At 41.4% G+C, this 72,089-nt stretch overlaps 4 protein-coding genes and 1 pseudogene across 4 annotated transcripts; 4 read left to right on the top strand and 1 right to left on the bottom strand.

Annotated features, from left to right (window-relative positions):
• Positions 1–15,449: 15,449 nt before the first annotated feature.
• On the bottom strand, positions 15,450–30,964 carry LOC122449393 (annotated as a pseudogene).
• Positions 30,965–36,806: 5,842 nt separating this feature from the next.
• On the top strand, positions 36,807–37,763 carry LOC122450627 (olfactory receptor 5A1). The gene has a single exon (XM_043483002.1). The coding sequence runs from the start codon at positions 36,807–36,809 to the stop codon at positions 37,761–37,763; it is 957 nt and encodes a 318-aa protein (XP_043338937.1).
• A 10,688-nt stretch (positions 37,764–48,451) lies between these two features.
• Positions 48,452–49,396, top strand: LOC122450061 (olfactory receptor 4D6). The gene has a single exon (XM_043482200.1). It carries the CDS (start codon positions 48,452–48,454, stop codon positions 49,394–49,396), a length of 945 nt encoding a protein of 314 aa, XP_043338135.1.
• An 8,437-nt stretch (positions 49,397–57,833) lies between these two features.
• On the top strand, positions 57,834–58,769 carry LOC122450059 (olfactory receptor 4D11-like). The gene has a single exon (XM_043482198.1). The coding sequence runs from the start codon at positions 57,834–57,836 to the stop codon at positions 58,767–58,769; it is 936 nt and encodes a 311-aa protein (XP_043338133.1).
• Positions 58,770–69,612: 10,843 nt separating this feature from the next.
• LOC122450093 (olfactory receptor 4D10-like) lies at positions 69,613–70,548 on the top strand. Its single transcript, XM_043482239.1, has one exon. The coding sequence runs from the start codon at positions 69,613–69,615 to the stop codon at positions 70,546–70,548; it is 936 nt and encodes a 311-aa protein (XP_043338174.1).
• The last annotated feature ends 1,541 nt before the right edge of the window (positions 70,549–72,089 follow it).

Below are 72,089 nucleotides of genomic sequence, written 5' to 3' on the forward strand. Positions count from 1 at the left end.
AGAACAGAGTTCAAGGCAGTATCCTTTAAAAATTGCAGGACTAAAATTCAACATTCATCCCTCACCGCAGAGTAATACCTGACATTTTAGGTTACAGATTACAAACCTTCCTCCAGAAAAGCCCAACTGAAAGAATCAGATAGCTATGGAGACAACACAGAATCCACTGTTCTTTATAAATCATGCCCTCTCACCTTGACACAGTACCCAGGAAGACAGAGTTCTTCAGAAAGGTCGAAACTGTGTTTTTCTTTTGCCAAGAAATTTTCCTATTGCACCTCAGGACAGAAAATTTGGGCCATGACATTGGCTGTCCATGGGCAGTCAGAGAGATGCCCTCACTGGGGAGACTCGTAAATGTGTTTTTAAGGGCAGAAGTGAAAGGAAAAAGACAACGAGGAGGTGAAAAATCTCCAGGTACTTTCTCTCTGGAGTCAAGGTTGTCATGGAGTTTTGTCCCTGCTAATTTCATGCACCACTTTGCCATGTCCCTTCAGGTTCATTTCCCCCTCTTCCCCATATTCCTATGATGATCTCATAATTATAGCTTTCCCTTTAACAAACTTGGAATCATGTGAGCTGGAAGATTCATGGTGATCATCTAGTCCAGTAACTTCAGTTTCCCAGCTGGGACCTGAAGCCAGTGGAGCTAAGAGATTTGCCCAAGATGGCACAGATGGTATACCTATCTAAAATGAATGTGCTTTGTAAACAGGGTGTCTCTACGTATCAAGTTTATTGTATTGAAACTATTACCAGTGAGGTGTGCCATCTTGGGCAAATCTCTTAGTTAAACTGGCCTCAGATTGAAGTTACTGGACTAGATGATCACCATGTCTCTTCCAGCTCAAATGAATCCAAGTTTGTTAAAGGGAAAGCTACCAACTGATAGCTCAGTTGGTAAAGAATCTGCCTGCAATACAGGAGACCTAAGTTCAACACCTGTGTTGGGAAGATCCCCTGGAGAAGGGAAAGGCTACCCACTCCAGTATTCTGGCCTGGAGAATTCCATGCACTGTATAGTCCACGGGGTCGCAAAGAGTCAGACACAACTGAGAAACTTTCACTTCCACTTTCATATATATATACATACATACATCTTCCTAAATATCTGACCTGAATCAATCATCACAGCAGCCCTGTGAAGAAGATATGGTATTATTTACTATGCATAAGTGGGGAAATCAAGGCAATCAGGAATACAAGAAAACTATTCATGAGATATCCACAAATTATTGTGGTTACAAGTATGGGCATTGCTATCAGCAAATCTGGAGTGAATACCATCTCTTGACTGTTCTGTGATTTGAGCAAATTAACTTCTCTAAACCTCTAAATATTATCACCTATAAAATAGGGCTGATAATAGAACTGAATTTGAGAGCACTTATTAAGCTATTATGGGCTTCCCTGGTGGCTCAGACGGTAAAGAATCTTGCCTGCACTGCAGGAGACCCAGGTTCTATCCCTGGATGGGGTAGATCTCCTGTAGAAGGAAATGGCTACCCACTCCAGTATTCTTGCTGGAGAATGCCATTGACGGAGGAGCCTGGCAGGCTACGGTACACGGTGTCGCAAAGGATCAGACACGACTGAGCTACTAACACTTTTACTTTCATTTTCATTTATTATAAGAGTATGTAATCCATACCTTGCCTTCTGTTAATACCAGATGTAAGTTTTGGGTTCTGAGTTGGAGTTCTTTCCAATATATTAAGCTGTATTACTAATCCTTCATTTGAAATATCTAATTAAAATGATTCCCATAAACTTTTTTTTTTTTTTTGTCTTTTTTAAATTGGGGCTCAGTCAGTCAGTTCAGTCACTCAGTCGTGTCTGACTCTCTGCGACCCCAGGGACTGCAGCACGCCAGGCTTCCCTGTCCTTCACCATCTCCCAGAATTTGCTCAAAGTCATGTCCATTGAGTCAGTGATGCCATCCAACCATCTCATCCTCTGTTGTCCCCTTCTCCCCAAACTTCAATCTTTCACAGCATCAGGGTCTTTTCCAATGAGTCAGCTCTTCACATCCGGTGGCCAAAGTACTGGAGTTTCAGCTTCAGCATCAGTCCTTCCAATGAACACCCACGACTGATCTCCTTTAGGATGGACTGGTTGGACCTCCTTGCAGTCCAAGGGACTCTCAAGAGTCTTCTCCAACACCAGAGTTCAAAAGCATCAATTCTTTCAGCACTCAACGTTCTTTATGGTCTAACTCTCATATCCATATGTGACTACTGGAAAAACCAGAGCTTGACTAGATGGACCTGCGTTGGTAAAGTACTATCTCTGCTTTTTAATATTCCATCTAGGTTGGTCATAGCTTTTCTTCCAAAGAGCAAGTGTCTTTTAATTTCATGGCTGCAGTCACCGTCTGCAGTGATTTTGGAGCCCAAAAGTATAGTCTCTCCCAGTTTCCACTGTTTCCCCATCTCTTGGCTCAAACCGGGGCTCAGGTGCACGCTCAGTCACTGCAGTCGTGTCCGAGTCCTCCTGATTCAGGGATCAGGTGGTTGACTTTTCTGAGCCAGTGGATCAAAACTGCATCTCTTATGTCTCCTGTTTGGCAGGCACATTCTTTACCACTAGAACCACCTGGGGCTTAGGGACCCTGCCATTACTATGGATATAGAGGTGTTTTGGGAAGAGGGTATGGCAACCCACTCCAGTATTCTTGCCTGGAGAATCCCCATGGACAGAGAAGGCTGGTAGGCTGCAGACCACGGGGTCACGAAGAGTCGGACATGACTGAGTGACTAAGCGCAGCACAGCACACTTCCTTATCTACTTCAGCTAATCTTCCTGCTAGGGAGAAGGGGCTGTGTGGGCAAAGAGTTAATTACATGATTTAACTCCTGCCAATAAGGTAGTGTTTATATATTCCTCTGATTAAAGCTGCAATAGCTTAATCCTTTGAACTGAACAGATTCTTAACATAGCTCTGCAGACAGAAGACCAAAACAGACTTGGTGCACCATGGCCAAGCAATGGAGGACACGCTTCTGGTCACAAATCACACTTTGTGAAATTAAAGATGGGTTGTCGCCACACTAGCAGAAGCATGGCAGCTTTCATCCCCGAGGTCTGGCCCGGTCCCTGGAGAGTTTCTAGGACCACCTAAACCCAGTAACTGATAGCTGTGACTGCTTTCTATCTTCTTAGCTTCTCCCCTACTCTTAACCTTGAAAGTGACTTTTCTTTCTATCATTCCTTTCTGCCATCTCTTTTTCACAATCCACTCCACAAAAAGGCTCAGGAAGTCAGAAGGAAGGAGGAGGTTACTTGTGAATAAAGTAGACGACTTTGTCCTTCTCCTCTCGGCCTCTCCTTTCCTCTTCTTTCCTCTCCTCCCCCTTCTCTGTCTCTTTTCATCCCTCTCTTTCCTTCTCCCTTGTCATCTCGATGTATGTGTGTTTTTCACACTCACACACACATACACACTTTCTGCTCAAGATTAAGATTATAAAGTGTCTAATTAATTTGCATGTATTTAATTTTATACACTATTCTATTATATTTTTATTGATTATAAGTAAATGCTTAATTTTAAAAAGGAAAGAACAAAACAGTGAGTATAAGAATAGTGTGCTTGGTTTCCTAAGTTCTTGTCTTTTCATTACCCACCATATCTATCAGAACCCCTGTTTTCAGGGTCTGGTTTTGTCGGCCTGGGTCTAAGCACGGAAATAGGCTTTTAAATTAAACACAATGGCAGCTAAACACAATGGCACCAGCAGCCACCATGGAAAACAATGTGGAGCGGGTTCTCAAAAGACTAGATATAGAACTACCATATGACCCAGCAATTCCATTCATGAACATACATTCAAAAAATGAAAACACTAAGAAGAGATCCATGAATCCCAATGTTCATAACAACATTATTTATAATAGCCAAGGTGTGAAAGCAACCCAAGTGTCCATCAATAAATGAATGGGTTAAAAAGATGTGATATAGATATAATGGAATTCTACTCACCAAATTAAAAAGAAGGAAATTTTGTAATTTACAGCAAATGGATGGGCTTAGAGGGATTCTTCTAAGTGAAATAAGTCAGAGAAGGGAAAATGCTATGTGATAGCCCTTAAAGGTAGAATCTAAAAAGTGAAACAAACTAGAAAACATGACAAAACAGAAAAGAGTCACAGATATAGAGAATAAACTAGTGGTTGATGGAGTGGAGAAGGAAGAGGGAAAATGGAAGTGGTAAGATACATGGAAGGGGTTAAGAGAGAAAATTACTAGCTATAAAATAAATGAGCTACAAAGATGTATTACACAACAGAGGAAATTATAGCCAATATTTTATAGTAGCTATAAATGGAATAACAACTTCAAAAATTGTGGGCAATTATGTTGTACACGTGAAACATATAAAATATTGTACAACTATATCATAAATAAGTAAATCAATAAAAATAAAACATAAGAAAAACAAAATGAAAAAATAAACGTAATGCCTCCAAAAAACAAGGAAGCCGGACCTTTCCTTATCTCTCTACTTAGTTATTCCTGTGTCCTACATATATTCTTTTACGTATTCTTACCCCTGTTATCCTTATAAGAGTAATAACACCAGCACCAAAGTTACCCTTACTGATGCCCGCATGTGGCCCTCTATCACTCTCTTCTGGGCCTCTCCGATCTCTTTGTCCCTCAGAACAAATATAAAAGGGCTTTACACGGGGATAAGGATAACATGGAACACTGACATCACTTTGTCCTGTTTCTTGGGCTGGCTAGACGGAGGAAACAGTTACACAGAGAGGCCTGTGCCCAGGAAAAGAGTCACAGTTGTCACATGGCAGGCACAGGTGTGGAAGGCCTTGGCACTGCCTTTGATGGAGGAGATTTCCAGAATGGAAACTGCAGTGAAACCATAGGATCGGAGGAAAGAACCAAATCCAGAAAGAATCCCAGCCACAAAAATTAATAATAATTTGACCAATGAAGGGATTGGAACAAGACAAAAATAATCTGGGGCATGTCACAGAAGAAATGCCAGATGAGATTTGGCCCACAGTAGTAGAGATTAAAGCAAGAGACTGCTTGAACTAAGCTACCAAGGAAACCACTCCCAAAGGCCCCAGCAACCTTCTTCTGGCAAAGGCCAAGAGCGATGACGGCGGGGTACCACAGGGGCTGCCCACAGCAGTGGACCTGTCATAGGCCACGAGGAGCAAAGGCAGCACTCAGTCAGACCCCACCAGGATGCAACAAAGTCCCGGGCAGCACAGGCTATGAAGGAAATCATTTTTTCAATGTTGAAGAAATCTAAAAGCATCCTTGTTGTAATAGAAGAAGAATAGCTGATGTCAATAAAAAACAGGACACTGAAGAAAAAATACATAGGTGTATGGAGGTGGGAGTCCATGCTGATCAGGATGAGAAGACCCAGGTTACAGATAAGGGTCACAAGGTACATTCCTAGGAAGATCAGAAAGACATTCAGCTGCAGCTATTTGTCATCTGAGATTCCCAGGAGAACAGACATGACCACAGAGGTGTGATTTCTGTCCCCTTCCATGGACCTGATCGGTGGCATCTGCTGAGAAAAACATGAGAGAAGCAGATGCTTTCATTCTACAAACAAAAGTACTCTTCATATTTTTCAGGCATGCAGCTGACTAGCTATACAAGCTTGAATCATCAAAGTCAAGTTAACCTGTGCCTTTCATGTATAATCTACACCCTTAACTAGAAAATTCTCGTGAAGATATACTGTAATTCTTTTGGAGGGGACAATAGATAGTAAATGGACATCATTAGTATGTGTTCATTAAATGCATTAATGTCAAGTTTCCTTATTCCAGATTTTACAAATATAGGAAGATCAGAAATAGACCTAATTAGGAAAATCATCTCTCTAATATGGTGAAAGTTGAAGAAAGTGGGAAAAACCACTAGACCACTCAGGTATGACCTAAATCAAATCCCTTATGACTATACAGTGGAAGTGAGAAATAGATTTAAGGGACTAGATCTGATAGACAGAGTGCCTGATGAACTATGGATGGAGGTTCGTGACATTGTACAGGAGCCAGGAATCAACACCATCCCCAAGAAAAAGAAATGCAAAAAAGCAAAATAGCTGTCTGAGGAGGCCTTACAAATAGCTGTGAAAAGAAGAGAAGCAAAAAGCAAAGGAGAAAGGAAAGATATTCCCATTTCAATGCAGAGTTCCAAAGAATAGCAAGGAGAGATAAGAAAGCCTTCCTCAGCGATAAATGCAAAGAAATAGAGGAAAACAATAGAATGGGAAAGACAAGAGATCTCTTCAAGAAAATTAGAGATACCAAGGGAATATTTCATGCAAAGATGGGCTCGATAAAGTACAGAAATGGTATGGACCTAAGAGAAACAGAAGATATTAAGAAGAGGTGGCAAGAATACACAGAAGAACTGTACAAAAAAGATCTTCATGACCCAGATAATCACGATGGTGTGATCACTCACCTAGAGCCAGACATCCTGGAATCTGAAGCCAAGTGGGCCTCAGGAAGCATCACTACCAACAAAGCTAGTGGAGTTGATGTAATTCCAGTTGAGCTATTTCAAATCCTGAAAGATGATGCTGTGAACGTGTTGCACTCACTAAGCCAGCAAATTTGGAAAACTCAGCAGTGACCACGGGACTGGAAAAGGTCAGTTTTCATTCCAATCCCTAGGAAAGGCAATCCGCAAGAATACTCAAACTACCCCACAATTGCACTCATCTCACACTCTAGCAAAGTAATGCTCAAAATTCTGCAAGCCAAGCTTCAACAATACATGAACCATGAACTAACAGATGTTCACGCTGGTTTTAGAAAAGGCAGAGAAACCAGGGATCAGATTGCCAACATCCGCTTAATCATTGAAAAAGCAAGAGAGTTCCAGAAAAACATCTATTTCTGCTTTATTGATTATGCCAAAGCTTTTGACTGTGTAGATCACAATAAACTGTGGAACATTCTGAAAGAGATGGGAATATCAGACCACCTGACCTGCCTCTTGAGAAATCTGTATGCAGGTCAGGAAGCAACAGTTAGAACTGGACATGGAACAACAGACTGGTTCCAAATAGGAAAAGGAGTCCATCAAGGCTGTATATTGTCACCCTGCTTATTTAACTTATAAGGGAATGAGACATGAGACATGCTGGGCTGGAAGAAGCACAAGCTGGAATCCTGATTGCCGGGAGAAATATCAATAGCCTCAGACATGCAGATGACACCACTCTTATGGCAGAAAGTGAAGAAGAACTAGAGAACCTCTTGATGAAAGTGAAAGAGGAGAGTAAAAATGTTGGTTTAAAGCTCAACATTCAGAAAAGTAAGATCATGGCATCTGGTCCCATCACTTCATGGCAAATAGATGGAGAAACAGTGGAAACAGTGGCAGACTTTATTTTGGGGGGCTCCAAAATCACTGCAGATGGTGATTGCAGCCATGAAATTAAAAGACGCTTACTCCTTGGAAGAAAAATTATGACCAACCTAGACAGCATATTAAAAATCAGAGACATTACTTTGCCAACAAATATCCATCTAGTCAAGGCTATGGTTTTTCCAGTAGTCAGGTATGGATGTGAGAGTTGGACGGTGAAGAAAGCTGAGCGCCGAAGACTTGATGCTTTTGAGCTGTGGTGTTGGAGAAGACTCTTGAGAGTCCCTTGGACTGCAAGGAGATCCAACCAGTCCATCCTAAAGGAGATCATCCTGGGTGCTCATTGGAGGGACTGATGCTGAAGCTGAAACTCCAATACTTTGGCCACTTGATGTGAAGAATTGATTCATTTGAAAGGACCCTGATGCTGGGAAAGATTGAAGGTGAAAAGAGAAGGGGATGACAGACGATGAGATGGTTGGATGGCATGACCGACTCAATGGACATGAGTTTGGGTAAACTCTGGGAGTTGGTGATGGACAGGGAGGCCTGGCGTGCTGCAGTCCATGGGGTCACAGATAGTCAAACACGATTGATCGACTGAACTGAACTGAACTGAACTGAACTTGGGTTCCAAGATTTCCCTTCAAGGCATTAATCTTTTGAGACATTTTGACAGCAAGAGAATTCCTCTCTTTTTGCAAGAACCATTGGACTAGTATAGAAGTCCCTTCCATCCTTGGGATCAATAAAATAAATTACATCACCAAAGCATAAGAACAATCATCAGAGACCTCTGTCTGGCAGAAAGAAACACCAGGACATCAGAAACCTCCAGAAATGCTGAGTCTGACTGGGTAATGCAGAGGGAGTCTCGACTCTTCAATGTCATATTTGGAACCAGCTTTCACCACCACCACCACCCCCACTTCTGGATGGGACTCTGTATATGGATCACATTCAGAAAGACCTTCCAGAGATTTGGAATCAGGAAGAAGAAAAATAAATAGTTCTCTTTCCTCTCCTATAGCTCTATCTGTTTGGTTTCAAGGATGAAAGAAAAGGAAAGGGAGAATGAGAGAAAGAGAAAGTGATTATATGAAGAAGGGCAGAGAAAAGGAGGAAAAGAGGGAGAACTGGGCACAGTGTGCAGGAAAGTTTGAAAAGATAAATGAACCAATCTCCCCAAAGTACACACCAAGACATAACTCCTCACCTCCTTTCGCCCCACTTTGCTGTCATCTGTCTCCCAACATACTAGCGGAAAAGCAATTCTTGTTTTGTAGCCAAGACACTAGGGTGGACTAACCCCTGTCCTTTGGTCCTCAAGGTCTGGCTTCTCTGTCCCCAGACACTGCTTGGGAAGGACATCTTAGAGGGGATAGAAGAGGCCCGGGTTATTTCTAATATATTAGCTGTGATATATTAGAATTAATGTCTGGTCATGCTTCTACAAGTCTTTAATCTCTTCTTTTATCCCCATCCAACCCTCTTTATAAATTTTTCACTTAGCTGTATGTGACAGCTTAAAGATAGTATTTTTGAAATATTATTCAAGCTTTTACCTAATATATTCTTCACCATATATCTGATCACTCCTTTCCTTCAAGCAGATAAGTTATTAGGTTCTTGAGCCAAAGAGAAGAGGTGTAACAGCAAAAGGAATCTGAAGACTCGCGTAAGTGAGTCTTCAGGATGGCTTATAGACAGAGCCCCTCACCAAAAATGCACAAATGCCAAAAGAGCTTAGAGACACCATGAACAGAGAGACCCTGAACAAAAGATGGTTAGAATCTGAGTTGACAGGAAAAAAGTTAAGGGAATATGATTCCAATAGAATGTTTCCTTTACATTTATAATACTTTAAACATTTACTTATGTTAATCTAAATGACATTTTTGTTACCTGATTTTTTTTACCCTGTAGTGTTTATTAGCTGCAGTATTTAAATAATATAGTTGATGCACTTTTAATGTGCTAGCAAGGGAATATTATTACTAACATCGAAAACATTTTCTACATCTGGGAGTCTATTTCTGTTTTGTATATACATTCATTTGTATTATTCTTAGATTCCACATGTAAGTGATATCATATAAAATTTGTTGTTTTTTTTTTTTACTTACTTCACTTAGTATGATATATTCTCTAGGTCCATCCATGTGCTGCGAATGGCAATGTTTAACTGTTTCTTATGGTCCATCTTAAACCAATCTTCCATTGATTGGCACTTGCATTGTTTCCATGTCTTGGCTATTGGAAACAGTGCTGCTATGAGGTGCACGTATCTCTTTGAGTTGGAGTTTTCATCTTTTCTAGATATATGCCCAGGAGTGGGATTGCTGAATAATAAGGTAAATATTTTTAGTTTTCTAAGGAAACTCCATACTGTTTTCCATAGTGGTTGCACCAATTTACATTCCTACCAACAGTGTAGGAAGGTTCCTTTTTCCCCACACCTTCTCCAACATTTACTATTTATAGACTTTTTGATGATGGCCATTCTGACTGGTGTGAGATGACATTTCATGTGGTTTTGATTTGCATTTCAGATATTTTCTAATTATCTTGAATTATCTAATTATCTAATTGTCTTCAACCCTGAAACCCAGAGTAGGAATCAGTTCCACTCCAGCAATGATGGCTGAGGACAGAAAAGGTTATTTTCCCCTCAGACTAACTATTTTTTTCCTTCATGGTGAGTTACACCTCACTGTAATTGTTAAATAAAATTAACATAGAGGGCTAGAATTTCCATCAAAGACATTTAACTGGCTAACACAGGAAAGTCTCACATATGACCTTCTGTTGAAAAACTACCAGGGATGGCATGTATGATGAAAAACAATTCCAAAATCTTCTGAGATACAGAAGCCACAGACACCAAAAGTGTTAAACAGAGAAGGAATATTTGTTTTGCCTTCTGGTAAAAAGAGGGACTGCAAAGAAAAGGGTGTCACTGAGAGAAATAGTTCCAATGACACAGCAAATTATAAGCAGTGTGTGTTAGAGAACCCATAAAATCAGTAAAGGAAAGATTGGACTGGTAGGTGTGCTGAGATGAAGGACTTCTCACAGCCCACCTCTTGTTGATTAGGTTCAAGGACACCTCAGCTGCATCTCAGTCCCAGAATGAGTCTTATCCCAGTTGTATTCTATACTGGGGGTCAAGTTCAAGAATGAGATGATTCCTGCCAGGCTACTTCTTTAACTTCTAGTTGTTAGAAAATGAACTATGAATTTTATTGAGTCTGATATAAGGTCTTCCTCCCTCTGAGCCATATGGATCAATTTTGTCCCTTAGAGGTTTCTTAAGATGAAAACAGGGCTTCCCAGGTGGCACTAGTGGTAAAAAGAACCCACCTGCCAGTGCAGGAGACATAAGAGATGTGGGTTCAATCCCTGGGTCAGGGAGACCCCCTGGAGAAGCACATGGAAACCCCCTCCAGGGTTCTCACCTGGAGAGTCCTCGTGGACAGGGGAGCCTGGCGGGTTGCAGTCCATGGGGTCACAAAGAGTCGGACACGACTGAAATTACTTAGCATGCATACATGCATGCAAGGTGAAAACAACCTAATCTCCCTTTGCATAAGAAGAAGGTTTCATTGTAGAAACAAGAATATACCACGCAATATCAACGTGATACTTTAGATATGCTGGGTTTTCTATTTATGTTGACATTAAAGTCCAGTCTGATGTGTGATTCTATTTCAGAAAAACTTTGTTTTGAGAGGGAGGAAACCTCTGCTCTTCCTTGAGGGCTCCCTGGGTTCCAGGGGCCTGTCTATTTCTAGAGTGTGGTCCCTCCAAAGTGTGTGGTTTGTCTGTCTTCCAACCAGATGGTGCCAGCCATCTAGTCTGGCAACACTGATGCAAGAGCCTGCCATGTCCAGTTTCTAAAAGTGCCAATCCATGGCTGCAAGAGTTTGCCATGGCTATTTTTTAACTTGTAGAAAAGACGGGTATCTCGTTCCTGGTCAGATCCATAAGCAGCATTGCACATAGGAGATCTGGGCCAGCATTAGAAAGGGGGAAGGAAGCAAGAAGAGTAAGGATGGGGAAAAAAGCAGCAAAGGTCAGATATTAACATTTGGCTTTTCTTTCCCAGTTATTTGGGAGATGTTAGAGACAAGGAGACACAATAAGAAATCAGGGAGAGTAGCTGTAGGTCAAACTGATGGGAGAATTCTCAGATACGTGGTTTATCTCCTTCTTGTAAGACTCAGACTGCCCCTGTTCAATTGTAGATCATGCTAAGTCGCTTCAGTTGTGTTCAACTCTTCTGCGATCCCACGGACTGTAGCCCACCAAGCTCCTCTGTCCATGGGATTCTCCAGGCAAGAATACTGGAGTGGCTTGCCATTTCCTTTTCCAGAGGTTTTCCCAACCCAGGGATAAAACCCATGATTCTTGTGTCTCCTGCATTGCAGGCGAGGTCTTTACCACTAGCGCCACCTGGGAAGCCCCACCAGGAAGATTCAAATCAGCTATCTGGACACAGGAAGGGCAATGCAAATACAAACTTATTCATGTGGGTCATCATAGAATTCTAGGTTTGCCTAGGTTTACGGCCAGAAACATGAGACTAGTAATCTTTAGGGAAAATGTTTAAAATCTCATCAGAGCTCATTTAATGCATCAGTCACTAATTTGAGAGTCAGTGTGTGAGTATGTGTATGCGTGCACGTGTGTGTGCACATGTGTGTGTGTGTCTCTGTGTGATCATATATACCTACCAAAAATTAGAGAAATGTAGATGATACACATGGACAGTAATCAGATTTCTTGAAATGCTAAAAATCAAAGCACAAAATAAGATCACGATAGGAAACTAAAATGTGTGAAGGAAACATTTTAGAGACAAAATATTTCTTAGGCCAAAAGAAAGAAAAGCTGTCAGTTAATCAATCTGTAAATAATATATTGATTAAAAGGGAATATGGTCACTTAGAGGAGAGGAAAATGAATGTTTGGGGAGAAAAACTGGTAGGACCCTAACCCAGGGTCTCAGCCTGCTTGGACCCAGTACCTGGTGTTAATATACATTATCCACTTGGCTTTGATACCTTTCTCTCCAAATAGACTTTCCATTGTAATTTGCCTTTCTTTGTGGTTTCTTTAACAAGATGAAGCATTGTGCCACCATCCCAAGGACAAGCATGACAGCTTTGCTTTTCCCTGAAAACTAAAAACCGTCTTCCAGCGTATGCAGGCAGCTCTTCTGAACTTGGCTAACTTCAAGCCATCTGGAAAAGATTTTGGGTTTTTGTGAAATGAGCACCACACCCTGGATTGCGGTAATTTTAGTAAAGTAGATTTATCTCTATCTGGCTAGCTGCTCCCTGGAGTCAGATGTACCTTGTCCTGTTTCCAATATCTATAAAATGCCTGATTCTCTTAGAGCCAAAAATATTCTGTTTGATGTATATCTGCATATATACTCCATAATGAATGCACTCCTTTGGGAAATTTTATTTAACATGTGGCTTACTTACCAGACCATTTTTGCTTTATTCAAACTTTGTGCCAATTCCTGTCTTAAGAACTAGATTTTTTTTGGTCATGCCTCGTGGCATGCAGGATCTTAGTTCCCCAAGCAGGGAACAAACCCATATCCCCTGCAGTGGAAGCACAGAGTCTAACCTCTGGAGCACCAGGGAAGTCCCTAGATTTCATTATTACTAATGAATGAACATTACTTTCTCCTGGGTGGTTGGATCAACTGAAGAAACATCTATTTTCTAAATGAGAAAAGAAAATTTCCATTACTAGCAAATATATATATATGGCCAAACAAAAGAGATTTTTATAAAGATCTTATAGTCAGAATCTTTGTTCAGAAAAAAAAAAATAGAAATAATAATAGACCAGTGACAGCTTCACATAAATCCAAAGCATGAGGCTTGTGTACTGACTCTGGCAGTAGGAGAATTAGTGAAATGAAGCACATATAAAGAAAGGTGGAGGGAAATGGCCATAAGGAAAAGACAAGGTGTCCAGGGAGCAGCAAGAATTAGCACATAGCTATGACAAGCCTAGACAGCATATTAAAAAGTAGAGACATCACTTTGCTGACAAAGTTCTGTCTAGTCAAAGCTATGGTTTTCCAGTAGTCATGGGCAGATGTGAGAGTTGGACCATAAAGAAGGTTGAGCACTGAAACATTGGTGATTTTGAATTCTAGTGCTGGAGAAGATGCCTGAGAGTCCCTTGGACTGCAAGGAGATCCAACCAGTTCATCCTAAAGGAAATCAGTCCTGAATATTCATTAGAAGCACTGATGCTGAAGTTGAAACTCCAATACTTTGGCCACCTGATGCGGAGAGCCAACTCATTGGATAAGACCCTGATGCTGGAAAAGATGGAAGGTTCAAGGAGAAGGGGGCAGCAGAGGATGAGATGGTTGGATGGCATCACCGACTCAGTGGACATGAATGTGGGCAAACTCAGGGAGACAGTGGAGGACAGAGGAACCTGGTGTGCTGCAGTCCATGGGTTTGCAAAGAGTCATACATGACTTAGCAACTGAACAACAGCAACTTGATACCATGTATAATACAGATAACTGACTGTGTATATAGCACAGGGACCTCTATTTGACGTACTGTGGTGAGCTGAATGGGAAGGCAGTCCAAAAGGGAAGGGTATCCGTACCCACATGGCTGACTCATTTTACCATACAATAGAAACTATCACAATACTGTGAAGCAGCTACACTTCAATCAAAATTAATTTTAAAAAATTGGCACAGTGGTAAGATTTCCACACGTGGCCAGTTCTATGAGCTTAAGTTCTTTCTAATTCCCAAAGAACTGCTTCCTAATATACAAAAGAAGTGGCAAATGTGAGAAATTATAGGCATGCTTTTTACTGAGACTATTATGTCCCAATTTGAGTAGACATTATAAAGCTATGTGCTTTGTCTCTTTTTAGCACATTAACCTGAGTTTCTCCTGCTTTGAACAAAATTGACTAGTAATATTGACTAAATGGCTAACAATATGAGCTAACATTTGTTAAATATTATTATATACCAGGCAGGGGCTTTCCTGGTGGCTCAGTGGTAAAGAATCCACCTGCCAATGCAGGAGATGCGTGTTAAATTCCTGGCTCCAAAAGATCCCCTGGAGAAGGAAATGGCAGCTCACTCCATTATTCTTGCCTGGGAAATCCCATGGACAGAAGAGCCTGGGGGGCTACAGTCCAAGAGATTACAAAAGCTGGACACGACTCGGGGACTAAACAACAACAACACAACCACATACCAGGCACTTGGCTAAGCCCTTATCATGTATATTCTCACTTAATTGTTGCATCAATTCAATGAAGTAGATACAGTTATTATTCTCATTTTACACATGAGAAAAATAGGGCTTGTAAGTAACTTGCATAAGACCACAAAAATAAAGATGGCATATTTATATTAATAACCATAAGTCTGATGATTTAAGAACACTTAGCAACTGTATAGGGCTTCTCTAGTAGCTCAGCTGGTAAAGAATCTGCCTGCAATGCAGGAGACCCTGGTTTGATTCCTGGGTTGGGAAGATCCCTGGAGAAGGGCATGGCAACCCACTCCAATATTCTTGCCTGGAGAATCCCCATGGGTAGAGAAGCCTGGTGGGCTACAGTCCGTGGGGTCACAAAAGAGCCCAACACGTCTTAGAAACTAAACAACAATCCCCCTCCTCAGGTTACAGTGCTATATTCTGGACCCACCTGAAGAATCTCCACCTTGAATACTGGACTAACAATTTTTCCAATGTCTTCCGCCTACAGACACACACTCGTACTTTGATATTCCAAGTTGATCAGCCTTCGTCACGGTGACGTTTTCTGCTAATCTCAATCTATACAACTGCTGTTCATTCTAGAAACAAATAATGGCCAAACCTTTTTTCCAATAAGCAATAGGAAACTTGTTAGAGGGATATTGATTAAAAAAAGGGGGGGGTGGGCGTGATCAGCACAAATTATGTAGATCAACTAGTCCAAAGCCATGAGTCTGAACAAGTGACCCAGCTCACAGCTTCACTGCGAACGTTATATCAGGGTCAGAAAAAGCAATGCCCATGAGAAATTACACAGCTTTCCTCATGGCATCTTTAATGTCCTTGTTCCTAAGACTGTAGATGATGGGATTTACCATAGGCATCACCAGAGCAGTGAATGTGGACATCACCTTGTCCCGTCCAGGGAGTAACTGGAACTCGGTCGCGTGTACATGAAGAGGCCAGAACCGGAGAAGAGGGTCCCAGAAGCCAGATGAGAGGCACAGGTGGTGAAGGCCTTGGTCCTCCCTTTAGCTGACCTGATAGTCAGGACGTCAGTGCAACCACAGGAGATGAGGACCACAAGGACAGACAGCACCCCAACGCCCACAGCCGCGAGGAAGGTCACCACCCGGCGGGGGAAAGGATCAGAGCAGGACAGAACCGGGACTGGAGGAAGGTCGCAGAAGAAGTGGCTGATCACGTTGGGCCCGCAGAAATCGTTCCGATAGCCCGAGCAGGTTTCAGTCACAGCACTGAGGAACCCACCCATGTAGGCCCCAGCCGCCTTCTTGAAAGAAAGGGTGTGGGATAGGAGGCCGTGCAGGGCAGCGGGCTGCAAATCGCAGCCCCGCGGTCAGAGCCACGGCCGCCGGAAGGAAGCAGGCGTCAGCCCCAGCCTGCAGAAGACCCAGCACTGCGCGGCACAGCCCACCAAGGAGGCGGTTTTCTGCGCTGTGCTGCTGTCAGAGAGCGCCTTGGGGGCCGTGGAGGACACGCAGCAGACGTCCAGGAAGGACAGGTTACTGAGGAAGACGTACCTGGGCGTGTGGAGGTGTGAGTCCACCCTGATGACGGCGATGAGGCTCAGGTTCCAGGCTAGGGTCGGGAGGTAAATGCCCAGTGAAGTCGCTCAGTCCTGTCCGACTCTCTGCGATCCCATGGACGGCTCCTCCATCCATGGAATTTTCCAGGCAAGAGTACAGGAGTAGGTTGCCATTTCCTTCTCCAGGGGATATTCCCGACCCAGGGATCAAACCCAGGTCTCCCGCATTGCAGGCTGACGCTTTACCGTCTGAGCTGCCCAAATGCCCAGAAATAATGCAAAAAGGAAAATCTGCATTTGGGACTGCCCTGAAAATCCCAGGAGGATGAATTCTGTCACAGAATGGTGCTGTTCCTTCCTGCAGCCACAGACCTGCTTCCTGCACAAAAGAGGGAAGCAATCCTGTGGTCAGTTAGACTTCGTTACCAGTGGATATCTCCTGTAATACCATACAGCTGACACCAAGTTTGGCCACCTGCTAGGCAAAGTCTTCTGGGAGCAAATCAGCCTGTGATAATCCCTTCCTACTATTTAAAAATCTGTGTGCTCTATACTTTGCTGACAAGAGTAGCAGTCTAATAGAGGAGAGAGAGACTGGGAGTCAGAAATCTGAATTTTGTTCGAAACTCTATTCCCAACTCACTGGAGACAGTGGAAAAGTCATTTAATCTTTTTATTTTCTCAGTTGAAGAATGGAAGGTTGCGTCTCAGGGCTCCTTTAGGTTTGGGTTTCTTATGGCTTTTTAGACTTTCTGACTTGAAAATATCAACCCAGATTAACAATAAAGTTAAGAATTTCTTCTATTTTACATATATTTAGTATAAGAATCCAAAAAAGGAAGTGAATACAACTGGTTATAGTATTTTGCATGTTCCATTTTGAGGGAGGAGATTCAACCCATAATGAAAACAATCCATTCTTTTAGGTAGCAAAATTAAAGGGAAAGGGATATAAATATATATAAACACACATATGTGCAGTGTATATACATGTATCAGTAAATGCATGCTTAGAACTAGGCATTTTTTATAATTATATAAACTTTTAAAATATTTATTTTTATTTATTTATTTAGCTGCCCCAGGTCTCAGTCGTGGCATGCGGGACCTTCAGGTGCTGCATGTAGGATCAAGTTCCCCCACCAACCCAGACTTCCTGCTCGGTGAGTGTGGAGTCTTAGCCACTGGACCACCAGGAAAGTCCCTATAATAAGTTTTTATACAAATCACTGCATAAAATCATAAAAAGCTGAAAATTTGGACTAGCTTGATCAGCATCATTATGGGATACAGCACTATTTGCATACCTTTGGGTGTGAGGAGAAAGAAGGAAGCAACAGCAAAGCTGACTGAAATTGGCCAGGTCATGGAAAAGCAGAAACCAGTACTTTCTGAGCAAGAGAAGTTGGGAAGGATTCATTGCATATTTAAGGATAATACTTAGGGAGAGGCAAGGGGAAATTTGGATGTCATCAGGCCAGACCAAATTATTATTTTTAAGACATGAGGTAAGCCCATAAACACTCTGCATTAAGAAATACAGGCTGGCACTGACAATAGCATCAAAATGAAGAAATATAAATGGATGTAAAAAGGCAGAAGTGCCCTGGGGAAGACTTGATGGTAAAATTAAAGTTTATGTATTTTATTATTTTATGGAATTTGATTACCCAGGCATGTTTGCAACCATTGCAACCATTGATTGAACGATGATTGTGTTCATCATTCATCATATTAAAAATTGTTTCACATGAATAGATTCTCAACATCACTAACTGTCAGAGAAATGGAAATCAAAACCACAATGACATATCACCTTCCACCTTTTAGGATGGTTATTATTAACAATTGTTGGTGAGGAGGTAGAGAAAAGGGAACCTCTGCACACTATTGGCGAAAATGTAAATGAGTTCAGCCTCTATGGAAAGTAGTATGGAGGTTCCTGCAAAAATAAAAACAGAACTACTACATGACCCAGCAATTCCACTTCTGGGTATATAGCCAAAGGAAATGAAATCAGTACCTTGAAGAGATATACTTCCATGTTCACTGCAGCATTATTCACAATAGTCCAGATTTGGAAACAACCTAAACTTGACAGATGAATGGATAAAGAAAATTTAAGATAGATAGACAGATAATGGAATACTATTCAGCCTGAAAAAAAGAAGGAAAATCTTGTCATTTGTAACGATGCAGACAAACATGGAGGACACTTTGCCAAATGAAATAAGCCAACACAGACAGTCAAATTCTGCGTGACCCCACTTACATGTGGAATCTTAAAAAGTCAAATTCATAAAAGTAAAGAGTAGACCAATGGTTTCCATGGGCTGGAGTGGGGTGGAGGGAAGAGAGAGATGTTGGTCAAAGGGTACAAGGTTTCACCCACACAGGATCAGTACTTGGGGGTCTAATGAACAGCACGGTGACAACAGGTAATGCTACTGTATATTGAAAGTTTTCTAAGGGGATCAGGTCAGTTCAGTTGCTCAGTCATGTCCAACTCTTTGCAACCCTACAGACTGCAGCATGGAAGGCCTCCCTGTCCATCACCACCTCCCGGAGTTTACTAAGAGGATAGATCTTAAATTAAATCTTCTCACACTAAACATTCACACAGGCACACAAACACACATGGGTAACTATGTAGAGAGGATAGACAAGTTATTTAACTTGATTATATTGATCTTTTTATAGTGTATGCATATATATGTATATAAACATCAAGTTGTACACCTTAACTATGTGCAATTTTTGTCTGTTAAAGATATTTCTATCAAATTGTTAAAAATAAGTAAGTACTATTCCTAGCTTTGTATTTGCTAAAAATTTTAAATCTCCCCACAATTATTCACTGCAATTCACTGAACAGTAAAAGCCAAGAAGACTAACTGTGATCCAGATAATCTTACAACCGCGTCTCATTTCACCACAGAACAGTGACTGCGGCCAACTTGCACTCTGAACACTAGACGTCCATCCTATGCACCTTTCACTGTAGTTTGTTCTTATTATGATTATTAAGTCCCTTTCTTTAAAGACATTAATTTAATAAATGTGTTGGAACTGATTTTCTTTTTTTTTTTTTTATTAGTTGGAGGCTAATTACTTCACAACATTTCAGTGGGTTTTGTCATACATTGATATGAATCAGCCATAGAGTTACACGTTTTCCCCATCCCGATCCCCGCTCCCACCTCCCTCTCCACCCGATTCCTCTGGGTCTTCCCAGTGCACCAGGCCCGAGCACTTGTCTCATGCATCCCACCTGGGCTGGTGATCTGTTTCACCATAGATAATATACATGCTGTTCTTTTGAAACATCCCACCCTCACCTTCTCCCACAGAGTTCAAAAGTCTGTTCTGTACTTCTGTGTCTCTTTTTCTGTTTTGCATATAGGGTTATCGTTACCATCTTTCTAAATTCCATATATATGTGTTAGTATGCTGTAATGGTTCTTTATCTTTCTGGCTTACTTCAGTCTGTATAATGGGCTCCAGTTTCATCCATCTCATTAGAACTGATTCAAATGAATTCTTTTTAACGGCTGAGTAATATTCCATGGTGTATATGTACCACAGCTTCCTTATCCATTCAATGAGGTACCATTACACGCCAGTCAGGATGGCTGCTATCCAAAAGTCTACAGGCAATAAATGCTGGAGAGGGTGTGGAGAAAAGAGAACCCTCTTATACTGTTGGTGGGAATGCAAACTAGCACAGCCACTATGGAAAACAGCGTGGAGATTTCTTAAAAAACTGGAAGTAGAACTGCCATATGACCCAGCAATCCCACTTCTGGGCATACACACTGAGGAAACCAGATCTGAAAGAGACACGTGCACCCCAATGTTCATCACAGCACTGTTTATAATAGCCAGGACATGGAAGCAACCTAGATGCCCATCAGCAGATGAATGGATAAGGAACTGATTTTCATATTTACAATTGCAATGTATTTACAAAGTCCTATGGTGTATAGGACTTTCACATTTATTTATGGTGTATAAGATTTTCATATTTACAATTGCAATGTATATACAAAGTCCTATTGACTTCCCTGGTGGCTCAGATGGTAAAGAATCTGCCTGCAATGCAGAAGACCCAGGTTCAATTCCTGGGTTAGGAAGATCCCCTGGAGAAGGGGATGGCTACCCACTCCAGTATTCTTGCCTGGAGAATTCCATGGATGGAGGAACCTGGCTGGCCACAGTCACAAAGAGTTGGACACGACTGAGCCACTAACACTTTCACAAAATCCTAGGCTAGTAATAAATATACATTCTTTTATTAAAGAAAGATTTGGGATGCTAATAAAAAAGAAAAACAAGAAGAACTGACAATTCTTCACTATAATATTGATCTATTCATCTTATCAAAGAGGAAATTAGATGAGTTCAGTGTTTCTTATCTTAATGAAATCTTCCCTACGAACGTAAGCTACTCAAAGGCAGGCAGAGAGTTGTATTTGTTCTGTGTATTTATCTATCCTGAGTCCCTGGAACAGTGTCTGGGACATAGGCTCAGTAAATATCTGTTTAATGAATGAATTTTCTTCACTGTTTATTCATAGAGCTTAGCAGAGTGTTTGGCTTATAATAAGTGTTCAGTTATAATAATATAACATGTAACTGGAGGATTCCCTGTGGTACAGTGGTCAAGAATCTGCCTGCCAATGCAAGAGGTGCAAGAGACCCAGATTTGATCCTGGGATTGGGAAGATCCCCCAGAGGAGGAAATGGCAACCCACTCCAGTATTCTTGCCTGGGAAACCTCATGGACAGAAGAGCCTGGCGGTGTACAGTCCATGGGTCACAAGAGTTAGACATGACTAAGTGACTGAGCACACAATATGGGATACAAAATAAAATCACAACCATTTATTAGGGCTTACTGAGTACCAGGCACTGTTCTAAGGACTTGATTTATATTAACTCATTTAATCATCCCTGGAGATGAATAGATTTACTCTGCCCCTTATACAGATAAAATGTGGGAAGTGCTTAAATTTAGAGTTGTCATTTGTTGGGTAAGTGAGGCGGGAGGAAGGGAGCTAAATTTACTGAGTTACATCAGGCAGAAGTGTCCTGAGTTCTGAAGCCAAAAGAGAAGAATTATTGGTCGCTTTGCTCCAATAACACCTTTTACAAATTTCAGTCCATCTGCGTTCCACAATGCTCTATGTCTGTTTCATTAGCTCTACCTCTGGCCTCTGGTTCAGTCCGTTCTTTTATACTTTGGCCTCAGGCAAACAGTAGCATCTGCTTCTGGAATCCCTTCCTTGATTATCAGGTCTTCCAATGGCCCTTGATGCGTCATTACGTCATTACGTTAATGGAGACGGGTAGCCGCACTCTGCCTCCACGTGGGCTTTGTCACTCCTGGGTCCAAAGGTAAAAACCCAGCAGTCATCAGAGCTAAACATTGCTGAGCGCTCATTACTCTCTGGGGGTGGTGGAGAACAGGGCAACCACCGGTCGCCAGTGTCTCAGTCACAGCCCCTTGCCGTGTTCTCCTTGAGCTTCCCCTGATCCAGGTCCAAGGAGACTTCCTGCTGTGTTGGTGGGCAGCCTTCCACTTCAAGAGACCCTTCATTAACAGGAAACCACACACAAACAGACCGAGGCATGTGCTAAAATACAGTGCCTAAAGAACAAGCTTCTAACTAAGAGAGGTGGGTTCCCATTCTGGCTCTGTCATTTTATTCGTACAGACATGTAACAAGTTTTTAATTTTTTCCCAAGCGGTGTTTATTTTTTCCTTTACAAAAAAATTTTGTATAACGGAAAATTCCAAACACATACGCCGATAAAGAGATTAATATAATTAACCTCTATGTACCCCCTTGGTTAGCAATATCTTGTTTCATCTTTATCCTCTGACAGTCCTTTCCTGATGGATTGTTTTGAATCAAACCCCAGATATCTTACCATTCCATCCACATATATTTTTTTAATTGGACTATAATTGCTTTAGGATGTTGTGTTAGTTTCTGCTGTACAACAACATAAATCAGCCATATGTGCACATATATCCCCTCCTTCCTGAGCCTCCCAACCCCCCCATCCCAGCTCTCTAGGTCACCACAGAGCATCCAGGTGGCCCCCCTGGGCTAAACAGCAGGTTCCCACTAGCCATCACTGTGGCATATGATAGTGTATATGTCCATGCTACTCTCTTAATTTGTCCTATCCTCTCCTTCCCCCACTGTGCCCATGAGTCCACATTTAACAAAATTTTGAATCTTTTAAATATCAATTTCCTCACTTTTAAAACTGGTGTAATAATTCCTACCTCAAGTAGATTGATGTGATCCTGAAATGAGATGTGAATAAGCACATCTTAGCATAGAGCTAATGAAAAAAAAGATATAGATATAGATATCTCACTCAGTAATGTTAGCTGAAAGTAAAAGTGAAGTCTCTCAGTCATGTCTGACTCTTTGTGACCCCATGGACTGTAGCCCACCAGGCTCCTTCATCCATGAGATTTCCCAGGCAAGAATACTGGAGTGGGTTGCCATTTCCTTCTCCAGGAGATCTTTCTGACCCAGGGATTGAAGCTGGGTCTCCCACATTGTAGGCAGACGCTTTACCCTCTGAGCCACCAGGGAAGTCAACTCTATCTCTAGGGTCACAGCCAAGAGTTCTTCCCTTCCTATCTGATTTTTGCTGTGACTTAGTTTCATCCTGATGAAAACAGCTCCTCAACGCTTTCACATGTTAGGTGCTGCTCCCAACATTGTTACAACCTGGTTGCGTTGCTTTGGGTGAGTCTGTTAACCACTCCCCTTCACCCCTGCTGGGCCTGAGGGAATTGGGCTCCCTCTCCAAGAATTTCTCAGGCTCCAAAAGGCTGAAATTTTGAGAAACTGATTTTTCGTTTTTTGAAAAATTTTTGTTTTTTGAAACTTTCTATATAGGAATGTGCTCAGTCATGTCCAACTTTTTGTGGCCCCATGGACTGTAGCCCACTAGACTCCTCTGTCCATGGGATTCTCCAGGCAAGAATAGTGGAGCGGGATGCCATTTCCTATTCCAGGGGATCTTCCCCACCCAGGGATCGAACCTGCATCTCTCGTCTCCTGCACTGGCAGGCAGATTCCTTACCTCTAGTGACACCCGGGAAGCCCTTACATCGGGGTAAAGTTTACCAAAAGAAGTTCATCTGTTTCATGGAGATCAAGTTAGCAATCTTCAGTCTGAAAATAAAAATGAGCTGACAGAAATAGTTCTATATGAAGGTGAAAGTAAAAGTGTTAGTTGCTGAGTCATGTCCGACTCTTTGCAACCCCGTGGACTGTAGCCTGCCAGGCTCTTCTGTCCATGGGATTCTCCAGGCAAGAAACCCACTGGAGTGGGTTGCCATGCCCTCCTCCAGAGGATTTCCCTGACCCAGGGATCGAACTCAGATCTCTTCTGTTTCCTGCATCAGCAGGTGGGTTCTTTACCACTAGCACCACCTGGGAAGCCCTTGACAAACAGTAATAAACAAATTCAGGGGAAATTTTTAGTCATGCAGATTGTTCAAAGAAAAGCAGATAAGTGACCCCCAGAATAGACTGTGAAGGAGAGACGGCAAGATTTTCTTGTCAAGAGAAACATTCTTTGCTAGGCTTGAAGATAAACTGGTCCAGGAAATCCAAAGGCTAGGAGAGTCAAACTCAACTAACTATGAATGAGTTTTGATACTGAATTCAGATCTGGGATCGTTTAGAAGGTAAACCTCTAATTATGACCTATACATTTTCTTGGGATTAAAAAAGGCTGATAAAAGAGAGTGCTAATAGATTTCATCTGCCATGCAAACTCTGATTATGGTGATAATGATTATCTACAAAGAAGGTCAAGTATAAAGATCAAATTATAAATTAGCAATGTCTACACCGGCCAGGAAAATGTAGAGTAGGGACACGCAGTGTATGTGTCAGGCTTCTCTACAAAAAGTTTAAGAATGAGAAATAAAGTTGCCTTATTTAACTCACCTAGATAAAACCATCGAAATGAAATGAAAGTCATGTCTGACTCTTTGAGATCCCATGGACTGTATGGTCCAGGCCAGAATACTCCAGGCCAGAATACTGTATTCTGAATACTGAAGTGAGTATTCTGAATACTGGAGTGAGTAGCTGTTCCCTTCTCCAGGGAACCTTCCCAACCCAGGGATCGAGCTCAGGTCTCCCACATTGTGGGCAGATTCTTTACCAACTGATCCACAGGGGAAGCTCATGAACACTGGAGTGGGTAGCCTATTCCTTCTTCAGCAGATCTTCCCCACCCAGGAATCGAACCAGGGTCTCCTGCATTGCAGGAAGATTCTTTACCAACTGAGCTACCAGGGAAGCAGATATAACCATAAACTCTCCATATCCTTACTTTAAAATATAAAATTTCAAATATGGTTAAATTAAAGAATTTAAAGCAGTTTAAGCAAGCATCAGAATGTATGAAAACACAAAAAGCAAGGAAACTCCACATAGAATTACAAATACTTAGGAAATATTTCTTTGTAATTCAACCCAAAATTTAACTCACCAAGATTCTATGCCTCTTAGAGTTTGTTTGCTGGCAGCTCCTCCTAAAATAGGATTTGCTTTCATGCTTGTTTAACATTTTATTATGCCTATTTTTAAAGGATACATTAAGTGTTTCAAAGCAAAACCCAAAGGTGCTTGGAGGTAAAATACAATCTTGATTCTCAAATTGGAGTTTAAAAGTTATCTCATTAAGTATTTCTTCCACTGGCAATAAGTAAAAACATTAAGCTAACATAGATTCAAAGTCTTTTCGCTGGGCGTTCCAAAGATAATGTCGTGTTCATCTCTCAGTTGTGTCTGACTCTTTGTGACCCCGGCTGGGGCCCGCCAGGCTTCTCTGGCCATGGGACTCTCCAGGCAAGAATACTGGAGTGGGTTACCATTTCCTTCTCCAACCAAAGATAAGGTACAATAGTGAAGGACATTTAGAGGTTTGGGAGGGCTTTAAATCATATATGCAACCAGTCAGTGCTCTGTGTTGACCTAAATGAAAAGGAAATTTTAAAAAAGGGGATATATGTATACATATATAGATTCACTTTACAGTAGAAACTAACATAACATCATAAAGCAACTATACTCCAACAAAAATTAATTTTTAAAAAGCCCTAAAAAAATTTAAGGGTTTCCTGGATAGCTCAGTTGGTAAAGAATCTGCCTGCAGTGCAAGAGACCCTGGTTCCATTCCTGGATCAGGAGAGCTTCTAAAAAAAATTTTTAACTTCCACTTAACTACACACATATATATATATTTATATATAATTATATATTATATTATATATAATATAATATATGGAATATATATATATTCTTGCCTGGAGAATTCCATGGACGGTATAGTCCATGGAGTTGCAAAGAGTCAGACACAACTGAGCAACTTTCACTTTCACTTTCATATACACAGAAGCACTAAAGAAGACTTTAAGAGCTCAAACAACATTGTTACAACTGAGATAACTACCCTGCTGTTGTCCATCAGTAACTAAGTCCTGTCAGATTCTTTGCAACGCCATGGACTGTGGTATGCTAGGCTTCCCTGGAGTTTGCTCCAACTCATGTTCATTAAGTCAATACACCATCCAACCATCTCATCCTCTGTCATCCCCTTCTCCTCCTGCTCTTAATCTTTCCCAGCATCAGGATCTTTTCCAGTGAGTCAATTTTTTGCATCAGGTGGCCAAAGTATTGGAGCTTCAGCTTCAACGTTAGTCCTTCCAATGAATATTCAGGGCTGATTACCTTTAGGATGGACTGGTTTGATCTCCTTGCAGTCCAAGGGACTCTCAAGAGTCTACTCCACCACCACAATTCAAAAGTATCAATTAACAAACCATTATAGAGATGCCAACTAGTTTAGACCCCCTATGGCAGGAGTCCCCAACCTCCCTCTCTAATGCCTGACAGTCTGACATGGAGGTGATGTAATGACAGAAATACAGTGCACAATGAACGCAACGCACTTGAATAATCCTCCCGAAACCAACACCCCCCACACCCCCATCCATGGATACATTGTCTTCCTTGAAACCTGTCCCTGGTGCCAAAAAAGTTGGTGAACCACTGCTTATGGAATGTTGCTGCCACCTCGTGGAAGTGTGCATGAATTGTAGAATGAGTTTGTTTTTTTTTTTTCTTAGAATCATAAATTTTATTTTTTTTATTTTTATTTTTATTAGTTGGAGGCTAATTACTTTACAATATTGTAGTGGTTTTTGCCATACATTGACATGAATCAGCCATGGATTTACATGTGTTCCCTATCCCGGTCCCCCCTCCTGCCTCCCTCCCCATCCCATCCCTCTGGGTCTTCCCAGTGCACCAGCCCAGAGCACTTGTCTCATGCATACAACCTGGGCTGGTGATGTTTCACCCTTGATAGTGTATTTGTTTCAATGCTATTCTCTCAGAACATCCCACCCTCGCCTTCTGCCACAGAGTCCAAAAGTCTGTTCTGTACATCTGTGTCTCTTTTTCTGTTTTGCATATAGGGTTATTGTTACCATCTTTTTAAATTCCATATATATGCGTTAATATACTGTATTGGTCTTTATCTTTCTGGCTTACTTCACTCTGTATAATGGGCTCCAATTTCATCCATCTCATTAGAACTGATTCAAATGAATTATTTTTAATGGCTGAGTAATATTCCATGGTGTATATGTACCATAGCTTCCTTGTCCATTCGTCTGCTGATGGGCATCTAGGTTGCTTCCATGTCCTGGCTATTATAAACAGTGCTGCGATGAATATTGGGGTGTACATGTCTCTTTCAGATCTGGTTTCCTCGGTGTGTATGCCCAGGAGTGGGATTGCTGGGTCATATGGCAGTTCTATTTCCAGTTTTTTAAGGAATCTCCACATTCTTCTCCATAGCGGCTGTACTAGTTTGCATTCCCACCAACAGTGTAAGAGGGTTCCCTTTTCTCCACACCCTCTCCAGCATTTATTGCTTGTAGACTTTTGGATAGCAGCCATCCTGACTGGCGTGTAATGGTACCTCATTGTGGTTTTGATTTGCATTTCTCTAATAATGAGTGATGTTGAGCATCTTTTCATGGGTTTGTTAGCCATCTGTATGTCTTCTTTGGAGAAATGTCCATTTAGTTCTTTGGCCCATTTTTGATTGGGTCATTTATTTTTCTGGATTGAGCTGTAGGCGTTGCTTGTATATTTTTGAGATTAATCCTTTATTCTGTTTGCTTCATTTGCTATTATTTTTCTCCCATTCTGAAGGCTGTCTTTTCACTTTGCTTATAGTTTCCTTTGTTGTGCAAAAGCTTTTAAGTTTCATTAGGTCCCATTTGTTTATTTTTGCTTTTATTTCCAATATTCTGGGAGGTGGGTCATAGAGGATCCTGCTGTGATTTATGTCAGAGAGTGTTTTGCCTATGTTCTCCTCTAGGAGTTTTATAGTTTCTGGTCTTACATTTAGATCTTTAATCCATTTTGAATTTATTTTTGTGTATGGTGTTAGAAAGTGTTCTAGTTTCATTCTTTTACAAGTGGTTGACCAGTTTTCCCAGCACCACTTGTTAAAGAAGTTGTCTTTTTTCCATTGTATATCCATGCCTCCTTTGTTAAAGATAAGGTGCCCATAGGTATGTGGATTTATCTCTGTTTGCAGATGACATGATCCTCTACATAGAAAATCCTAAAGATTCTACCAGAAAATTACTAGAGCTAATCAATGAATACAGTAATGTTGCAGGACATAAAATTAACACACAGAAATCCCTTGCATTCCTATACACTAACAATGAGAAAACAGAAAGAGAAATTAAGGAAACAATACCATTCACCATTGCAACAAAAAGAGTAAAATACTTAGGAGTATATCTACCTAAAGAAACAAAAGACCTATACATAGAAAACTGTAAAACACTGATGAAAGAAATCAAAGAGGACACAAACAGATGGAGAAATATACCGTGTTCACGGATTGGAAGAATCAATACTGTGAAAATGAGTATACTAACCAAAGCAATCTATAGATTCAATGCAATCCATATGAAGCTACCAACGGTATTCTTCACAGAACTAGAACAAATAATTTCACAATTTGTATGAAAATACAAAAAATCTTGAATAGCCAAAGCAATCTTGAGAAAGAGGAATGGAACTGGAGGAATCAACCTGCCTGACTTCAGGCTCTACTACAAAGCCACAGTCATCAAGACAGTATGGTACTGGCACAAAGACAGAAATATAGATCAATGGAACAGAGTAGAGTGAGCTCTAAGAGGTGACTGAGGGACTACAGGGAGAAGGAGATGGCAACCTGCTGCAGTATTCTTGCCTGGAGGATCCCATGGACGGAGGAGCCTGGGTGGTTCAGTCCACAGGTTAGCAAAGAGTCAGGCATGACCAAGCAACTGAGCAACAACAATCAGGACTCAAATCCACAAGAGAGTGAACGTTGCTCAGCCTGTCCGACTCTCTGTGACCCCATGGACTGTAGTCCATGGAGTTCTCCAGGCCAGAATACTGGAGTGGGGAGCCTTTCCCTTCTCCAGGGGATCTTCCCAACCCAGGAATCAAACTGGGGTCTCCTGCATTGCAGGTGGATTCTTTACCAGCTGAGCTAGTGGGGAAGCCCTAAAATCCACATGAGAACCCAGCATTTTGACTTGCTGGTGGCTCAGCTGGTAAAGAACCTGCCTGCCGATGCAGGAGATGCAAGAGAGGGGGTTTGATCCCTGAGTGAGGAAGATCCCCTGGTGAAGGAAATGGCAATCCATTCCAGTGTTCTTGTCTGGGAAATCCCATGGACAGAGCAGCCTGGCAGGTTATAGCCCATGGGGTCACAAAGAGCCGGACACGACTAGGCACACACACATGCTATATGCCATCAAGCTCTAAGTACTCTACCATGAGCTCCTTAAGTATGTGAGCTCAAAACGTTCATGTACTTTGATTTTTGTAAATAAATCAGACCAGGCAGATGGAGAATTCCCTGGGCATATTGTAAATGATGAGTAACATTAATAAACAAATACATTTTGAGAAGAATAATGTGATTGAGAACAGATACATTGCAAGTTCACATTCACAGCACTATTTTAAACAAATCATATTGTTTAATTCTTAAAAAGAGGCATCAAGACAAAATGAAAGAGCAATCTCAAACAGAGGGCATCATAGAATTTTTAAAAAAGGACTAAGGTTATCACACGGCATAGGATTGAATCCCACCTAGTTCCATCTGTGTAGCCTTGTGACCTTCAACTGACCTCACATAAGTGCATGCTTCATCTGTGAGATGCATTCAAACATGTCAACATTGGATATTTTTGTGAGGATCATATGATGTACAACCTATATGAAAACCATTATATAAGAGCTATTCAAATAGGACAGATTATCAATGTGATTTTTAAATCCCCATTTGTCTCCAAAGAAATACCGCCAACTATAATACTCTGATACCAGTTTATTAGAAATGTATGATAATCTTTATTATTGTTGTTCTGAAGTAACTATATACTTTCATTAAATATGAACTATATGTTTCGGTTAAAATGCCAACTAATTTGGACATAGTTTTAAAAAGACTTCATTTTCAGAAAATCTTGGCCTAGTGATTTTTATAAACAATGACCTTTGCTATCCCTGTCAATTTTTATTATTCTGAGATTAGGAACACTAATTATTTAACACTAATTAGATTAGGAACACTAAGTATCTGTGAATAATGTGAACATGATACTTCCAGAAAACAAGTGAATATATTACACTCTTTGGAATAGCTAGATAAGACAAGCTCAAAATGAGTCATTAGGAAATTATGTGTTGATTAGCAAATAAAATGAAAGTGTCCACAACCAGGTGGCTCAGGGGTAAAGAATCCACCTGCTAATGCAGGAGACACAGGAGGCATGGGTTCGATCCCTAAGCTGAGAAGACCCCCTGGAGTAGGAAATGGCAGCTCTCTCCAGCATTCTTGCCTGGAGATCCCATGGACAGAAGAGCCTGGGCTACAGTCCATGGAGTCGCTAAGAGTCAGACAGGACAGAAGAGACTAAGTACTGCTGCATGGTGATCTTGTTTTCTCCTGCAGAGTGTTTATCTTATCCTTTGTGCTCCGCAGCCACCCTGACTTTGCTCACCAAGTAATACCAGCAGAGATTTTTTTTTTTGTAAGAAGAGATCTTGATTAGCCTTGGGGGATCAGAGGAACTGGCCACTGGGATAGAGCTTAATAAGCAGTGTCTTCAGAGATTTTATATGAATATATGTTCTCCACACCACCCCAGAGATCAATTAAGTACAAATCTGTAAATCTGGGTGACGCATTCCTTTCTCTTTTGAAAAATATAAGACCCTCCAGGGCAAATATAATAAAACGTCTCCAAGGAGAAAGAAAAGACCCTTTGTCAAATTCACCCCTAACCCCAGCTTTTAAACACTTCCCAAATGAGCCCAAGTACAGATGTTAGTTGATACCAGAGAGCTTCTTAAAGATTACGTCCTCCCCTCTTCTTCCTGTATATCTTTTCTCTCTACTTTTCTGCCTGCAAATACACATTAGAAGCAACAAGAGGATGTTTTTATCTTTGGTGAGCAAACCAACCTCAAGCTTGCTCTTCAAACTTGTTAGCACTTTGGGGACTGGAAGCAAGTCCTGAAGCAAGATCTGATGCCTTCCAAAGCAGATCGCGAGACAAACGTAAGCTGAGTGACAGGCAGAACAAGAGGGAGGGGTGAGTGCGGTCATTCACCTTTTACTTTCTGTCTTCATGCTCGCATTCATCTTACCTTACAGAGCACACTTTCAAAGTGCATCCGAGACGTGCAAGCCGATTGTAGATGAGGAAAGAGCTCTTTGGCTTTCAGTTTTCCCCCATGGGCCTCTCAATTCTGCATGTTTTCCCCCAAATTTATCCCCAATCTTGTTTCTACCTTACTTTTCCTTTAATGGGTTCTGGAACTATATTGAGTCCTTGCAACTGGGAAGATAATTAAGAAGACATAAAATTTCTGAAGGAATTGCTATACCCTTGAGCATGGGCCCAGTTATGAATAAGTAGTCTGCAAAGCAACTTGGAAGGGCTGTAACTGGGCCAGACTACACGTGGCATATTTTTGAAACACTGCAGAGACCTCAAGCCTCTGAAACTCTCCTTCTCTTTTTTGACTGAAGGCTTGAATTTTGCCATCTAAGTCCTAATTCTTGGGTGAAAGTCTGGGTGCTTTTTGAATTCTCAACTTACATCAAGAGGGACTCGTTCCCCTCCACCAATCATTGGTACCTTCAGATGATAGACAGACCTAGAAAAGAAAGACCTTAAGGGCACTGGGTTCTTGCCCAGTGACAAGAAGGATGATGGGAAGATCACAGAAAACTAGTTTGGCTGAGGTTCCCCTTGACATTGTTGCCTTGTTTTTCTTGCATTCCCAACTGACTCTTTGTGACCCCATGGACTGTACAGTCCATGGAATTCTGCAGGCCAGAATACTGGAGTGTGTACCCTTTCCCTTCTCCAGGAGATCTTCCCAACCCAGGAATCGAACCCAGGTCTCACACATTGCAGGATTCTTTATCAGCTGAGACAGAAGGGAAGCCCCTGTTAAACACAGATTAGGCTTATTTGGTTACAAAATTTAACACTTTCTTGAAGATGTTTCATAAGAGATGAGTTGAGTCACAAATCAGTTCAACCAGATCCCATCAATTCCTGAGTGTCTTCCAGGTGCTAGGTTGTTTTTTTTTTTTTTTAATATATTTATTTTTTGTTTTTAACTTTTTCTTTTGTATTGGAGTTTAGCCGATTTACAATGTTGTGATAGTTTCAGGTGGACAGCAAAGGAACTCACCCATAAATATACATACATATACATATACATACATATACATATACATATACACATACACACATATACATACACACGTGCATGGATCCATTGTCCCCCGAACTCCCCTCCCATCCAGGCTGCCACATAACACTGCGCAGAGCTCCCCATGCCACACCGTAGGTCCTTGGTGTTTATCCATTTCAGATACAGCAGAATGTCATGTGCTAGGTTCTTCATTTTATGGCATTATTGTATCTTCACCGTGGCCTTGAAGGCTCATGGTATCCACAGAAATGCAGCTCCAGCATTTATAAATCCAACGAAGTCACTGGGCCCCTCAAACTCTGAGAAACAGGCCTGGCGCTGATTATACCTACACCACAGGTTCATGAGCAGGAGGAGATTCAGAGCAAACTGAACCTCCCAGGGTTTCTTACCAAAATGAAAGAGATTTTCTTCCTCTCCCACGGGAGGAAGTCACTCTTCGTGAACAGAGTTCAGTGATGTAAAGTGATTCATGCAGCCCTTAAGATACCTTCTATTTAATGTTCCAGAATAGCATTCAAGGCATCCATATGTTGGAACAAACCCTTGGATGAAGTTTACCTCTTGTTTCAATTTGTCCGGCTTCACTTTCTGATTAGGGAGATGGGGAATTTCATTCCTAAATATGAAAACCTTCCCTCCCAATCAGTTCAGTTCAGTCGTTCAGTCATGTCCAACTCTGTGACCCCATGAACCTCAGCACACCAAGCCTCCCTGTCCATCACCAACTCCTGGAGTTTACTCAAACCCATGTCCATCAAGTTGGTGATGCCATCCAACCATCCCTCCTAATGGCAACATTCAAAACAGACTTTGAGTTGACGTATCAACCCTCAGATTATTCAATTCTTCAATCTCACCCCAGACACTTCTTATATACCTAGATGGGCCATCAGTGAATTCCTTATTTCTGCAAGAGAGCACACTTTAACCTATCATGTGAGGCGGGAGTACTCACTCATGGTAACGATGACAGTGCCAGGTTATTCAGCAAGCATCCACTCTCAGGGCCCGTGGACCTTCCCCGCGTTGTCTTAGGCAATAGTTACACAACTCTGTTACGTGTCACTGTTACCCCTGTTTTGCAAATGAAGAAACTGACCCTCGGGATGGCTACCAGAACTGCTCAGTCCCCCACCACTGGCAAGTGGCTGAGTCAGGATTAGAACCCTTAAACTTGTCCCTCACCGGTGTCATAACCACTACTGTATCCCACTCCCCTTCCTTCTAACCTGAATGGGGACCCCCAGACAGCCTGAAGCACATCACAAGCTCGGGTCCCTACTTAGAACAGGGAGAGCTCCAGCAGAGCCGTGTCTGTTTGCCTCCAAATTTCTCCATGTGGCTCCATACCTGCCGCAGATTATTCTAAGCTTTCTTGTGGGTCCCTTTCTTTTTGACAAGAGGGAAAAATCCTCTCCTGATTGTCAGAACTCTACATACCTGTCACAAATGGATGCATAACCTCTGAACATAAGATAAAGCTGAAAACCACATTGGTCAATATACGATATTTGGTTTTCTGTTTCTGACCTACTTCACTCTGTATGGCAGTCTCTACATCCATCCACATCACTAAAAATGACCCAGTTTTGTTCTTTTTACAGCTGAGTCACACTCCATGTATATACGTACGACATCTTTATCTGGCGGATGAGTGTGGGAGGGAGGCTCAAGAGGAAGGCAATGTATGTACACATGCGGCTGATTCACTTTGCTTTACAGCAGAAACTAACGCAACACTTAAAGCAATTGCACTCCAATAATTTAGATAATTAATCAATTAAAGGCTTTGGGGAAAAAAACACATTGGTAAGATTGGGATTGCAAGAGATCTCCTAAACTGTACAAATGATGGCATGGTGATGGCTAAGATGAAGTTCACATGGTCTCACTACTCAAATTTGAGGACTTTGGTCCTGAAAAATCTGCAGCAGGAGCTACTGAGTGGGAGGAGGGTGGACCCCAATTCTAAGAGCATCTCTCTGTGTAAGCTCCAAGAAGAAAATGAAGAAGGTCTTTGAGACCTTGACAAGCAATGGATAGATAATGGATTGATTTATGAAAGACTGGGGATATTAAAATGAAGTAGCTCTCCTAAACTGTGCAAGAAAAATTCAGAGCAAATGGAGAAAGTGTTATTTCCCAAAGAGTGAAGCCACTGTCCTGGAATAATTTCTCTAATAACTGTAAGTTACAGAGTCTGTGTTGCAAGATACTAACATGCTCACATATATGCATCTACTTTCACTCGAAAAGAATATACCAAAATGTAAGTACTGTTATTTCAGGAGATAGAATGTCACACTTTCCAGTTTCAAGGTTTTTTTGCACCAATCAGGAACAGCACATGGTTTTTAGGGTGAGTATTTCACAGTTGTTTGCTGAGCAAATTATTTTGCAGTTATCATATATTGCTTTAAGATTCATAAAATATTTTCCTTTTCAAAAATAAATGAAATTTATTGGATTTTCTATATTTTAAGAGGTAGAATAGGCTGAAAATATGACTTAAAAGATAGTGAAGGTAATTTGGTTGACTTCTAAATTGTTTGGGATAAAACATGAAGAAGCATTAAGATGTATTCCAAACATTTAAGGCTCATTCACACTCTGACCACACTTTTCCTGGTGCCTCCTGTAGGGACAGGACCTCAGCTTAGAGACGGATGGCAGAAGTTCTCCTCTGATTGACATGGAAAGACTGAGATTGCATGTGGATGTGTGAGATACTGATGAGAATTCTTACAAAGTGGGGTTAAATGGAAGTCCCTAATCTTGAAAGATGCTTCATACACTGGAAATTCTAAGAATATAATTGAAGATGGTTTATAATTGAGGCTTTAAACAATAGCAACAACAAACACTTGCAGAATGCTTACTATGAGCCAGGAATATCCTAAAGCAGATTAGAAAGATGATAAATAAATAGATAGATAGAGGGACTCCCTGGTTGTCCAGTGGTTAAGAATCCTCCTGCCATCGCAAAGGACACAGGTTCAATCGCTGGTCCAGGAAGATTCCACCTGCTGTGGGGCAACTGAGCCCATTCAGCACAACTACTGAGTCTGCATCCTGCAACGACTGAGGCCCATGCACCTAGAGCTCGTGCTCTGCAACGGGAGACACCACCATGAGGAGAAACCCGGGCACCACAGCCAGAGAGCAGCCCCAGCACGCTACACCTGGAGAAAGTCTGCATGCGCAAAGACCCAGAGCAGCCAATTAAAAAAAGAGAGAAAGTTGATAGATACGAGTGCATGCTAAGTCTCTTCAGTCATGTCCGATTCTTTGTGACTCTATGGACTGTAGCCACCAGACTTCTCTGTCCATGAGATTCTCCAGGCAAGAATACTGGAGTGGGTTGTCATGCCCTCCTCCAGGGGATTTTCTCCACCCAGAAATCGAACCCTCATCTCTTATGTCTCCTGCATTGGCAGGCAGGTTCTTTACCACTAATACCACTGGGAATCTCTGATAGATAGATAGATAGATAGATAGATAGATAGAGCTATTATTATCTCTAATTATACAGGGTGTCATAGAGAATTCAAGTGACATGCCCAAGATCACACATCTATTAAGTGGTAAAGCTGGGAATTGAATCCAGGTAGTCCAAATCCAGGGCCCACATTCTTAACAAACAGCTTAGAGAGGTAACACTGAAGACAACTTTGAGACTGACACCACATTAATATATTCAGACCTAATATTTGACAATTAGGAGCATTTCTATGCATGTCTGGCCTAATCCTTTGGATTAAAAACATTCAAAATGCCTTACAGATTGTTTCCCAACTAAATAGCTGAGCCCTGTCCCTATGTTGGCTTCTCCATTCCAATACTGAAACTGGAATAATGTTAAGTAAACAGTTATGTCAGGGCATGATATAAGTCACCTGGGACACAGAAAACTGTCCTAATAATAACTTTCTTTATGGACTTACTAGATGCCAGTCACTTTATATATGTTGACTTATTTTATTCTTAAAACAAACACCCTTTTTAATATTTATTTTTATTTACTTATTTATTTGGCTCCCCAGGGTCTTAGCTGCAACCTGCAGGCTCTTAAGCTATGAGATAGGAGATCTAGCTCCCTGACCAGGGTTTGAACCCAGGAGTGTGGAGTCTTAGCCACTGGACCACAGGAAGTCCCACAGATTTTAAAAGGATATTGAAGTCTATAGATGTTAGCCATCTCACCCTAAGTGACACAGCTACCAAATGGTAGAGGTAGGAGTTAAACTCAGGGAGTCTGCATCCAAAGCATAAGCTCATATAAACCACTCTGTATTATATTAAAATTTAAGACATTTGACTTCTAAGGGAAAGAGAGAGAGAGAGAATCGTTGCATTCTCTGTGTTGTAATTATCTGTGGTAATTCTCTGTTGTAATTCTTTGTGGGTTTCCCTGATGGCTCAGCCAGTAAAGAATCTGCCTGGAATGCAGGAGACACAGGAGACGCAGGTGTAATCCCTGGGTCAGGACGATCCCCCGGAGGAGGAAATGGCAACCCACTCCAGTATTCTTGCCTGGAAAATCCCACAGATGGAGGAGCCTGGCAGGCTACAGTTCAAAGGGTCACAAAGAGTCAGACACAAGTGAAGTGATTTAGCACTCACGCATGTAACTGTCTGTAATAATCTGCCTTCCTCTTATGCATTTAATAATTATTTGCTGACATCATTTGTCTTGTGGGTTATTATCATGATCCCAGGTCTGCATCTTGTCCTCCTCCATGGGAAACACGTCCACAACTAAAGCCTGGAACGGCTCATCAGTGACCATGTTCATCCTCCTGGGGTTTGCCGACCATCCACAACTGCAGGCCCTCCTCTTTGTGACCTTCCTGGGCATCTACCTGGTGACCCTGACCTGGAACCTGGCCCTCATCTTTCTGATCAGAGGTGACAGCCGTCTACACACGCCAATGTACTTTTTCCTCAGCAACCTGTCCTTCGTGGACATCTGCTACTCTTCCGCAGTGGCTCCCAAGATGCTCTCCGACTTCTTCCGGGAACGGAAGAGCATTTCCTTCCTGGGCTGCGCCGTTCAGTTCTTCTTCTTCGTGGGCGCCGGTCTAACGGAGTGCTTCCTGCTGACGGCGATGGCGTACGATCGCTACGCTGCCATCTCCCGCCCGCTGCTCTACTCCGCCATCATGTCCCGGGGCCTCTGTACCCGCATGGTGGTTGGAGCCTACGTCAGCGGCTTCCTGACCTCCCTGGTCCAGTCCAGTTCCATATTTCGGCTCCGCTTCTGCGGACCCAACCTCATCGACCATTTCTTCTGTGACCTCCCACCGGTCCTGGCACTTTCTTGCTCCGACACCTTCTCCAGTCAAGTGGTGAATTTCCTCGTGGTGGCCGTCGTTGGGGGCACATCGTTCCTCATCCTTCTTGGCTCCTACGGTCACATAGTGGCTACTGTCCTGAAGATCCGCTCGGTGCAAGGTCGCAGGAAGGCCCTCCACACGTGCGCCTCGCATCTGATGGTGGTGACTCTGTTGTTTGGGACGGCCCTTTTCATGTACCTGCGGCCCAGCTCCAACTACTCGTTTGGCAGAGACAAGGTGGTATCTGTGTTCTATTCACTGGTGATCCCCATGCTGAACCCGCTCATTTACAGTCTGAGGAACAAAGAGATCAAAGATGCCCTGTGGAAGATGCTGGGGAAGAAGAAAGTGTTTTCCTAGGTCATGACTGAAGACATATGTCTCCAAGCTGCCAGAGACCTAAATGGTTCATGATAGCCTCTACCTCTGGCTTTAGGTAAGTGACATGTTTGTGTGCATCTTGAAAATGGAAGCACCTCCTTCCGTATTTTCTCGCCATTCCAGTTGGTCATCTGTCTACTGACCCCACTGGGGATCGTCAAAAGGAGAACCTACGGTGTAGCGCAGGGAACTCTACCCAGTGTTCTGTGGTGACCTAAATGGGAAGGAAATCCAAAAAATAGGGGATATGTGTAAACATATGGGGATTCCCAGATGGTGCTGGTTGATTTAAAAAACCTGCCTGCCAATGTGAGAGATGTAAGAGACGTGGGTTTGATCTCTGAGTCGGGAAGACCCCTCCTAGAGGAGGGCATGGCAACCCACTCACATATTCTTGCCTGGAGAATCCCATGGATGAAAGAGTCTGGTGGGCTACAGTCCCTGGGATCGCAGAGTTGGACAGGAATGAAGAGACTTAGCACACACATAAACGTACAACTGCTTCCCTTCGCTGTACAGAAGAAACTAACAACATTGTAAAGTAACTCCAATAAAAGTTAATTTTTAAAAAAGAGAAAGAGATTACTTCAGAAAAACAGAAAGAAATTCCCCAGAATAGCCTATTCTCACAATTGGTATCACAACCACCACCTTTTATGGGGCACCTGGTGGCTCAGATGGTAAAGAATCTGCCTGCAATGCTGGAGGCCTGGCATCAATCCCAGGGTGGGGAAGATCCCCTGGACGAGGGCATGGCAACCCACTCCAGGATTCTTGCCTGGAGAATCCCACAGACAGAGGGGCCTGGTGGGCTGCAGTCCACGGGGTTGCAAAGAGTCGGACACAACTCAGCGACTCACACTTTCACTTTTTCAGTTCATAGACTCTAGACCCTCCATTTGATCTCATGAGAGAGTCCTACATAGAAGCAGAATAAAATGTAGCCTCTACATCGTTTTATCTGAAGAATCTGCATGTATGAGTCTACTATCACAGCTGTAACTAATCACCACAAACCTAGTGGCTTAAAACAATACAAATTTATTATCTCATAGGTCTGCAGGTAAGAAGTCTTTTGGTTGGGGACCGCAGGGGAGCGGGGTTGGGCAGGGGGTGGTGTTCAGCTCCATGGGGTCTTTGTTGTGGCACAGACGTGCGGACTTTCTTAGCTGAAGAAGTGAAATGAAGTGAAGTCGTATCCTACTTTTTGTGATCCCATGGACTGCAGCCCACCAGGCTTCTCCGTCCATGGGATTTTCCAGGCAAGAATCCTGGAGTGGGTTGCCATTTCCTTTTCCAGGGGATCTTCCCAACCCAGGGATTGAACCCAGGTCTCCCGCATTGTAGGCAGATGCTTTTACCATCTGAGCCACCAGGGAAGTCTTAGCTGAGTCACGTGGAATCTTAGTTCCCCGACCAGTGATGGAATCCACATCCGCTGCATTGGAAAGCAGATTTTTAACCATTGGACCACCAAGGAAGTGTGTGTAGGCAAGGGGTCTCACCGGCTTGAAATCAAGGTATCAGCAGGGCCACCTTCTTTTCCAGAGACTCTGAGGTAGAATCCATTTCCTTGCCTTTTCCAGCTTCTAGAGACCACCCACATTCCTTGGCTTGTGGGCCCCTCCCCATCTTCAAAGCCGGCGATGTCACATCTGCTCTCACCTGGAACATTCTCTGTTCTTAAAAACTGTTTTGACTAGACTGGGCCCATCCATATAGTCCAGGATAATCCCCTCGTTTCAACACTAATAACTCTTGTAAATCAACTATACTACAATAAAATTTAAATATTATTTTAAAAAACACGGATAACTCAATCACATCTGAACAGTTCCTTTTGCCTAACAGGTCATTGGAAGGATGTTGCTGAAGCTGAAGCTCCAATCATTTGGCCACCTGATGTGAAGACCTGACTCACTGGAAAAGACCCGGATGCTGGGAAAGATTGAAGGCAGGAGGAGAAGGGTATGACAGAGGATGAGATGGTTGGATGGCATCACCAACCCGATGGACATGAGTTTGAGTAAACTCCAGGAGTTGGTGATGGGCAGGGAGACCTGGCATGCTGCAGTCTGTGGGGTTGCCAAGAGTCAGACACGACTAAGCGATCACACAACAACAATCTATTAGCAGGTTCCTGAAATTAAGACCTGGGTATTTGGGGGAAGGGGCATTATTCTGCCTACATTGCTCTCTGTTGTTAGGAGTTTTGTTCCTATTTATTCATTTATTTCTGGCTACCCTGGGTCTTCATTGCTGCACATGGGCTTTCTCTGGTTGTGGTGAGCAGACGCTACTCTCTACTTGAATTGCAGGGTCTTCCCATTGCCATGGCTTTTTCTTGTTCCCTGGGCTCCAGTTGCCACATGTGGGCTCAGAAATTGAGGCACACAGGCTTAATCGCTCTACAGCATGTGGGACCCTCCCCGACCAGGGATCGAACCCATGTTCCTCGAATTGGTAGATGGATTCCCAACCACTGGATGACCAGGGAAGTCCCTAGCCCTCTTAACACTTGTCATTTTATTGATTTGAGTTTATGAGGCTAGCTCTCAAGAATATTCCCGAGCTCCCCACTGCCTCCACGTGGAAGTCCTTAACCAGCACTGCAAAGTCCCTTCTGCTTTTTGCTGCCCCTCTCCAGCTCTTCACTCCTCACTCCATCCCCCAGCACCGTGGCATCTGGGCAGCATGATGTCCCAGGTTGTTTTTCCCTCAAGCTCCATACACAAGGCATTTCCTCTTCCCTCCATCCAGATGGCTTCTCATCCTTCAGGTCTCTGCTCAGACATCACTTCCTCCATAAAGATCTGTCCACCTCTTCCCCAGCCCAGAACATCATGGTTCACCCAGTCGATGCACTAACAGTACTGTTGGGAATCTCTCTTTCTGCAGCTTGTAACCTTACACTAGACTGTGTGCATGCTCAGTCATGCCCAACTCTTTGCAACACCACGGACTGTAGCCCTCCAGGCTCCTGTGTCCATGGGATTTCCCAGGCAAGAATACTGGAGTGGGTGGCCATTTCCTGCTCCAGGGGATCTTCCCGACCCAGGGATCGAACCTCATCTCTTGCGTCTCCTGCATTGGCAGGCAGATTCTTCATGACTGAGCCACCTGAGAAGCCCTTACACTAGTCTACAATTTCCTTAAGGACAGTAAGTGACTCTTGTTCACTATTGTTCTTTCAGAACCTACCACAGTGTCTGGCAAATAGTAGGGACATACTAAATATTTGTTTGATAAATGAATTATTCACTGTCCTAGTAATGTTGGCTTTTGCAGAGTATGGTGTTTATATTATTTCCTTATCATGTGGCTAACAGTGAATCTCAGGGTCTGATGATTGGGAAGAAATTAATTATCTCTGCTTTTAGAAAATGTAAATGAGAATGTGTCCGTGACACCTCAGAGAGTGATTAATTTGTGAAGCTGTGGATTTTTTGCAAATCCTTCCTTTGTAGAAATACTCACAGGGTAAATGTAGCTAATCATGTGCAAGGATGTAGAGAACCAGCTGCCTAAATGCACTTCTAACCATAGACTTTGAAGCTCCTTCCCCTACTGTCTAGAGCTGTGGATATTAACACGATAATATTTCTAGAAGAGAAATTCTTAGAGGTTACAGTCCTCTCCAATCTCTTTTTGTCTTCTCACTTCAAGTGAATGAATGCTAAGTTGCTTCAGTTGTGTCCAACTCTTTGCGACCCTGTGGACTGTAGCCCGCCAGGCTCCTCTGTCCGTGGGATTCTCCAGGTAAGAATACTGGAGCGGGGTGCTGTGCCCTCCTCCAGGGGATCCTCTCGACCCAGGGATCGAACCTACATCACTTGCACCTCCTGCATTGGCAGGCGGTCCTTTACCACTAACACCTCTCGGGAAGCCCCCTCACTTCAAGTATCTGCCCACAAACACACACTCCCAGCATCAGGAGGAAGGATAAATGAGCTTCAAGTGTTCTGTCTTATTAGCAGCTTGGGCCCCGGGAGGAGCTGCATGTGCCTGATGAGACAGACCAGCTGGGGGTGGCTGCCCACCGTCAGCGGGTATTTGCTCTGTGTAACGATGCACCACCCAGGCTCGTCTATGACCTCCTGGATCTCTGAGTCTCAGCCAGATGCAGGGACTTCTTTAACATTTCTTTTCCAGGCACGACTCTAGTTTTTCCTGCCTTCCTATAAACTCAACCCAAATTTTCCCCTTTCCTCTTCTGTTCCTGTAATGACATCCTCTGATGAGTCTCCTGAACCATATTTGAAACTTAGCTCCTAGGGGGAAAAAGACTTTAAAAGAAAACATTTCTGAGGAGGTTGCTTGCTTTAGACCCCTCCCCAAAGAATTAGTAAGCAGTGACTCAGTGGTAAAGAATTCGCCAATGCAGGAGACAGTTTTGATCTCTGAGTTGGGGGAAATGGCAACCCCCTCCAACGTTCTTGCCTGGAAAGTTCCATGGACAGAGGAGCCTGGTGGGCTACAGTTCATGGGTTTGCAAAGAGTCTGACGTGACTGAGTGACTGAGCTCATATGAATATATTCTCAGTACTAGGGAGATCCCTAATATCCACGTTGTTTGCACCTTACTGCCTGGAATTCTGAAATTCATCTGTTCGTTTAAGGCTGGTCCTCTTTTAAAGTGCCAACGTTTCCTTTTTTAAAAAAGGGTATTCTTTAAGTTTCATGGTCATTTCTACAGGAAGGATCTGAAAAGGGAAGCTAAGCAGATCTGTAAGCACCTAAGATAAAGGGAGACGCTGCACCGGAAGAGGACGAGGTCCAGACCCGGAGAGGGCACGCTCATGGGCGACCGTCCGGACTCACTGTCTGACTCAGCTCGGGTTAAAAGGCACGGGTATCAATTTATGCCGTGTCATTCTCACAGCCAAATCCAGTCAAACCCAAACTGGCAACCCAAATGGTCAAGCTCAAACTTAGCCACAAATTTTAAGACATTGAAAACTGGCAAGAGCTGATTACATGAGGTAATACATGCAAAACATTCTGGGTCTTGCACACCAATAAAAATCTGTTTTATTGGTTTAGGTATGTCTATCTAACTGAAGAAGGATCAGTCCCCAAGATGCTTTCCACCACTCCCCATGATGTACATAAAAGGATTAATGTTTCCTGACTGTCTGCTATTCACGGAGCATTGGGCCAGACACTTCACAGTTGCTCTTTGATATAATCAGCAAGGTGAACAGTTCTCGATGACCAAAGTTCGAATTTCAATGGTCGCCAACTCTGACAATTCGTGGACGTCACTTCTGCTCTCACATCTTCATTCTCTAACTCTGCCAAGTTGATACCACCTCTCATATGAAGTTGATTACTATTTAATTATCACATCTACTTTACAAAAAAAAAGATGTGGGAATTAAATTCTATACATATATGCAATTTGTGTTAAATTCCATTTCTTTGTGGTCATCATTTCACAATATTTATGAATATCAGATCATTATTTTGTGTACCTGAAATTAATAGAATGTTGACTCAGTGGACATGAGTTTGCGTAAGCTCTGAGAATTGGTGATGGACAGGGAGGCCTGGCATGCTGTGGTCCATGGGGTCACAAAGAGTCGGACACAACTGAGTGACTGAACTGAACTGATGTCAATTATATATCCATAAAATAATGTAATATCCAAAATAAAAACAAATACATAAAAGAGAATAGAGGGGATTTTTTTAAAGGAACCAACTATATGTTTTCTATGAGAAATCAGCTTTAAGTTCAAAGACAGAGATAGATTAAAAGTAATGCAAAGGAGAAAGATATACCAAAAGAAGGCTGGAATAGGTATAATAATTTGAGATAAAACAGACTTCACAACAAGGAAAATTATCAGAGATAAAGAAAGAGTCTTCATAATGGTAATGATAAAGGGGTCAACTCTCAAAGAATTCACAACAATACTTAATGTGTATATACTTAGCAACAGAATGTCAAAATATAAGAGGCAAAACTGATAGAAATACAGGGGAAAATAGACAAATCCACTGTATAGCTGGAAATATCAATATCCTTCTATCAGCAATTGATGGATCCAATAGGCAGAAAATCAGTAAAGATATAGTTGAACTGAACAGTACCATTAATCAATGGGAGCTAATTAATATTTATAAAATATTTCACCCAACAATAGCATAACACACATTCTTCTTAAGCTCACATGGAACATTTACCAGGACAGATCACATTCTGGACTATAAAACATTTTATTCTCTTCATAAATCATACAAAGTATGCTCTAAGTGGAGTTTAACTACAAAGAAACAATAACAGAAAGCTAGCTCGGAAAATTCCAATAGAGATACATGTTGCTTAGTAACGCTTTAATAACTCCCATTGCGTCTGCAGCTGCCAGCTTCTCCAGTGAAAAGTACTTTTCCTACAAATATCTGATGCTATTCCCCCTGCCGACTGTTACATCATTAGACTTCCAGTCCCACGTCTCAGGGAGCAGTGTAGATGATGCACGTGTTTGGGTGAAGATGGGGAACCTGGCCGGCTCAGCTTTCTAAAGCAAAGGTGGGTGAGCGTGTCCTGAAGACACCACGGCAGGCAGCTTCAGCTTGGCACATGTATAATTTTATGATTTCCATAGTGTTCCATGTCCCGTCCCTGAAAAGTAGAATATCCATGCGCATTTCTTTTTTTTAAACTTTCTATTTCGTATTGTGGTCTAACCAGTTAACACAGTTATGTTATGATAGTTCCAGGTGAGCACTGAAGGCACTCAGCCGCACATATTGCATGTGAAACTCGTGAAGCAGGTGTGTCATTTAGAACTAAAAGCCTCAGGTTGATTAAAATCTGTTGTTTCTCAGGTAAAATATTAGACTTCTCAAGACACATTCTAATTGGATTATTTTTTGTATTAAAACATTCTGTAGAACCTACTTGCAGGGCATGAATAGAAAGATGGATGGAGGGGGAGGACTTGTGGACACAGCGGGGGAAGGAGACGATGGGGCCGATTGGGAGAGTGGTGTTGAAATACACACCCGACCATGTGTAAGGCAGATTTGCTGTACCGCACAGGGGCTCAGCCTGCTGCTCCGTGATGACCTGGGGGGTGGGATGGGGAAGGGGGTGGGGGGAGGCTCACGAGGGAGGAGACGGATACTCAGGGCTGATTCACACTGTTGTATGGCAGAAGCCAACACAACAGTGTAAAGCAATTATTCTTCAAATAATTTTTTTTTTAAAGAAATACTAGTGTAAAATTCTTTTTTAAAAAATTCTAAAAACACTTACTGAGTATCTACAAAGTGTAGGAAAGTAACCAGCACAGTGTCTTTCTTTAAAAAAAAAAAAAATAGTGATTAAAAGTTAGCTGGGAGCAGAGAGAGAAACACAATGATATCACGACATTAGCATTATGATGATATTATATAATGCTTTGAAGTTTACAATGTACTGTCTTGTGAGTTGGCATTTAATTGATTTGCACAGAAGCAAAAGTGAATAAGGGGTGATAGAGGGAAGTTTAGATGAGACTGGAGATGACTAAAGAACAATTTCTTGTTGGGTGACTACTTCGTATCAGGCACTGGCCATCTTTTCATTCAATCATCTATTCAAAAAGAACTGTTGAATATCTGAGTTCTACAAGGCAACTGTGAGGTAACAAGACAGAAAGGCCACCGTTCAATGTTAACTTGATCTTGGGCCTGATTGTCCATTCAAAACCATTTAAGAGGAACAAGGGGAATCATTTTAATCCAAAAGAGAAGCCAGCAGTAAGTATCTTTGATCTCATTTTCCAGAGATCTGATTTGGTGGTCCTAGATTCCTGGATGCCTCCAGCCAATGCCTCGTGGAGCCAGAACACACCAAAGAGTAATTAGAACTGTCACCCCCCCATCCCTCTTTCCTTAATAAGATATCTTTCTTAGGACAATTTTACAGAGAAGGAAAAGAAAAATACAAGAAGCATAACATCAGAGCTCAAATTAATGGGGAAAATTTTTTACTTCAAGTTGTAAGTATGTGAATGAGGGGTTTTTTCCTGATTTTTGAGATTAGAAGCCATTTACAGTCTTTTTATTTTTTGACAGGTAAGAAGTGGATATATTTAGAAACACTCCATAAGCAGAGTATGGGGCATCTTGAAGGCAAGAGAGAGCCTACAGTCATTTCTTAAAATAGGGAACAATAGAATGTCTTTTTAAAGTAAAACTACCAAAATCCAATTACCCACAGATAATGGTATACATCTTTCCAAATTTCTTCTAGGCATGTAGTTTTTTTTCCAAAAAATAACATTATGTGATATAGTCAGTGCTTCAACCTTTTGTTAAAAAAGAATCTTACCATGTCTAAGAATAAAGTTCTACATTATAAACATGAATGGCTGCAAATATTGAATTACTCTATTGTGCCATAACTTATTGAACCAATTTCATAAATCAGACAGTAATTTAAATTCTAGTCTCTTCTAAACTGCACTGTGATGCCCTTTCTTTGTACTCATGACATTAAGTATTTTGTTTATTCACTTTTTAGCATTAATTCTTGCAGTAGAATTTTTGACTCAAAAGATTTGCAGATTTTCAGTCTTGACACATGCTTCCAGAATGACCTCAGAAAGTGTGTCCCTGTATACACTCCTAGTAACCATAGATGGAGGTGTCTCTTTCTCCATATCAATGCCGACAATGGATTGCGTCATCATAGGCCAATCTTCTGGATGAGAAGTGGTATCTCATTACACTTTTAATTTGTGCTTATTTGATGAATGGTATGACCAACTCTATTTCCCTCTGAATCGTAACTCGTTGTTTTAAAGTATCTACTTCTTACTAAATGGTTAGAGCTCTATATACCTAAAATATTAAGCCTATTTTATATATTTTTTACATATGTTTTCTCAAGTTTTTTATTTATTTTCCAAAACATGGAAGTTTCTTATTTTTTACTGGAGTCTGATTTTTTGCTTTGTTGTGTTAGTCTCTGCTGTTTGTGTGAGTCGGTTATCTGTGTACGTATGCCCGCTCCTGCCTGAGCCTCCCTCCCAGCCCCCACCCCTCCCCTAGGTCACCACAGAGCAGGGTGCTGAGCCCCCTGCTTCACACAGCGTCTTCCCGCTCGCTGTCTGTTTCACACATGGCAGCGCACATATGTCAATACCACTCTCTCGACTCGTCCTCATATCTCAGCTAGCCAAACTAATCATCTTCTTTGTAATGCTCACAAAGCTCTTCTCTCCCCCAAAATAAAACAAAAATTACTTCGACTTTATCCTAATATCTTAGCTTATTTTTTGATGTTTATGTTCTTAAGATGACAAAATCTTCAGTATTCCATCTCCCTAAGCAGTTAAAAAGTATTATCATTTACTTCAGCTCACAGTATCTACTTATAAAAAGAAATCAAGTATTCAAACACAATTACAATAGAGTTAGGCTGCTTGTTTTTTTTTTCCCCCCCAGGTTCATAATTTATTGTACAAATTGAGTATCACATAATGAGTTGACATTAGCTTCTTCAGGCATCAGAACTTAACAGATGAGGTACAATTCGGAGTCTGATTGTCTTGTTTTCACTGCTGGAGTTTTCATTTTAGATATTAACCTGAAGTATAAGACTATCAAAGCTTGAAGTATAAGGCTATCAAAACAGTACCTCCATATGTGTGTGTGCATATGAGTGCGTGCATGCACATGCGTGCTCAGCCAGGTTCCTCTGTCCGTGGGATTTCCCAGGAACGAATACTGGAGTGAGTTGCTATTTCCTCCTCCAGGGGATTGAATCCATGTCTCCTGCATTGTAGGCAGATTCTCCATCACTTCAGTCGTCAGGGAAGCCTCATTCTGTACTTGGCCAGTACACAATTCATTGTCCCTGTGAGAGTGTAAGGGATGAAATAGGTTTTCATACCAGTGAAATGGATTGGGTATCTGTTTCTGGACTGCCACAGTTTCAAGCTTCCAGAAGGCACAAACTCGGGAACCTGTGTCCTTCAGCGTAGGCAGCTGCCCCTCGGGCCCCTAGGCTGTTTCTTTACAATATCTTAGTTATCATTTAAAATTAGAATAGCATATCATTTGACCCAGTATGTTTATGTCTAGCTTTTCATAGGCACACAAAAATGGATTTACAAAATGTTGAGAGCAGCATTATTTGAAAATAATAATTGGGGCCCAACCAAACCAACTAAGGGCTTCCCAGGTGGTGCATGGTAAAGAATCCGCCTGCAATGCAAGAGACACAGGAGACGTGGGTTTGACCCCTGGATCAGGAAGATCTCCTGGAGAAGGAACAGCAACCTTCTCCAGTATTCTTGCCTGGAAAATTCCATGACGGAGGAGTCTGGCTACAGTCCCCGGGGTCACAAAAGAATCAGACATGACATAGTGACTAGGCCACAACTGTAGAGCGCATGGAACTCTGCTCAGTGTTGGGTGCAGCCTGGACGGGAGGGGAGAATGAATCCATGTGTATACATGGCTGAGTTCCTCTGCTGTTCACCTAAAGCCATCACAACACCGTTAATTGGCTACACTCCACTACAAAATAAAAAGTTTAAAACAAGACAAAGCAACAACAACAAAAAAAACCCAATATGTGATCGATGATGTTGCTGCCTTAGGGCACCATGCTGCTCACCTTGATGTATCTTTTCCAAAGGGAGATCTGGAAGAACGTGCTCTCCATCATGGGCCAGAGCAACCACACCACCGTGAGGGAATTTGTCTTCCTGGAACTCACTCACTTCCGGGAACTGGAGCTTTTCCTGTTTGTCATCTTCCTAGCTGTGTACATCACAACCGTGCTGGGCAATGCCCTCATCGTGGTGACCATCACCTGGGAGTCCCACCTCCACACCCCCATGTACTTTCTCCTGCGGAACAAATCAATCCTGGACATCGTCTTTTCATCCGTCACCGTTCCCAAGTTGCTGGTGGACCTCTTAGCAGAGAGGAAAGCCATCTCCTACAATGGCTGCATGGCACAGATCTTTTTCTTCCACTTTGCTGGAGGGGCAGATATTTTTTTCCTCTCTGTGATGGCCTGGGACAGATATCTCGCAATCTCCAAACCCCTGCATTACGTGACCATCATGAGGAAAGAGGTGTGGGTGGGATTGGTGGTGGCTTCCTGGGTGGGTGGCGCTTTGCACTCCACTGTCCAGATTATTCTGATGCTTCCGCTCCCTTTCTGTGGCCCCAGCACCCTGGATGCCTTCTACTGCGACGTGCCCCAGGTGGTGAGACTGGCTTGCACCGACACCTTTGCTCTGGAGCTCCTCCTGATCTCTAACAACGGGCTGGTGACCCTGCTGTGGTTCCTCCTGCTCCTGGGGTCCTACACTGTCACCCTGGTGATGCTGAGATCTCACGCCAGGGAGGGCCGGAGCAGAGCTCTCTCCACCTGCACCTCCCACGTCCTGGTGGTGACTCTTCACTTTGTGCCCTGTGTTTACGTCTACTGCCGGCCCTTTACCACGCTGCCCATGGACACAGCTGTGTCCATCAATAACACGGTCATCACCCCCATGCTGAACCCCCTGATCTACACCCTGAGAAACCAGGAGATGAAGGCAGCCATGAAGAGACTGCAGAGGAGGCTTGGGCCTTTTGAGAGCAATAAACTAGGATGAGCCATCAGATTGAGGCTGGAAATCTAATTTGAGCCTAGTTTGAGGTTTTCTCAAACTATTAGCCTAAGAATCAGACAGCTATCTCTTTGTCCACAGTCATTTCTGTATATCCCCACATCCACTAAGCTCTATTAGAGAATCTCTATTAGAGAGACTCTAAGAACAAAAGGGAGAGATGATATTGAACATCAGCTCTTGGAGTGGGGACTGGGGAGAAGTATGAGGTATAAAGTTGAAATCAATAACCTAAGTGCTATCTTTCCTCACTTTTACCATTTGTGATATGGAAATGACACTGTCTACTTACAAGGTTGTTGTGAGGATGAAACGTGATCAATGCTGAGAGGACTATGGTTGTAAAGGCCCACACCACTCCTGGCATTAATCGGGCATACAATCTATGTTCCCTATGATGTTCCCCTTGATCTACATCTCTATTCCTAAATACACCTGTGTGCATGCATGCTAAGTCGCGTCAGTCATGTCTGACTCTTTGTGACCCTGTGGACCGTAGGCTGCCAGGCTCCTCTGTCTGTGGGTTTCTCCACGCAAGAATACTGAAGTGAGTTGCCGTGTCCTCCCCTAGGGGGATATTCCTGACCCAGGGGTTGAACCTGTGTCTCTTATGTCTCCAAATATGTATGTGTATATATATATATATATATATACACATATATATATGATGGAATGGGGGGCTTCCCAGGTGTCACTAGTGGTAAAGAACCCACCTGCCAATGCAGGAGACATAAAGAGAGGAGGGTTCAATCTCTGGGTCAGGAAGATCCCTTGGAGGGGGGCATGGAAATCCACTCCAGCATTCTTGCCTGGAGAATCCCATGGACAGAGGACCCTGGCAGCCTATGGTACATAGGGTCGCAAAGAGTCAGACATGACTGAAGCAACTGAGCAAACACATAGAATGCGGATGCATTTATTTCATATATTTTCTCTCTAACGACTGCTATTTCCAGTGATTATTAAAATAATCGCTTTTTGATTTAATATTGTGAGTAGAGAATCTTCAATATATTTCACCAGTTAGTGAAAAGAGAAGAAATACATTTTGAGTCAGATGTATGCATGAACAAATCTAGAAGTAGACCAAATATTTCCCGTCCTCTGGTTCATTCTACTTTCTTTACACTGAAATTAATCTCAAAAATACTTGTATAGTTTGGGGATATATCTGCACAAAATGCACATTTATTTTATGTTAACCTGAACTTCCTGCTTTCTTCCATCCCTACTTTCCATTTCATCTCCAGAGCTTTCAGAGCTGGAGCAAAGCTATAGTTTTCATCTACGTATGCACAGACAATTTAGAACAAATCTGTGTGGTACAAAAAAAAATTACCTAAGAAGTAACTTTTGACTCACTCAAGACCCATTTTGTGTACCAGGAAAGGAAAAAAAAATAATAACATATTGCATGCAGAGCCATTTAAGAACAGCCACTGGGTCTGTGTTATAAACAACCTCTCTCCCAAGAATAGGATTCCAAGAAAGTAGATATATAAGGAGACAATAAATCTCCTTTCTGTCTCTATGCTCACATCAAATTCCACCCCTCTGCCTCCAATAGTCATTCAAAAATAGACCAATAAGTTCACTTGTACCCACAAACTATGGACACCAAGGGGGAAGGGGAGGTGGGATGAACTGAGATTGGGACTGCCATATCTACTATGTACAAAATAGATAACTAATGAGAAGCTAACTAACGAGAACCCACTGTAGAGCACAAGGAACTCTACTCAATATGGTAACAAAAGGAGACATATATATATACATGCGGCTGATTCACTTTGCTTTATAGCAAAAACTAACACTAAACTCCAATTTAAAAACAATAGGCCAATAGAATAAGGAAGCTGAGGAAATTGCAACACACAGCAATTTTTTGCAAATGTTTATGATCGGTTAATATTTAGCTAAAAAGGTATTCGTAGGTGACCACACATCTGTGATCTTCTCTGAGTCTTAAAAGACAGAGACATTGGGTCAGGAATCCTAATCATACTGCCAGTGCTTCTCAAGCTTTTTAAAATTATTGCCCCCTAAAAGAGCTTTTTTAGATATTTTTCCTAATTACTCTCCTTCAAGAAAATTTAATACCAAAGATACACCAGAAATCTTTTTGTGTTCTGAAGTTGTCTGAAGAAGTTCAGCTCACTAAAACATCCCAGATTTTTTTGGCTCTCAAGAACCAGTTTTTGCACCCATGGGCATCATACCCACATTGAGAATGAATGATCATATGACATTAGTTGTTGTTCAGTCACTCGGTCATGTCTGACTCTTTGCAACCCCATGGACTGCAGCACGCCAGGCTTCCCTGTCCATCACCAACTCCCGGAGTCCACCCAAACTCATGTCCATCGAGTTCCATCGAGTAGGTGATGCCATCCAGCCATCTCATCCTCTATTGTCCCTTTCTCCTCCCATCTTCAATCTTTCCCAGCATCAGGGTCTTTACTAATGAATCAGCTCTTCTCATCAGGTAGCCAAAGTATTGACATTAGACCTTTATAAAAATGTTTCCCCGAAACTTGGAGACTCACACAATATTAACGTATGTAGACACCACCCTTATGGCAGAAAGTGAAGAGGAACTAAAAAGCCTCTTGATGAAAGTGAAGGAGGAGAGTGGAAAAGTTGGCTTAAAGCTCAACATTCAGAAAACTAAGATCATGGCATCTGGTCTCATCACTTCATGGGAAATAGATGGGGAAATAGTGGAAACAGTGTCAGACTTTATTTTTTGGGCTCCAAAATCACTGCAGATGGTGATTGCAGCCATGAAATTAAAAGATGCTTACTCCTTGGAAGGAAAGTTATGACCAACCTATACAGCATATTTAAAAGCAGAGATATTACTTTGCCAACAAAGGTCCGTCTGGTCAAGGCTATGGTTTTTCCAGTGGTCATGTAAGGATGTGAGAGTTGGACTATAAAGAAAGCTGAGCATGGAAGAATTGATGCTTTTGAACTGTGGTGTTGGAGAAGACTCTTGAGAGTCCCTTGGACTGCAAGGAGATCCAACCAGTCCATCCTAAAGGCGATCAGTCCTGGGTGTTCACTGGAAGGACTGATGCTGAAGCTGAAACTCCAATACTTTGGTCACCTCATGAGAAGAGTTGACTCATTGGAAAAGCCCCTGATGCTGGGAGGGATTGGGGGCAGGAGGAGGAGGAGACGACAGAGGATGAGATGGCTGGATGGCATCACCGACTCTATGGGCATGGGTTTGGGTAAACTCCGGGAGTTGGTGATGGACAGGGAGACCTGGCGTGCTGCGATTCATGGGGTTGCAAAGAGTTGGACACGACTGAGTGACTGAACTGAACTGAACTGGAGAGTTATGTTGTCTGGGGTCTTGCAAGAATTTGGAAGGTGTAGTAGAAATTGGGCATTTTCATGTGTGTGTGCACTTGTGTGCAGTAATGACTTGGGAACTGTATAATAACGCCCACTGGAACTCCAGCACTAGCAGAAGAATGTCCATTCTGTCTCCACACTCACATCCAATAAAACCCCCTTTACTAACTCTCATGTCAGGCTTGGTCCTGAGGGACTAGGGAGCTCAGCAAGGGCACTTTGGGAGAAGGAGAGCCATGATGACGTGACTCCCTGAGGCTGCCTTTTCCAACATGAAGGTTGAAGAGAAGAGGTTGACATCCAGAATAACTAACCATTAGAGGAACTTTGCCTTCTAATGTGCTATTTCCCCAGCAGCACAGACACTGAGGCCCACCCACCCAGTCTCAGAATGTGTGGATTCCTGCTTGGATACTGAAGGATTTAGGTAAGGACATTGGGCCATCAGAGTGTGAAGCTGTGGATTACACATAAATGGTATGAGCATGAAAAATATACCTGGTGTATCATATGCTGCAAAAATAGCTGACAACTTTAATGACAAAAAAAAAGTGATGTTAAATATTGGGAAAGCAGGAATCTCTTCCTAAGAAGTTAAAGAGATGGGGTCACCATGGTAAGAGAGAAAGCAGTTTGTGTTCGATGGAATGACTGAGTCGCATAAAAGGGGTAGAATTTTTTCCAGCTTAGGGTTTGTCCATAGGGACCACAGAGCCTCTTTCCACAAAATGGGTGCTTCCTTTAAAAGGGTGATCTTAACCCCAAATTCTCTTAAAAAACTATGGAGGTTTCAAAGGCAGCCTCATATCTGAACATTGCCTGTGGCTCAATGGGTCTCTTTTGTCTTTGCTCTGGAGGCAGCTTTATTTCCAAACCTGATGACCCAGAACTAAGGCCTCTGTCTGCGTGTTTTCACACAAGTTCATTGGAACAATAATAAGCAAGTTGGTTCAAAGAGAAGCTGTTCTTCTATTGAATAGCATTTTCCTGAGTGACTCACACACACACACACACACACACATACCCCTCGTAAGTAACCCTTCAGGGAAGATACTGTTTGTTTGGATTGGCAGAGGCAGTGGGGTGGCAGAAACAAGTAACTGGAACACCTATTACAGGAAAGTCCCGGGCACTTTGCACAAAGATGATTACAGTTTATTACTTGTGCTGCCCATTGAAGTAAGTGTTCTGCTTCCCCGTCTACAGAGGGGAAAATTAAAGGAAAATAAAGGACTTGCTCCAAGTGACAAAGGAGGAAGTGATAGAATTCCAGTCCTGATTCTCCTCCAAAGCTCTTAAGACTGTCTTACACTACATCACACTGGATGGTACATAACACTGCATCATTCTAGACTGTTCTTACATTTTAGAACTGAGGATCCGAGGCACAGAAAGGCAACAGAAACTTTCTCAAGGTCACAGAGCCATTTTATAGCCTGGAGCAGAAAACAAATCTCTGCTATCCCTAAGGCCAAGTCAAAGACATTAACAAAATGGTTTCTTATGTTTGTCTAGATCCTTTTTCCTCATTTTCACACAATCCGAAGCCAAGGCTTGTAAATCCAGATGTGCACTTACCAGTGAAGTTTATTCATTAATTAAAAAAAAAAAACTACTAAGCACCTAACATGTGTCCCAGACTAAGGAAAGCTTTGATGACATTAGGTTAAATGAAATACTGAGCAGACAGGATGGACTTGAGATATAACAAGGAAATATACTGAACTTAGGAGAGACAGAAGAAATTAGATGGAATAACCTGTTATAGGTGCCAGATGAGAAGTCAGTGCAGGGAATTATGAGTCATAAAAGGATATCAGGAAAATGTTCACAGAAGAGGAGACTCTGGACCTGAATGTTGAAAGATCGGTTCAGTTCATTCACTCAGTCGTGTCCAACTCTTTGCAATCCCATGGACTGCAACAGGCTTCCTTGTCCATCACCAACTCCCAGAGTCTGAAAGATCACTGCTCATCAATGAGAAGATCATGAGAGTGGGGAGGACACAATAGGTGGGGAGAACAAGAGGAAAACAGATCCAAAATTGTGGGCCTTCCCTTCTAGTAATACCAGTCCTTCAAAATCATCTCTGATGTCACCTATTCCAAGAAATCTCCCCTAACACACTGAAAGCGATGTTCTATGTTGTCCGCTGCAGGATATAGATTTCCTTTGCCCACGAAGGAATGAATTTCCCTTGAAATTTGTGAACTATTTGTTAATCTCTAAACACTTCATCTTTTTCCTGTGCTCAGTGTTCTTAGAAGACTTTGGATTTGAGCTTATATTCCAAAATGTGGCAAAAAGCATGCATCATGCAGTTCTTTTACTTTTTCCTCAAGCACCCATCCTCTGAGATTTGGAAATATTTTCCTCATTCTCTTATTCTCTTCCCCTAAGACCACATGACCCTTACCTCCAACTGACCTTGACATTTACAGGTTAAAGGAACCAACAGTGTAACAGCCAAGACTGGTCAGACGGGATTTAAAACTCAGCGGTGACTTAGGCACAAGGAAATCTGATTGTATGTGTGTTGGCTTTGAAAGCTAATCTGAAGTTTTACTCATGGGCCTTTGCCAAGATTTAATAAAATCCTGTCATCACGTATAGGTTTCAGCTTTAGACATTTGTTAAATGTTGTAGAATAATTCAGAGCTGATTTCATTTTTTGGAGTTTGAAAGTCTGTATAATTTGGGAGTTTTTGGTGGTCAGAAGAGGATATACATTTCTCCGATAATAGGAAATGAAAGTGGGTGAATTAAAAGTATCTTATTGAATTAAAAAAAAAAAAAGGTGTGGGCCAGAATTTACATAATACTTTAAGACCTGAAAAAATAAGCAAATAAATAAAGACCTGAAATAGGATCAAAGAAAACAAAGCATAAGATAATAATCAAGATGGAAAAAAGTCTTGGATGCTATAAGAGGAGTTTGAGCCTTATCTTGTAATAATCTATAAGGGAAAATAATCTGAAAAAGAATAGGTAGATAGATGTATAACTGGATCACTTTGCTGTATAGCTAAACTAACACAACCTTTGTAAATCAACTATACCTCAATAAAAAGAAAAAAAGAGGAGCTTGATCTTTATTCTGTAGATAATAGGGAACCATTGAAAATTTTCAAACAAAGGAATAAAGAGAGCGGTCGCTCAGTCATGTCCAACTCTTTGCGACCCCATGGACTGTAGCCTACCAGCCTCCTCTGTCCATGGGATTTTCCAGGCAAGAATACTGAACTGGGTTGCCATTTCCTTCTCCAGGGGATCTTCCCGACATGGGGATCAAACCCAGGTCTCCCACAAAGGAATAAATGAGCCCATTTGTGACTTATAAATATTAATATATTAATATTTCTTGAAACAACAAAGAGGATGAATTAGAGACAACTCCACCAAAGGAAAGACTAGTTAGGGAATTCCTGCAACAATCTAAGCAGAAATGATAAGGGTTTAATGAGGATGAAGTTAAGGGAATGCATGAGAGACATGAAGAAAGTAGCATTTTCAGAAGAGATTCGACAACGTGTCTAAATTCCTTGCAAGATGAGTGACTCAGGTAAGTCTCTTGGATGAAATGTGCTACTTAATCAGTACATGCTGTAAAGTATCCCTGCAAAGACAGAATAAACCAGGAAAACCAAGTGAAAGTGAAAGTCGCTCAGTTGTGTCTGACTCTTTGCGACGTCATGGACTATACAGTCCATGGAATTCTCCAATCCAGAATACTGGAGTGGGTAGCCTTTCCCTTCGCCAGGGGATCTTCCCAACTCAGAGATGGAACCCAGGTCTCCCATACTGCAGGAGGATTCTTTAACATCTGAGTCACCAGAGAAGCCCAACAGGTAGTCATATCCTCCAGAGCAAATGAGAGGCAATGTATGTTTCTTATTATCCACATAATTTCTCAAGGCTCTGAAAGCTGGTTTCAACACAAACCAAGCGTGATGCATCTCAGCTGGGCAGTAACCTAGGGACCACCTATCTCTATGGTGGTTTCAGATAACTCAGCTAAGGCTGAGAATGGCCTTTTTCTCAAAATCTGAGTTAACTATTTTCAATTTTTTTAGTTGATTTTTATTTTTGGCCGTGCAGGCATTTCTGTAGTTGCGGTGGGGGTGCTACTCTTGGTTGCAGTGCGTGGCTTCTCCCGGCGTGGAGCAGGGCTCCAGGGTGCTCAAACCTCAGTAGCACCTGGGCTCATTAATTGCAGTTCCCAGGCTCTAGAGCACGGGTTCAATAGTTGTGGCTCTGACTCGTGAAGATATAGGGAATCCACAACTGCTTATACAGAACCTTCCTTAAGTTCCTTTCCTCAGAAACATCTATAATCGACTTGAACAGAACCCAAAGACTCCTCACAGAAAACAGGAGGGAAACGGGCCTACCACCTATGCTGGTTGGGGAGCTGGAGCAAGTAGGACCGAGTGACTTTTCCAGGTAACAGAGCAAGTTCACGTAGAATAAGATGTGTGATGTGTGATTATTACTTTTTTTTTTTTATGTGCACACACTGCTGTCTTTCTTTACTTTCTTTCTTTCTTTCTGGCTGCACTGGGTCTTCTTTATCGCGTGTGGGCTGCTCTCTGGTTGCAGAGAGTTTCCCTCGGGCTTCTCATTGCAGGGGCTTCTCTCGTCGTGGAGCACAGGCTCTAGGCACGTGGGGTTCAGTAGCTGCGGTCCATTGGCTCAGTTGCTCTGTGGCATGTGGAGTCTTCCAGGAACAGGGATTGAACTGAGGTCCCCTACATTGGCAGATGGATTCCTATCCTCTGTGCCACTGGGGAAGCCCAAGATATATGGTCTTTTTAAATTATGTATGTGCAATTTCTGCATAAGAGGTAAAACTTTGCTTCATTTAATTTTCTCAGTAATGTCATTATTTCCTTCAAAGCTGTACATGTGTGTTAGTCACTCCGTCCTGTCCGATTCATTGTGACCCCACGGACTGTAGCCCGCCAGGCTCCTCTGTCCATGGATTTCTCCAGGCAAGAACACTAGAGTGGGTTGCCATTCTCATCTCTGTCAAAGCTGTACATGGAGTAAATGTCATCCAATGGCCTTGAAAAATCATACCAGGGTGTCGGAATTTATCTTCAGTGGACTTACCCAATCTCAAGAGCTGAGTGCGCTCCTATTTTTCCTTTTATCTATAGTTTATGTAACAACTGTGTTAGCAAATGCTGCCATCACGGTCACTGTGAGCTGCGAGTCCCGCCTGCAGACCCCCATGTACTTCCTGCTCCGCAACCTCTCCGTCCTGGACATCTGCTTCTCCTCCATCACCGCCCCCAAGGTCCTGGTGGACCTCCTTTCGGAGAGAAAGACCATCTCCTTCCGCGGCTGCCTCACGCAGATGTTCTTCTTCCACCTCCTCGGGGGCGCGGACATCTTCTCCCTCTCGGTGATGGCCTTTGACCGCTACGTGGCCATCTCCAGGCCCCTGCACTACGTGAGCGTCATGAGTCGGGGGCGCTGCGCCGCCCTCGTCGCGGCCTCCTGGGCGGGGGGCTTCGTCCACTCCATCGTGCAGATCTCCCTCCTGCTGCCGCTCCCCTTCTGCGGCCCCAACGTCGTGGACGGTTTCTACTGCGACGTCCCCCAGGTCCTCACACTCGCCTGCGCCGACACCGCTGTCCTTGAGCTCCTGATGATTTCCAACAACGGCCTGGTCACCACCATGTGGTTCGTCCTGCTTCTTGCGTCCTACGCAGTCATCCTGACCATGCTGAGGTCGCGCTCCGGGGAGGGCCGGGGGAAGGCCGTCTCCACCTGCACCGCCCACGTCACGGTGGTCACCCTCCACTTTGTGCCCTGCATCTACGTCTACGCCCGGCCCTTCTCCGCCCTCCCCACCGATAAGGCCGTCTCTGTGACCTTCACTGTCATCTCCCCTCTGCTGAACCCCCTGATCTACACCCTGAGGAACCAGGAGATGAAGGCGGCCATGCGGAGGCTGAAGAGGAGATTCCTGCTTTCTGAAGGGGGATAGTCTCCTTATAGATTGTGGATCAAGGTGTAACTATATAATTGAAATATTTTCTTAAAATATTAGCTGTCATATACAGGGGCTCAACTGTACATGGACAATTAAGTAGACCAGGATGGCACAAAGGACTGGCGACCTGGAACACCCGTATCAGAAAGGAACGCCAGCAGGAAGTAACGGGGAAGAACCTATTCCTGAAGAGTAACTGACAGCAAGCTAGGCACAGATGCGGACTGTACTAGAAACGAGTGTCCAGACAATGGGTAAAGGATAGCACTCTAACGTCCAGGCAGGCAGTAGGCCACGGGGACCTCTGTCTCAACACAGCAGGGATACAGTTTCCGGGTCCCAGTTCAACGGTAGTTACCCTATGACTATTTACTAAGCTTATGCTACGTACCAAACACCGTCTGGGAACATTCTTCTCTATCATTTCTGTTTTGTCAGCAGCTTTGGGCCTACTCTTTCCATCAGCTCATCTGTAAAATACACCGGCACAGCCCCCCACAACCATCTGTTACATGTGAAGGTCTTAGTTTTGAAGGATCTCCATTACCTGCCACTCTCTGTGACTTTGTCAGACTTAGACATGACCTGGGACTTACACTGTCTGATTTTGTGAAGTGGCCACGTATAAATAATGGGACTACCTGCCCTACTGTCTGTAACACTGCCTCAGGCGTAAGCTAGTTTGGTTGAAAAAAGAAAAATGCATATCCAAGCCAATAAATACTTTTATTTTTCCTCTGTGTACCTGTTTATCATTTCCCTTATCACTGTGTTTTAAAAATTCTACAAAATTTCAAATTAGTACATCTAATTCTCCTTTATATTCTCAGGGTCTAGAATAGTGTCTGACCCATAAAAGCTTTAAATAAGTGTTTCAAATATGTGGAAAGGGATGAAATGAATGTATGTAAGAATATGACACCAAATTCTACTTAATCTTGGTTTTTTAGTATTTAAAGATGACATTACTTCTTCAGGGACTTCCCTGGTGGTCCAGTGGTTAAGAATCCTCACTTCCACTGCATAGGTTTGATAGGGGCATAGGTGTGATCCCTGGTTGGGAATCTGATCCCACATGTCATATGACGCAGCCAAAAAAAATAAAAAATAAAATAATGTTGACTTTACTTCTTGAACAGATGCTCCTTCATGGAAGTCCAAGGAAAAGGAAATGATTGAATCATAGTATACTATGATCTTGCACTGTAAGCTTTATACAGGACCACATCCCTTTATTTTAATTTACTAGGACCAGGTAGGTTTTCCAATTTCTAATTTCTTAAAGTGTAGAAAGATAATAGAGTGCATGTATTGTAGATTACACTGTTTCTCCTATGTCACACCAAGTGAATTGTTTATACTTCATGAAACGAGACACAGATGAAACTTCAAGTATTTTCTATAGCAACTATACTTACCATATTTTAATTAAAAATGTCATCCACTGTAAAATACATTTGCCACTCTAATAACAGCTAGGGTAAAAAAAAAGAGCTAAGATATTACATGTACTCATTGATTTTAACATGTATCTTAATTTCAGGGACATTTAAATGTGAAGGAAAGAAAAGATTCATCTTAGAATTTAACAAACTCAATATTCAAAAATACAAAATAATCAGTCCCTGTCTCATGCACCCACATACATATACTTTCCCAAAGAGAGACAGATATAAAGCAAACAAGTTTTATTTTGCCAACCCTATGTTTTAGGAGCACAAACAACTGCCATTAATTCAGTAGTACAAAACAGACTGTTTCTAACCAAATTCTGACCACCTATAACACATTTATTATTATGGGCACTATGTCTATATATTATTTATATTTGTTTCTTAGTATTAAAAGAAATTTTGAAACTCCAGTGTTTCCTCACTTTAGGGACCAAAGATACCACTACTACAGTTCCTCACTGTGGAAATAAGGAAAATATTTCTCTTATCTTATGGAAACCTGATAAGATATTCCCTTCTGGAAAGATCCTATTATTCCCCAAAGACGCAGGCACATTCAAGAGTTATACTTCTTTGGTGGAACAAATAAATACATGCTATGAACTTGTAGCCTACTAAAGAAGAGACGACTCAAAGCATTGAAATGTAGTCTTAAAAATTTACAGAATGGAAGAGACCATATGATTTCCATAGAAAATATAGTTAACAAAAATTGGCTAAAAGAGAAAACACCTTAGCAAATGAATAATTATAGATGAACTGAAAAAATTGCCAAAGACAGATACTTTGAAAAAATTTTAGACCCAAATAACTTTGTGGATGATTTCCAATAAATATTTAAGGATCCAGTAATTTTCAATTTTCTTATAAATTTTAGAATACTTCTTAATACATTCTATAAGGATACCATAACCCTATTGACAAACTAGATAATAGCATCTAATTGATCTAATAATATCATATATCTAACATAGGTAAACACACCAATCACATCTTCAGAGATAGATGTAAAATTCTTGTAAAACATTAGCAAGTTCCACAGCAATGCATTATGCAATAACAGCAAGGTCAAGTAGAATTTATTCTAGTTTCAAAGAAAAATATTAACATAATTCACTGCCATTATAGATAAAAATATGAAAAGGTGCCGTTATTTCAGTGGCTCAGAAAATATTCATCAGAAATCAGCCCACATCATTGGAAAGCAAAACATACTTAAGAAGCCAGGAATTGGAAAAAAAAAAAAAGTGAACACCTCAATAAAGAATATTAACAGAAACTATATAGCAAGTATTATGTCTGTGCTCACTCTTTGGGATCCCATAGACTGTAGCCCACCAGGCTCCTTGGAACTGTCCTTGGAATTCTCTGTCCTTGGAATTCTCCAGGCAAGGGGGTTAACCAGTCCCATCTCCAGGAGATCTTGCCCACCTGGGAATCAAACCCAGGTCTTCTGCATTGCAGTTAGATTCTTTATCATCTGAGCCACCAAAACTGTTAATTGACAAAAAGTCTGAAGTAGGATAGCTATCAGATTAGGATGATCTGGATTTATGAAATATTATTAGAAGATCCAACCCCATGGATTCAGTAACCTCTTTTTTTTTTTTTTTTTTTGAAGGTTTATTGAAAATATTAACTATTTGGGTACCTGATTTAAAAATAAACCTAATATAAAGGCTAGTCCACAGGCAAAATGGGCCTTCTTGTAATCCAGCCAGCAGCTGTGGAGCACCACCACAAGCCCTGGTGGCTGTTATGACCTTTCGTTAAGAGGCTTCATGTTCTGAACACAGGTATGCTTTAGTTTAGATAGATAGTAAGATTTAGTTCTGAAATCTGAGCACACAATCCACAAGATAAAATCATAGTATTTTCTTTTGTTACAAAGATCCAGTATGATAACTCCTCCATATTAAACTACCTTTCCAGACAGGTAGGAATTATGCTTGCAAAAACACAGAACAAAATTGCTCAGAACGTTTAAAACACATATTTGAAAAGCAGTTCACAATATTACATCTAAATTGCACAGAAGATCCCAGTGATTACTAGGAAATCTACCAGTCTAGTTTTTCCAACCCAAGCAGGTCCAAATATTATATTTAATGACTAAATATTAAAAGAGTTTTTATTACTGTCCTTAAATAGAGGATAATACCTGCTATCACCACTAATATTAATTATTGCACTTCCTTTATAATTCAAAAACACAAGAAAAATGACAAAGCTTAAAAATGTGGGAAAACTGGGTGGGGGGAGTCATTATTCTCAGATATTAAAATGCTACACCACAAGTTCTGTAAGGAATTCACTGAAATATTATTGAAAATAACAAAAGAATTCAACTCAATGGTAACACATAAAATCAAATTACATGCATCATTGTTTTCCAATACACCATCAATATCCATAGAGAAAAAGTAATAAGAGCTATTTTAGGCAAAATGAAAGAGCACATATCATGAAACAAAGTCCTGATTTAAACATGCACACGCATTGCTTCTTGCAAACACCCACTTACATGCATATCAGAATTCACAAGAAGAGAAGGAAAAGGCTCAGGACAAAAAATAAATATAAAGCAGAAAACCAGAGAATTGAATACTCCTCCACCAGTGGAAGGGTAAGCTGAATAAAAAATCGTCCCACCAGTAGATATCACAGTGAAACTTGTTTGCCTCAATCCGAACATCGTGTGGAAAAAGAATCATGTCTTCTGAGAGTTCAAAACCCTGACACAAGTCTCAGATTCAAGTTTGCACTACCTATGAATAGGAAACACCAAAAGGAAGAATTAACAGCAATGCAGGGCTAATAATGCCTTGTGATGCCTGAAAGAAACAAGTATTTCCCTTATCTGAAGGAATGCACACTAAACCTAAGCCTTTGAAGATTTCCACATAAATAGCTTGAGCACAAATTCATAGAACAAAATTTTAAATGCATGCAGAAACAAGTCATTATTAGCAAGAATCAAAAGAAACAACCAAGGACTTCCCTAGTGGTCCAGTGGTTCAGAATCTATCTTCCAATGCAGGGGAGAAGGGTTCAATCCCTGGCCGGGGAACCAAGATCCCACATGCCGCAGGGCAGTTAAGCCTGTGAGCAGCAAAGAGTCAGCAGGCCACAACGAAGACCAACACAGTCAAATAAATAAATAAACAACCAAAGCACAATGTGACCCTCAAGGTCTTTGAGTACTGAAGCAATCAGATACAGAACGCAACGTAAATTCAAAGCTAAAAACAAAAATTAAAGGTTTTAAATGAGCAAGAAAGGAGATAATAAAAGAGAAAAGTAAATTTGTAAACAGAATAAAATAAAACTTCTAGAAATGAAAGCTGAATATGAACTGAATAACTCCCTGAAATGGGACACATATTGACAAAGAGAGAGAATACACAAGAATGATGGTTAAGATACATAGGAAAGAAGATGAATAAATCTAATAAATAATATGTCTGACATGAGTTCCAGAATGAAAAAAAATAATATGAATGAAAAAATAATAGGAAAGGTCACTATTTTATGGGATACAATGGGGAAATTTCCACGACTGATGAAAAATACAAATTCTCAGATTGATAACACATCATCCTAGAATACTTGAGGAATAGTCACATGTAGTCACAGTGTGACAAAACTGTCAATCACAAAAGTCAAAATGTGCATCACTTCTATGCACTAACGAGTCTGTCAGAAAAATTAAGAAAACAGCTGAATTTACAGCTGCATCAAAAGAGTAAGATACTTAGAAATAAATTTAACCAAAGAGATAAAATATCTATTCACTGAAAACTATAAAATACTGATTAAAGAAATTGAATAAAATACCAATAAATAGAAAGATAATCCATGCTAATGACTGGGAAAATTCATATTACAAAATTTACATTCTACTCAAAGATAGCTACAGATACCATGTAATCCCCATCAAAATTCCAAAAGCACTTTTCACAAAAATAGAAAAGCAATCCTTAAATTTGTGTGCTACCACAAAAGATTCCATAGTCAAAGCACTCCATAGTCAAAGCAATCCTGAGAAACAAAAAAGCTAGAGGCATCACACTTAGCATTTGAAACTATACTATAAAGCTATAATAATCAAAATAGCATAATACTAGCATAAAAATAGACATAGAGACCAATGGAACAGAATCAAGAACCCAGAAATAAACCCATACAATTGCAATCATCTAATATATGGGGCCAGAGGTGGGGGAAAGCCAAGAATATACAATGGGGAAAGGATATTCAGTTCAACCAATGTTGCTGGGAAAACTGGATAACCACATGCATAATATCAAAATTGGACCCATATCGTACATCACTCACAAAAATTCACTTGCATGGATTAAATATTTAAGTATAAGACCTGATACCCCAAAACTCCTAGAAGGAAAATAGGGGGAAAGCTCCTTGACTTTGGTCTTGGCAATGATTTTTTGAATCTGACACCAAAAGCACAAGCAACAAAGGAAAAATTAACAAATGGGGCAGCATCAAATTAAAAGCGTCTCAACGTAATGTCCATCAACAGATGAATAAATAAAGAAGAAGTCATACATATATATAATGGAATATTAATTAGCCATTAAAGAGAATGAAATAATGCCATTTGCAGCAACATAGATAAACCTGGAGAATATCACACTAAGTGAAGTAAATCAGATAAAGACAAATACCAAATGATATAACTGATACATGGAATCTTTAAAAAAATTATACAAATGAACTTATTTACAAAACAAAATAAGATTCACAGATTTAGAGAACAGACATATGATTACTAGTGGGGGAAGAGTCCAGAGAGGGGACAGATTGGGAATTTGGGATTGACATGTACACAGTGCTATAATTACAATGAAATGCATTTCCATGGGGAAAAAACCTAAAAAGTATCTGCAAAACAAAATACCTAATCAACAAATTAAAAACCAACCTAAAGAATGGGAGAAGATATTTATAAACCATATATCAGGTAAGGGGTTAATATCCAAAATGTATAAAGAACTCATACAACTCAATAACAGGAAAAAAAATTTCAATTTTAAAACAGGCAAAGGGACTGAATAGATCTTTTTCCAAACAAGACATACAAATGTCAACAGGTATATGACAAGGTGCTCAACATCACAAAACGTCAGAGAAATGCAAATCAGAATCACAATGAGATATTACTCAACATCTGGAGTAGGTTGCCATTTCCTTCTCCAGGCGATCTTCCCAACCCAGGACTCAAACCCAGGTCTCTAGGTTACAGGCAGATTCTTTACAACTGAGCCAAGAGGGATTTCCTCTATTAGAATAGCTATAATCAAAAAGACATGAGGTAGGGGCCAGCAAGGACACGGAGAAGAGGATGTAAATCGGTACAGCCACTTTGAAAAACAATATAGAAGCTTTTCAAGAAATTGAAAGTAGAACTACAAATGATCTAGCAATTCCACCTCTGTGTATATATCCAAAGGAAATGAAATCAGGATCTAGAAGAAGTATAAGAACTCCCATGGTCATTGTAGCTTATTCATAATACAAAAGATATAAAAACAATCTAAGTGTCCATTAGTGAATGAGTGGATAAAGATGTGGATAAATATACATATATTATGTAAATAAATATAAATATATAATGAATATACATTTAAATATGTAATTATATTTTTACATATATGTTATATATAATATATTTAATTATAATATAATATATATTATATATAATATTATTTTATTATTATATATAATTATACATTATTATAATATCTGATATATATATATATAATACTGATTATATCAGTATATATTATTATATATACTATATATTATATAATTATATATAATTTTTATTTATATATTATATACATTATGTAGATTATATTATATAGATTATATTATATATACATATATACATGTATGTGTATATATGTATATGTATACATATACATGTATGTATATACATAATACATATATTGTGTATATAAACATATATACATAATATATATACATAATATATGTAATATATGTAATATGATCTATATAATATTACATATATTACATATAATTATATATTTATTATAATTATTTATATATAATCATATATAATTAATTAATATAATATATTAATATGATATATTAATATATTATATGTTTATTATAATTATTTATATATAATTACATATTACATATAATTATATATTTATTGTTTATTATATCTATTATGTAGATTATATTCCATATAATATAGATAATATAATCTATATAATATAATATTTATAATATAGTTATAATTATATAATTATAATATATAATATGTGTTATATATATGTTTTTTCATATGTGTATATGTATATATAATATATATACATTTATATTTTTATATGTGTAAATGACACATATATATTACTATTATTTACTGACTGAGCCACCAGGGCATAAGTCAATTATATTTATACAAAGGCGGAAAAAATGCTCATCTTAGATGCACAACAAGTTTACATATAGTTTTTATCATGTAGACTAGTTTAATATACTAAAAACAAAATCGAAAGCAGGTATATTCAAACCCATCAGCATTCTAGAAGCAAAGCACATTCTACTTGGAATTAAATCATTTAATAAATTGAATTAACATTAACTTGTTATAATTGTGTGGACAACTTTAGTAATGTACCTATCTTGCTGTGTGGAAACTGAGAGATTCCATGTGGGTACACTATTGGAAAACAAGAATTCCATGGTCCCCAAACATCATCTAAGTCATGTTTCTCTATGTGAGGAGACCCATGAGACTCTGAGCACCCTGTGCAGACTCAGGGACTAGACGAAGAGCAAAGGATTTGAGGCCCAGTTTTCTTTTTTTAGTTTCTGGCAATGGAATTAAAACTCACTTGTCTATGGTGTCCCCTGAGGCTAACCCCCCAGCAAAACTGGGCCTTTAAGTCCCTCAGGAACAGTCACTGGCTTGTGTTAACAAGGTTCTGACTGAGCTGTGGACAAAGGCACAGATTTCACCTACCGCCTCTAAATAATCTGGACGCCAATTAAAATGTGTCCATGCGTATGTGTGTATGTTTGTGTGTGTGTCTTGGTGACTTTTTAATAGCTCCCATTGAAAATTCATCACCAAGAGCACGCTCAGGCACTTGACTTCCCTTCCTTGTCCAATAATATTCCCTTTCCATCCTTATATGAGGCCAGACATTGAGTTGTGCATAAGACACAGTGAAAGAACCTTGAAGATGTGAATCTTTGAATCTGCCGTTTCTCTCCTGAAAGGGGACAAAAGACACTAAGATACTTAGTCTCCAAAGGGCTTTACCTTCAGAAACAAAATTTTCAAGAATTAATGTCACCAGCATTTTGTTCTGCACTTGACCCAATGGCATACATGTCAGACTTGGAGTTTCAGGATCAAAGGAATTAGGTAAAGACATTTAACTTCTAGCTAAGGTTAAAGATTATGCATAGAGAAATTGAGATGTCATTACTGATTTTACAAAAATCGTTTGATGTTAATACTTCTCAGTTCTATGAAATATTTCAGAGCTAAGATGGTCTTCTCAGTGACAGAGACAGCAACGGTGGGTGTTAACCACTGGAAAGAAGGGTGTTATGTTAAGAGGAATACAGAAGTGTGATCCATTCAGTGTGATTTTCAGAGCCCTTTTCTGCCAATGGTTTATCTTCAGACAGACTTTATCAAACACTTTTGTTATACAAAATTAGTATGTATATATATATATATGTGTGTGTGTGTGTGTGTTTAATATATATCATTCTAATGATACCAGTGTATCCCCCCGCTGTGGTCCCCCGCTCTTTATCCTTGACCCACAGAAGGAAAGAGGCAACGGAGAGCTTGCCTGATACAGCCTGGACCATGTCTCAGAACTGGGCCACTGTCCTTATTGTCTCCCTCAGATTCAAACAAGAATCACGTCGGTTATACAAGATGAATATGTTCCAGAGATTTGCTGTACACGGCTGTGGCCACAGTTAACAATAACTCAGCCTGCATTTGAAACTTTTGATAAGAGTGTGGCTCCCATGTTCATGTTTTTACCACAATAAGAAATATTAAAACATCCTTTGAGGTTTGGATTTACACAGTTTCAGCCTGGAGTACTGCAGTTCATGGAGTCAGACACAATTGAGCAACTGAACATCATTCCAGTCTGTTCTCCAACAGCGAATATAAAATATTTTTAAAGAATTATTAAGTAAATTGTCTCATCAGTATAATCACAGTGACAAGTTACCTACACAAAATAATAAACTGTAGTTTCCAGAAATTCTGTATAAAACGGCCTAGTCAAAGGAAACTGATTCATACACTGTAATCAGAAACAGGTGATATCTCTTTTTTTAGCAAGTCAACAGAATATTTAGGGAATTCCCTGGTGACAGATGGTAAAGAATCTGCCTGCAATATGGTAGACCTGGGTTCAATCCCTGCATTGGGAAGATCCCCTGGAGGAGGGCATGGCACCCCACTCCAGTACTCTTGCCTGGAGAATCCTCATGGACAGAGGAGCCTGGCGGGCTACAGCCCATAGGGTCGCAGAGAGCCGGTCACGACTGAGCTACTGAGCACAACAACAGAACATTTACTAAAAGCGTGTTAAACTTGTAGACTATTGGTTCACCATGCCTGGAACTATGTCTTCTCTTTTAATACAAAGATATGGTTTGAATATGAAAAATGCTTCAGACAGCTCCTGACACCAATGGAAAACGAACTTATGATTGCCAGGGGGGGAGAAGGGCAGGAAGAGATAGTTGGGGAGTTTGGGATGGACATGTACACTCTGCTGTATTGAAAACAGATAACCCACAAAGCCCCACCGTATAGCACAGGAATTGAGTTACCTGGCACCCTAGACGGGAGGTGCGTCTAGGGGAGAATGGACACATGTGTGCGTATGGGTAAGTGCCTTTGCTGTCCACAATGTTGTTAATTGGCTATATGCCAACATAAAATAAAAAGTTTTTTAAAAAATAAAAACATGATGCAAATAAAAAAGAGAACATCTAATGAAAAATTAATTGGCGTGAAATTAAAAATGATAACAATATTTTTAAACAAAAGCATATTAAATAAAATTGGATGTAAATTAAAAGTCCCTACTTTACACAAGTGCTTTTTGTTTTCAAAAATAGTTTTATGGGAAAACAATTAACTGAATGATTTCTCCTTTGATAATTTGATTGAATCACCAAACAGATTGCAATCTTAAAAATTTGGATAATTCAACACGTTGCAAACACTGCAGCAACCTGAGGAATACCTGAATTGCATTCATAGAAGAAAAAATAAATAAATAGCTGAGCCCTGCCATATGAAGTAGACTTCAGAATACAGACAGAAGCAGGATGAGTCCATGGAGCTGGGAAACGGCACCAGGGTAAGAGAATTTATTTTCCTCGGCCTGACCCAGAATCGAGAACTGAGCCTGGTCTTATTTCTCCTCCTCCTTTTGGTGTACCTCACCACTCTGCTGGGAAACCTCCTCATCATGGTCACGGTGACCTGGGACTCGCGCCTTCACACCCCCATGTACTTTTTACTCCGGAATTTATCGATTGCCGATATCTGCTTTTCCTCCATCACAGCCCCCAAGGTCCTAGTGGACCTTCTGATCCAGAGAAAGGCCATCTCCTTCAATGGCTGCTTCACCCAGATGTTTTTCTTCCATCTTATTGGAGGAGTGGATGTAGCTTCTTTGTCAGTGATGGCCTTTGACCGCTACGTGGCCATCACTAAGCCCCTGCACTACGTGACCGTCATGAGCAGAGGCCGGTGCATTGGGTTGATAGCGGCCTCCTGGGCGGCGGGCTTCGTCCACTCCATCGTGCAGATCTCCCTCCTCCTGCCCCTCCCCTTCTGCGGACCCAACGTCCTGGACACTTTCTACTGCGACGTCCCCCAGGTCCTCACGCTCGCCTGCACTGACATCTTTATCCTTGAGCTAATGATGATTTCCAACAGCGGCCTGCTCACCACCCTGTGGTTCGTCTTCCTCCTTACATCATACATGGTCCTATTATTACTAATAAGGTCTCAGGCCGGGGAGGGCCGGGGGAAGGCCGTCTCCACCTGCACCGCCCACATCATGGTGGTCACCCTCCACTTTGTGCCCTGCATCTACGTCTACACCCGGCCCTTCTCCGCCCTCCCCACCGATAAGGCCGTCTCTGTGACCTTCACTGTCATCTCCCCTCTGCTGAACCCCCTGATCTACACCCTGAGGAACCAGGAGATGAAGGCGGCCATGCGGAGACTAAGGGGAAGATTCATGCTGTTTGAAAAGGAATAGTCTCCTTGCAGGCAGAGGACCAAGATGCAAGTATACAATTGAAATATTTTTTTAAATATTAGCTGTCATAGATTGGGGCTCAACCGTACATAGACAATTCACTATACCAGAATGGCACAGATACAAAGGATCAGTGGCCCAGCACATCAGTATCGAACAAGAGCATCAGCAGGAATTTAGACACACAGAAGAACAGAGTCCTTGAGATGCAGCTGACAGCAAGCCAGGCACAAATGAGACCAGTAATGGAAGTGGGGGGTCTGGACAATGGACAGCACTGCAAAGTCCAGGCAGGGAGAAGACCACGGGGACCCTTGTCTCAGCACAGCAGGGGTCCAGCAGCTGGGCCCAGCTCAACAATCGTCACCCTAAAACTGTTTACTAATCCCTGGGTCAGGAAGATCCCCTGGAGAAGGAAATGGCAACCTGCTCCAGTATTATTGCCTGGGAAATCTCATGGACAGAGGAGCCTGGCGAGCTACAGTCCATGGGGTCCCTACAGGGTAGGACTTGACTTAGTGACTAAGCAACAACAGGTACCAAACACTGTAAATCTTCTCTATCATTTCTGTTTTCTCAGCCACTTTGGGCCTTCTTTTTAGTCAGTTCATCTGTTAAACACACCAGCAGAGCCCTCCACAATCATTCGGTATATGCAAAGAGTCTTCGTTTTTAAGGATTTCCATTGCTTTTCACTCCTCATGACTTTGTCAGGCTTGGATGGGACCTGGGTCTTATACCGTTTGATTTTGTAAAGTCCCTGTATATAACTACAGCCATGGCAAGCATCTGCAACTACCTGCCCTGCTGTTCACGTCACTTTCTCAGGCAAACACTAGTTCAAGTGGTTGACAAAAGAAAAAGCCATACCGATCCAACAAGGACTTTTATTTTTCCCTATGTGTCCTCCTTCATCATTCCCCTTACCACTGTGTATTTTATTTGTTTCTTTCTAATATTCTTATGGAGATATAGTTGATTTACAATGCTCTGTTAGTATCTGCTGTACAGAAAAGTGAGTCAGTTACACATATACATGCATACACTCTTTTGTAGACTCTGCACCTGTATACGTCATTACAGCACATTGAATAGTCTCCTGTGCTTTTCAGTAGAGTTCTTATTAATTATCTATTCTATATATATATTAGTTATCTATTCCATATATATAGATATTCTATACATATCTATATTCTATAGACAGAATATATCTATTCTACATATAGTATATGTCAATTCCAGTCTTGCAAATTTTCCCTCCCCACAAGTTTGCTTTCTACATCTGTAGTTCAACTTCTATTTTGTAAATACATTGATTTGTACCATTTCTTTTGATTCCACATACAAGCAATAGATGGGGAACATCTATTGCCACATCTAGGGGCAACAGTGGCAGACTTTATTTTGTGGGGCTCCAAAATCACTGCAGATGGTGGCTGCAGCTATGAAATTAAAAGACACTTGCTCCTTGAAAGGAAAGCTGTGACCAATCTAGACAGCATATTAAAAAGCAGAGACATTACCTTGCCAACAAAGGTCCA

This window comes from Cervus canadensis, chromosome 11 (assembly GCF_019320065.1).
Source record: "Cervus canadensis isolate Bull #8, Minnesota chromosome 11, ASM1932006v1, whole genome shotgun sequence".
In the NCBI taxonomy this organism is placed as follows: domain Eukaryota; kingdom Metazoa; phylum Chordata; class Mammalia; order Artiodactyla; family Cervidae; genus Cervus; species Cervus canadensis.

Excerpts from the sequence above, each read along its gene's own strand:
- LOC122450059 (XM_043482198.1), top strand. The coding sequence starts at position 57,834 with ATGGCCTTGAAAAATCATACCAGGGTGTCGGAATTTATCTTCAGTGGA.
- LOC122450061 (XM_043482200.1), top strand. The coding sequence starts at position 48,452 with ATGGGCCAGAGCAACCACACCACCGTGAGGGAATTTGTCTTCCTGGAA.
- LOC122450627 (XM_043483002.1), top strand. The coding sequence starts at position 36,807 with ATGGGAAACACGTCCACAACTAAAGCCTGGAACGGCTCATCAGTGACC.
- LOC122450093 (XM_043482239.1), top strand. The coding sequence starts at position 69,613 with ATGGAGCTGGGAAACGGCACCAGGGTAAGAGAATTTATTTTCCTCGGC.